The sequence below is a fragment of the Lactuca saligna genome, chromosome 5 (genome assembly GCF_052625555.1).
Source record: "Lactuca saligna cultivar CGN05327 chromosome 5, ASM5262555v1, whole genome shotgun sequence".
In the NCBI taxonomy this organism is placed as follows: domain Eukaryota; kingdom Viridiplantae; phylum Streptophyta; class Magnoliopsida; order Asterales; family Asteraceae; genus Lactuca; species Lactuca saligna.
In genome coordinates this window covers 73,958,016-74,030,104 of record NC_136421.1, presented here as the reverse complement: position 1 = coordinate 74,030,104, position 72,089 = coordinate 73,958,016, and the positions used below count along the sequence as shown (strand labels likewise).

The 72,089-nt window shown below is 36.6% G+C and overlaps 2 protein-coding genes across 2 annotated transcripts; both read left to right on the top strand.

Annotated features, from left to right (window-relative positions):
- The first annotated feature begins 30,477 nt into the window (after window positions 1-30,477).
- LOC145048838 (actin-7-like) lies at window positions 30,478-34,090 on the top strand. The gene is made up of 5 exons (XM_078997463.1): window positions 30,478-30,756; window positions 31,053-31,122; window positions 31,623-32,016; window positions 32,137-32,750; window positions 33,676-34,090. Exons 2-5 carry the CDS (start codon window positions 31,063-31,065, stop codon window positions 33,739-33,741), a joined length of 1,134 nt encoding a protein of 377 aa, XP_078853589.1. The 5' UTR covers window positions 30,478-30,756; window positions 31,053-31,062; the 3' UTR covers window positions 33,742-34,090.
- Window positions 34,091-54,882: 20,792 nt separating this feature from the next.
- Window positions 54,883-58,603, top strand: LOC145048840 (actin-7-like). Its single transcript, XM_078997464.1, has 5 exons — window positions 54,883-55,197; window positions 55,515-55,584; window positions 56,475-56,868; window positions 57,161-57,774; window positions 58,353-58,603. The coding sequence occupies exons 2-5, from the start codon at window positions 55,525-55,527 to the stop codon at window positions 58,416-58,418; spliced, it is 1,134 nt and encodes a 377-aa protein (XP_078853590.1). The 5' UTR covers window positions 54,883-55,197; window positions 55,515-55,524; the 3' UTR covers window positions 58,419-58,603.
- Window positions 58,604-72,089: the final 13,486 nt, after the last annotated feature.

Genomic DNA, 72,089 nt, shown 5'->3' with positions numbered 1-72,089 from the left:
ATAATTTTTGGTGGTCTCAACCCAGTGTGAAAATGTTCATCTTCACAACCTGGTCTGATTTTGTTGCTGCAGTGATAGAAAGTTTTGTAAAAATGACCATAAATTGTAGAAAAATCTTATGGAGATGTTCAAGTAGTAATTTTAAAGGTATAAACCTGAAATATTTTCATATTGAGTATTTTTTAGAAATATTAACTTTAAGTTGGGTAAAACAGTTCGTGAACAGGTCACAACTTTTCTATTGTAAGCTGTCAAGTTAAGTTTCAAGTAAGTTTTGGTGTTTTAACTTTTATTCCCCCCCCCCCCCACCCTGAAAACTAAGGAAAAATAGAAAATGTAGGGGTATGAACTCACCTTGAGTGATTCTTTGAAGAGTGGAAGGTCGAAGACAAGGAGTATCAAGTCAAGAACACGTGAAAATTTGGATAATCCTAAGAACGATTTTTGGTGTTAAAATGTGTGTAGATGATTCAAGGATGTTATGAAAACATAGAATAAAACTTAAGTTTAGATGAAATAATTACCAAAAAGTAAAGAATTAGCTCAAGAAGTGGCTGGAAGTAGAGAGAAAAAGAGGCTCTTTTGAAGGTTTGAGAAGTGTATAAGTGTTTGAGAGTGATCAAAGTGAACCAAGAAATCCTACAGGGATTTCTTTATATAGATGTTGCTGGAGCAACTTGCAAGGTTAAAGGGATGTTTGCCTTGGTTTGTGTGATGTGGATAGGGTTGGACCATTGAGAGGATGACACATGGAAGGCAAGTGGGCACACTTGACCTACTTGTGGGGTAAAATATCCACTTAATATAAAATAGTGATTTTTAATTAATAAATCCTTGAGAAATAAAAAAAATATGAGTTTTGGGGGTTTAAAATGGCAAAAATATGAATTTGGTGTAAAATCCTCATCAAAAACGGGCTTAGGAGGCGAAAGTAGTCGAAAATCGGACATTATGGACCGAACCTGTGAGGTTCGGCTCTTAGAAGTGCTGAGGAGCAAAAGTAGAATAGGAACTGAGCGAAGAGACTAAGGAACCAAAGGTGCAGAGAGGGAACTGAATGTGAGGCTCAGTCTCGGCTATGAAGCTCGGTTCGGATGTTCGCTTCTGACAGGCTCGCTTCTGACATGCGAAGTTCGGTCCTAAGAAGGTTCGGCTCCTAAGAGGGTTTTGGCTCTAAGAGGCTGATTTTTGTGATTTCTTCCCGTTTTGAGTATTTTTGGCCAAGTAAAGGGTCGGCATGATCCGGATGACTATAAAAAGTTGAGAGAGATTTGGGAGAGATTTGAGAGAGATTCATTTTTAGCCATTATCATCGAATAAACTTGCAATGCAAGGTTTGTGAACCCCGTTATACTTCATTATGATTATTTTAAGTCCTCAAAAGGGTCCATAGTCGTGTTTTGATGCGTTTAACTCCCTTCTTAGGGTTTCACATTGATAAACACATAGATTCACCGTTACACTCGAATTCTTGACATACAAATGTACGTCTTCATAGAATAACTTTTAATCAAACAAGTACTATATAAGATTGACCGGTTTGACTTGTTGACTTGAATTTGACTTGTTGACTTTGACTTTGACTTGAATTTGACGGTTGTCACACTATCCTCGTTAGAAGGAATTGTGTCCTGAAATTTGCATTTGGAGAGGGACGTCAAGGGTTGGGGAATAGATGTAGATACTTTTGCTTCATTTGATCCTCATGTTCCCATGTAAATTCATGTCCTCGCTTGGCGTTCCAGCGGACCTTTACGATGGGGATGCAACTTTGTTTCGTCAATTTGACCTCTCAATCCATGATTTCAACAGGTTCCTCAATGAAGTGGAGGTTCTCATTGATCTGAATTTCTTCCAAAGGAATGACAAGGGTCTCATCAGACAAACATTTCATTAAGTTCGACACATGAAAGGTAGGGTGAACGTTGTTGAGTTCCTGTGGTAATCGAAGCTTGTATGCCACCAGGCCAATCCTGGCGAGGATTTCGAATGGTCCGATATACCTTGGATTTAGCTTCCCACGTTTTCCCAAATGTATTAATCCCTTCCAAGATGATACTTTCAGTAGTACTCGATCCCCAACTTTGAAATCCAAAGGCTTTCGTATTTTATCTGCGTAGCTCTTTTGTCGGTCTTGCTATGCCTTCATCCATTCTCGAATTTGGACGATCTTTTCGGTTGTTTTCCTTATGGTCTCCGGGTCGGTGAGTGTGCTGTTAGGAACTTGCCCTTTTGCTAGTTGCGTATTGCCCACCTCAGCCCAGCACATGGGTGATCTGCACTTACAGCCATAGAAGGCTTCGAACGAAGCAACTTTGATGCTAGTGTGATAACTATTATTGTATGAGAATTCGATAAGGGGTAAGTGAGCATCCCACGCTTTAGCAAAATCCATCACACAAGCTCTTAGCATGTCCTATAACGTTTGAATGGTCCTTTCACTCTGCCCGTCGGTATGTGGGTGGTAGGCTGTACTCATGTCCAGCCTAGTTCTCATAGCTTTCTGTAGTGACTGCCAGAATCGTGACGTGAACCGACTATCTCTATCGGAGATAATGGATATTAGTACTCCGTGAAGTCGCACAACTTCTTGAATGTAGATCCTTGTCAGTTTCTCCATTTTGTCAGTTTCCTTTATTGGTAGGAAGTGAGCGGATTTGGTTAATCTGTCGACGACTACCCAAATGGTGTCAAGTCTACCCGCTGTCTTAGGTAACTTGGTAATGAAATCCATTGTAATCCGATCCCACTTCCATTCGGGTATCACTGGTTGTTAAAGTAGCCCCGAAGGCTTCTGATATACCACCTTAACCTTTGCGCAAGTCAGGAACTTGCCCACAAAGGTAGCTATTTCGTCTTTCATGTTCGGCCACCAATATAGCTTCTTGAGGTCTAAATACATCTTTTCTGAGCCGGGATGCACTGTGTAACAAGTTTTGTGAGCTTCGTTCATGACAATGTCCCTGAATCCACCAAATTTCGGTGTCCAGATCTGGTTCATGAGACAATGAACTCCGTCATCCCTAACTTCAAAATTTTTGTCCATTCCTCTCAACGCTTCACCTGCCACGTTCTCTAGTTTTGAGGCTTCTTCTTGTGCCTCCTCGATTTGTGTGGACAAGTGTGAATGGATGGTCATGGTTAATGCCTTTATTCGGCAGCCAGTATTGTTGGATAAGGTGTCTAAGTCCATAACTTATTTGGTACATACTTGACCCGACCCGGCATGGTCTATTTGGGTTGCATTTCATCCAAACGATTTATGGATAATTTTATGAGAATTGTATACTTACGATTTATTAATATATTATAAGTTATAATATATTAATATGAAGTCATGTTATTTAATTAGTTTTAGTCTTAAATTAATTATGAATTAATTTATAGATTAAAAAGAAGACTGATTAAATTATGGGCTATTATATTTTATATACTGTGGGCTAATACTCATTTGTTAATGGGCTAAGATGATATGGAAGTTCATGCATGATCCATGGAGCTTTTAACCCATGAATCGTTGTAAAGGAAAAGACATGGGTTATTAGGGTTTCACCCTAACCATGCACACTATATAAAGAAGCATATGATGCAAGAAATGACACTCTAGTTGTGTGAGACTTAGTGGTGGCCGATTTCATAAGAAAGTATACTACTCTCTCAAAGTTTTCCAAGTGTTTGTGGTGATTTGTGATTTCCATTTGAGGCATTCACACTATTGGTGCTTGGCTCTCAAACTCCATAGGAATCAAACTCATCATAAGGTATGTAATCTCATCTAATTCTTTTATGTTTAAAAGTACCCCATGCCATGTTAGATAGGTTATGAACCTTGGAAAATTATTATTTTGCATGTATTTAGACAAACATAGATCCAAGGTTTATTAGGGTTGCATGCACACTTAGGAAGTGTTAGATTGCTCAAAACCCAATAGTGGTATCAGAGCCTAGGCTTGTTTTCTTGAATACTTGATGCAAATTGCTAAAAATCGAAGTTTATGTGCTGTCTGCATAGCAGACTCGCCGAGTCCATGAAGGGACTCGACGAGTCCAAGACAAAATTCATCCAACTCGGCGAGTTGGTTCATGCACTCGACGAGTTGGACCCCCAGACAGCATATCTTCGAGTTTTGGTGCTGGAATTGATCTAGAATCATTACCTTAAACTGTTTTGGACTCATAAAACCTGTTTTTGATGTGGTAATGATGATAGTGGACCAATTTCAAAGTTATAATCAAAATTTCAAGTTTATATGTGTTCATATGATTCTTGAAATTGTTGATGTGGATGTTCATGTTCATATGAGTTTTGTTAGATCATAGGAATTATTTGCAAATTGTTTGTTAGTTAATTCTTGATCTTAATGTGTTTTAATGGAATTCATAATTTGTCCTCAAGTTATGGAATTCCAAAAGTTTTTTCTTTTAAATGTTTTTTTAAGAAGTCATAAGTTACACTTTAGAAGAGTTTTTCTAACAAATGCTTTTATGGACTTCATAACTTGTCCTCAAGTTATGGATTTCCAAGAGACTCTTCATTAAAAGTATTAAACACTTAATTAAAACTCATAAGTTATGAATATCCAAAAGTTTATGAATTTTTCAAAACTTGCCCTCAAGTTTCGGAATTTGTAAAGTCTCACACAAACTTTAATTCCATACCCTAGAAGTTTTAAAAGTTAAAATTCTACCCTTATATTATTATAAGATTAATGGTTAATTATTATATATAAGTATAAGAACAAGTCGTTTTACCATTAGTAGGCCTCATTCACGAAGCCGGTCTATAAGGTGGGTATAAGGTTGTTGCCTATAAAATGGCAACTTAATGGGTGTCCACTCTCACCCACCGCTTGCTTGACTGGTGGAGGATCGTTAGCCGAACGGGTAAGACAAGGACTTATAAATTATCATTAAGTATGATGAATATTATAAAGTAACTAAATGTTTTGTTTAATTCCCAATCTTAGTTACTTTAGGAAAAATGTGAATTTGGTGCTAGCCCATGGAATTCACACTTTGTACCTTACCAACTCGTTGGTGGAGCATGTGTGGTTAACCGGCACACTAACTTGGACTAGTAAGGATCATGAAGGGTGACTTAATGTTTGTCATAGATCAATGGAGCGTGTGTGGTTAACCGGCACATTGATTAGGTGATAATATTAAGGGTGCCAAGTGAATTGGTATGGTCATTCACACCTTGTTTTGTGATCCTCGGCATCCCAGTCACAAAATTTGAGAGGGCACACTCGAGATTGAAACATACCATTGAAAAGTTCAATGAATCTCAAAAGATCTAGGAATTTCAAATCCAATTAAAACCTAATAAATTATTTCGTTTTTCATGGTGGAAATTGGTGAATCGTCATTCGCCTACCTTCAAATATTTTATAGCTTGGATTACGGCATCCCTCTTCCAAATTATAAAATATTGTGTTGGGTCCTAGCCTTAATATTTCATATTGGGTGTTATATTAAGGATTTTGAATCAACTAACTTGATTTTCTTCCATTATAGATGTCTGGTTCAGACAACTATGATCTTCCCATATCTCTTGAAGATGGTGTCCCTCAACATCATGCTTCACTTCGTCCACCTCCTCCAATTATTCTACCTCACCCACAAGTTCTTGAAAATTTTAAGGTCACTCAATCCCTATTGGTAAGCATAGTCTATGTGTGCTCACATCTTGGAGATAAAGTGACATATTGACAAGCCGGGAGAGTTGGGTGTCAAAGTCTCGTGAAAGTTGGATGTTCAATCACTTTCTTAGTAACATAGCGAGTCTCTTTGGGACTACTATGAGACAGACTATGACATGACCCTTAATGATGTTATCTATTTGCTTGGTGTTGTGGAATTAGCAATGATTTGGAACACCAGTAAAGCAAATTTGATTAAAAGAACAACTTCCCAAGTCTTAAATAGACATTGACAATGGTAGCATTGGATATCTAGAAAAAGATTTCTCTTCCCAATGGAAAAGGATCGGCTATAGTCAACTCGGTTGACCAAATGGTAAAGAGAAAGGCTAAGTCTGAGATAGTCTCATGTGCCATTACCAAAGGGTCCATGTGTTTTGTTGCCAAAGGAAGGGGCATTGGTTGCGAAGATGCCCTATTCACCTGAAAGGTCATAAGGTTGATCAAGTCAAGAGGTTTGACTCTACTTCGGGTAAAGTCCACTGTCTAACTCTATTAAGTTCCTATTTGGAGATTCTTATTACATAATGTGAATGGGTCACATGCTGATGTTTTAAGAATCAAAGAAAAGATAGGAAGCTGAAAGTAAGTATATGTTGATTCTGATTGCGAAGGTGGGTTTCGATCGCATGGTTCGGTAATCAGAATTTTGAGCTGTTGCTTAAGAGTTATAATATATTGCTTATGAATAGATAACAACAAGGTTTTCATGTGGATTGTAAGGATAATTTTTTCCGCAAAGTTTTAAAATAAAAGAAAAAAAGGGTTTTAATTTTATTTATTTTAAAAATATCCTTACAATAGCATCTGTGGAAAATTGTTGCTTATATGTTTCCAGTAATAGCAATAATGGAAAGTGGATTTGATTCTTTCCTTTGTGGTAGTGTCTAAATTTACCAAATGAAGAAAGTTTTTTATCACCCAAGTTTCAATTGGATAGAAACTTGGAATCATACAAGTTGTATTGTATGATGAATGAGAATTTTCATCTTTGAAAATTAAGACTAATTCTTTGATCACATGTATATGTGAGTCAGTTGAAGGACTAAGGAATTAGGTACACTGGGTGTGCGCTGGTCAAGGTCCACCACAAAGATTGATTTGTCATGATTTACTAAAGATTAGTAAATATGATTATACTTATAAGGTTAAGTATAATTATGTAACATTGGAAAGGTTACAGTGTATGACAAAACAAATGAGAAGAATCAAATTAGGTAGAAAGATAAAAGTTTCTCAAATCTGAAAGGATGGGAGAGTACTTTAGTATCATATTTCATGATCATCTTAATGATTATGAAACCATATCACAAATTCATACTCTAAGGATGTCTTAGTGCATTGTTATGGCTAAGAAGAGAGGTCATGAATTGTTGGATTGGTTAAAATCAAGAAGATGAGTCATACTTCGTTCCAAAACAATTCTTAGATTCATACTCCAAGATTGTAACATTGAGTGACATAAAGTAAGGTTTAAAACACTTATCAAATGTAGTGTAAAATGTTTCTACCCTTGTATATTTGAGATTGGTAAGTTGTGATGTCTTGGATGAGACAACGACCAACTAAGACCAATTGTGTGAAGAGTTAGTCTTGATAAGAATCCGCACTATCCCTTGAATATGTGTTTTGTCAAGGAATGGTTCTTTATTGGGGAAACTTATATGTCAAGGGGACAGTGGGAGCCTTAAAGATCCTGAAAGAGTTTCAAGATTTAATCAAGAGTAAAACCTGTAATTTATCACTAGCACACGACTTAAGGTTTGCAACCTATCGTGTTGACATAATTCTTATTTCTTTACCTACTTCAGATAAGTTGAATTTGCATGTGAGTTATCAGAGTTCAACTTGGAAGCATTGGTGGGCCTTGTGCTACCAAGGTGACAAGAAACTAAGATTGAACAAGTTTAATCCATGTAAGGCTGAATTTGTCACTAACCTTATCTTGTGATTATGGTTTTGACAAATTCACATGGATAGGAACTCATACACTATAAAATCTAAGTGTCATAAGGTTTCTCTCCGATGCATGAAAATGATGGTGAGGAAACGCTTTCACTAAGTAGATTTTACGTAGATATCAATTGTGTTATTTGCATTTTCAAAAGTCGTTAGTGGAGCGTGTGTGGTTCACCGGCACACTAACATGGACTTGTGAGAAATGGCAACGTTCTAAACAATTAAGACTATGATTACGGTATCCCTTTTCATAGATTTGAAAATTGTTTAGACACACATGGGAGCTATCTAAGAAAGGGTGTATGAATCTAAATTTCAGAAGTCCAGCAGATTTCTGGAAATATGTCAGAGCTAGTGAGAGCATAAGTGTTATGCTGATAATCATCATGTTAGTGGGAGCATGATTATTACGTTTGGTGTTGCAAGTTAGCAATGTTAATTATAGAAAACAAAGTTTCAATTCGTGAAGTTGCAGGGGTTGAAAAATTGTTTTGCTATACTTAAGGGAGAGGAAATTATACTTCATTTCAATTGTAAAGCTTAGATTGAGATTTTAATCATCTTTTGTCAAGAATATATATATATATATATATATATATATATATATATATATATATATATATATATATATATATATATATATATGAATTTTATGTTGGAATGGTGCAACTTGAAGAAATTCTATATATATTGCGTTTTCAAAATTCGATTATGATTACGGCATCCCTCGTCATAGTTAAATTTTAAAAACATGGCAAATAAAAAAAATATTATAGCAAAAGACTGGTCTAGTATCATGTCTTTATGTCAAACATCATGAATCATATCCCATATGCTTCGGATATAGGATCGATTGCATGTGCTATAATATTCATCTTTTCTAAATTTTCCAAATGTTTAAGGCATTGAGAAGGGAAAAGTCTAGAACTGGATATGACTAAAGTGATTAAGCAATTGTCGAGGACAAATCTGAGGTTCACCAAAGATTGGTTGCTCAGGGAAAGTTGGAAGTATGATGTAAGTTGTCGGAAAGGACCGTATTGACATGTTCTGAAAAGAAGTAACTGTTGTTCGAAAGTGATAGTCAAAATGGGACTATGGAAATGTCTCCATAGGTGGAAGTTATTCAATCTATGTAAGATTAGAAAACCTTAATCCAAGAAGGATGTTCAAAGCAATGTACTTTGAATATTATACATCAGTTCCATAGAAGTTGACCTTCTTTGGAATACTCTGTAATGACTGGTGACAAGGTTTTGGTGACTTTGTGAATAATCATTACAAGAGGAACATTGCATAAAAGTTTAAAATCTAATAGATTTTTTGGTAAATGATAGGAATCGGGGATTCTCACATTTACAATAAGGATTTGGGATTGTGAAATGAGTATCATTGGAATCATGTTGAATTGATCTACATCACAAATGTAAGGATCATAGACAAACATAGTGTGCATACTTGGAGTATGGCATAACTATTGTTTAGAAAAACAAAGTGTACATGCCAGGAGCATGGGACGACTATTGTTTTTTATTCAAGTTTTAAGTTGATTGTTTGAAACATTATACAATGAATAATGTGTAATCAATATGGTGATAAATAAAAGGTGGTTCTATTTATATTCAAAAAGGTTCTGAGACCATATTGGATTCGATTATTATTGTGTTTCACTTTGCATGTTTTGACTTCCAAAATAGCTAGGTTATTCTTTCCGAATGACTAAGTTATTTAAACACTCCACAATCGTTCATATGTTGGAAGTAGGTATGAATCAAGACTGTCATGAATCGAGTTTGTAGATGGCTAAATGGGATTAGTCATAGCATTGGTTGCTACAACATTCATGAGTGCTTATAAGTTATGAGTATTGGAATAAACCCACGCTCACTTGTATCACTTCATGGAATTTATCGCGAGTGATCGTGAGACGGTAATATCATATAAATCTTCAAACCTAGAGATATGAGTTGTTACCTATGAGTTGGTTGTGCATTGATTGCATGTAAACGCATCAGTAACTTGATGTTATAAAACGTGCCTTTGTGTATAATTCAACAAGTAGTAGACAAGCATATGAGTCGAAGTTTATTATTTCCTTCTAGAAATAGAAGCGATATATGGGCCCCTCGATGATTTTGTTGTGACCTATGTACCGGACGGTTAGAACTAAATTGATGTGTTCGATTAAGTTCTTTGTCAAACAAATCGAAAATCGGGAAACAAACTGTTAGACAATAAGTAGGACGTTGTTCCATGTATTTGTCCGGCTGATATCATGAGAACAGATGATTATATGATCACTTATCTAAAATGGTGCTTCATAGTTCAACGGAGTTTTCGAGAGCTACGATTGCTGGTTGGTTCCTAAAGTAACATACGCAAATATAGTTATTAGACTTATCCAAGTGGGAGTTTGTTGGATAAGGTGTCTAAGTCCATAACTTATTTGGTACATACTTGACCTGACCCAACATGGTCCATTTGGGTTGCATTTCATCCAAACGATTTATGGATAATTTTATGAGAATTGTATACTTACGATTTATTAATATATTATAAGTTATAATATATTAATATGAAGTCATGTTCTTTAATTAGTTTTAGTCTTACATTAATTATGAATTAATTTAGAGATTAAAAAGAAGACTGATTAAATTATGGGCTATTATATTTTATATAGTGTGGGTTAATACTCATTTGTTAATGGGCTAAGCTGATATGGAAGTTCAGGGATGATCCATGGAGCTTTTAACCCATGGATCCTTGGAAAGGAAAAGACATGGGTTATTAGGGTTTCACCCTAACCATGCACACTATATAAAGAAGCATATGATGCAAGAAATGACACTCTAGTTATGTGAGACTTAGTGGTGGCCGATTTCATAAGAAAGTATACTACTCTCTCAAAGTTTTCCAAGTGTTTGTGGTGATTTGTGATTTCCATTTGAGGCATTCACACTATTGGTTCTTGGCTCTCAAACTCCATAGGAATCAAACTCATCATAAGGTATGTAATCTCATCTAATTCTTTTATGCTTAAAAGTACCCCATGCCATGTTAGATAGGTTATGAACCTTGGAAAATTATTATTTTGCATGTATTTAGACAAACATAGATCCAAGGTTTATTAGGGTTGCATGCACACTTAGGAAGTGTTAGATTGCTCAAAACCCAACAAGTATTCCTTTCTGCTTAAAGCATCTGCAACCACGTTGGCTTTTCCTAAGTGATAACAAATCTCGCATTCGTAATCGTTTAGCAATTCTACCCATCATCTTTGTCTCATGTTGAGTTCTATTTGGTTAAGGATATGCTGAAGGGTTTTGTGATCGGTGAAGATAGCGCACTTGGTGCCGTAGAGGTAATGCCTCCAGATTTTTAGGGCGAAAACTACCGCTCCTAGTTCGAGATCGTGCGTCATATATTTTACCTCGTCCATCTTCAACTAGCTTGAGGCGTAGGCAATGAAATTTCCTCGTTGCATTAACACACATCCCAGACCTTGGTTTGATGCATTGCAATAAACCACAAAGTCCTCTGTTCCATCTGGTAGAGACAAGATCATAGCACTGTACAGGGCTCATTTCAGCATTTGGAATGCAGCCTCTTGCTTATCCCCCCAGGTGAAGGTCACTCTTTTTGAGTCAAGGTGGTGAGGGGTTTTGCGATTTTGGAGAAGTTTTGGATGAATCTTCGATAGTAACCAGCGAGTCCTAAAAATTGACGGATTTTTGTGGGTGTTCTTTGTGCTACCCAAATTTCATTTGCCTTGATCTTTGAAGGGTCCACATGTATTCCTTCCTTGCTGACTACACATCTGAGTAAATCCACTTCTCGAATCCAAAATTCGCACTTTGAGAATTTTACGTACAAATTCTCCGCCCTCAGTATCTCCAGGACTTAACGTAAATGTTGGCTGCGTTCTTCCTCACTTCCGGAGTAGACTAGTATATCATCGATGAAAACAATCACGGACTTGTCTAAGTAAGGTCGACACACCCGGTTCATCAGGTCCATAAACACCGCGGGTCCATTTGTTAAGCCGAAAGGCATCACTACAAACTCGTAGTGACCATAGCATGTTCTGAAGGCTGTCTTGGGAATATCCTCCTCTTGAACTCATAGTTGATGGTACCCTGATCTAAGGTCAATATTTTAGAAGAAACTTGCTCCTTATAGCTGGTCGAAGAGGTCATCGATTCGAGGCAAAGGGTATCGGTTTTTAATGGTGAGTTTGTATAATTCACGATAGTCAATGTACATGCGGAACGTTCCATACTTCTTCTTGACGAACAAGACTGGTGCTCCCCAAGGCGAGAAGCTTGGCCTTATGAAGCCTTTTCTTAGTAGTTCATTCAATTGACTAGACAATTCCTGTATTTCGGCTGGGGCTAAACGGTATAGCAATTTGGCTACAGGAGTAGCTCAGGAATTAGGTCGATTCGGAATTCGACTTGTCTAGCAGGGGGCACTCCTAGAAGGTCTTTCGGGAATACATCAGGGAAGTTACAGACCTCCAGAATGTCCTTTATGTTTTTAGCTTCTTGTTTCTTGTCTACGCCGTTGGCTAGGAAGGCATGGTACTCCTTGCGGAGATACTTTTGGGCCTTGACACACGAAATGATCTAGATGTTTGAGCTAGGCTTGTCGCCATAGACGACGAGAGTTTCGCCACTTGGCAGATTAAGGCGAATGGTCTTTTCGTGACATAGGATTTCAGCATGGTGAGGGCACAACCAATCCATGCCAATGATGACCTCAAAACTTTTTATGGTGACCGACATAAGTTCAATTTGGAAAGAATGATTGTTTAAGGTGAGGGTACACCCAGTATAAATGTCGTTAGTGTTCTCTGTTTTTCCGTTAGCCATTTCTATGGTGAATGTGTCTTTTAGTGTTTGTGGTTTTTGTTTAAGCAAGCGTTTAAATTGATGGCTCACGAAGCTTTTCTTCGTGTGCCACTATCGAAAAGAATGCATGTGTATGTATTGTTGAGGAGAAACGTACTGGTGACCACAGTTGGGTCTGCAACTGCTTCCTCATGGCCTATCGCCAGAACTCTACCCACTTCACCCGGGTTAGGGTTTATTGCCTTCAGGCAGTTGCGCTTGAAGTGTCTTGCCTCTACACAACCATAGCAGGTTCGACTTGCTCCGACATTGGCAGCATGTGCGTTTTGTTGGACTGGAGCTTTATAAAAATCGAGCGGTGTGCCCCTTTTTGTTACAGTTGGTGCAATGCATTTCATAGCAAGCGTCATTATGGTGAAAGTTGCACTTGTTGCACTTTGGTAGGTTCCCGACATATTGCCTTATCGGAGTTGGGTTGGCAGTAGTTGTGGCGGCGTTTACAGCAACCACTTGTTGCTTTTTGGCAGGGTCCTGAGCAGATTGACCCTTCTTCTTGTTCCAGAACTTCCTTTTGTTGTTTCCCCCTTTAGCTTGTTCGGTGGTGGTTGTCACAGTGCTATGGCTGGCTTTATGGTCGATGAGTTGTTGTGCTAATTCTTTGGCATTGTCAAAGGTAGTTGGCTTTGAGGCCAATACGTTCCCTTGAAGTTGGGAAGATAGTCCCCATATGTATCTTTCCACCTTCTTGCTTTCTGATGGAACCATCCCTGGACACAGTATCGCTAGATCACTAAACCTTAAGGTATAAGACAGGATGTTAGAGCCTGTCATTTTGAGACCGCAAAGTTCCTCTTCAAACTTTTATATCTCGCCCCTTGGGCAATACTCCTTCATCAACATGGTTTTCAAGTCTTCATATGTTATCGAGTTAGCCACCATAAGTGTCAATGTCTTGACGTGGCCATTCCACTAAGTGAGTGCCCTTTCAGAGAAGGTGCATGCTGCAAACTTGACCTTGTTTGCTTCAGGGCATGCACACATTTCAAAGATGGATTTGGTTTTCTCAAACCATTGTAGCAATTCTATGACACCTCTGCTCCCATTCAACGTTTTGGGTTTGGCATTAGTAAAGTCTTTGTAGGTACACTCTCTCGAGCGTCCCTGACTGTCCCCGTTGTTAGAATTTATGGCACCATTACTCACACCACCCGCATTGTTGGTGCTTATTTGGCATATGATGGCTACTACTGCAGATGTTACGGCCGACAGGAACATTACCGGGTCGAACTAAGGGGGTGATGGAGGTGATGGTGATGCAGTTCATGTGGCACCGCCACGTATCGGATTTTTACGAGGTGGCATTTTCTGCCATATCAAGAATGAAAAGACAATAAGTCTTTGATAACACTCACAAGTCGAGAGTTAAAACTAAACATTATTAGTTATTTATATGCATCATGATTCAGACTTGAATTGTATGAATCCATTCACACTAGAGATCTATAGATAATTTCATAGACTTTATGAATTTTGATAGTTTTGATTCTCATGAAATGTCTGTGATAGAATCCATATTGGGCCCGTCCAACAATCATTTAGTGTATAATATTTACATATAATTAAGATTAAGTAAACTTTCAAATCCACTGGATCTGCCCTGGGCCCACAACCAAACAAGGAACAGGTGTGACAATAGTCAAATTCGGGTCAAGTCTAAGTCGAAAAAAGTCAACGAGTCAAACCGGTCAACTCAATTAAACCTTGTATATTAGGGTTTGTGTTATGTAATTACTGTATGACTCACTATTTTAATGAGAAAACATCAATTGGAAAAATTCGTGTGTTTAATTTTCCATAGCCTTAGTGCTAAACAATGAACAAAAACAATAAAACAATGTTGCATACTCATCGGGAGTGTGTAAGATCCTAAAACATGGCTTAACGGGGTTCACGGACCTTGCGTTGTGGAGCCAAACACTCACAATTGTCACACATGAAACCTCTCTCAATCGTTTTCACTCTATCTCTCTCTATTGTCAAATCTCTCCCAAATCTCTCTAAGTATGTGAAATCTCTCCCAAATATCTCTTTGTATGAGAAATCTCTCCAAGAATTTCAAATCTCTCCCAAATCTCTCTAAGTATGTGAAATCTCTCCCAAATATCTCTTGTATGAGAAATCTCTCCAAGAATGTCAAATCTCTCCCAAATCTCTCTAAGTATGTCAAATCTCTCCCAAATCTCTCTCAAAAGTTCCCGTAACTTTTTGAAGTCATTCGGGTCATTCCGACCCTTCACCGGGTCAAAAACAGCTTGAAACGGGGTAAAAACGAGTAAAATAGGCTTAAGGACCCGAAAGCCCTCTTAGGGCCGAAAGTCCTCTTAGAATCGAAGGGTCCTCTTGGGCCCGAACCTCGCACAACAACCGAACCCGAAGGGTCCTCTCAGGCCTGGACCTCGCACAAGACCCGAACCCGAAGGTACTGTTCACTTCGGTCCATTTCGGTTCTGATGCCTTTGGACCGAGCCTTCGCTTCCGACTCAGCATCAGAGGGGACCGAACCTCGGCCAAGACCGAGAGGTCTCGCTGGGAAGCTTCTTTTCTCCCGGTTTTCGTCTAGTTTTGTGTTTTAGGCTCGTTTTTAATTGTTTTAACACGGGATTTTCACCCAAAACTTTATTTTAACATATAAGACCCCTTAGTTAATGATTAATCACGTTTTTAAGGATAAAACCTTATCCAAGAAGAGTGGGTGAAGTACAAAGGTGGAGTGTTGACTTTCCTTTATTTTATGACACAAGCAAGCCCCATACCCACTCCATGTCTAACCCACACTCCTCCCCACCATACCTTGTCACTTCCTTGTACTTTTTACATCTCTCACAAGCCATCCCCACGTTTTTAGGGCTAGTCACTCAACCTCTCTCCTCATTTTCTTTTACTTGCCCTCATTTCACCAAAGATTCAACTCCACTTTTCTCTCAAACTTTTCTCTCTAATTCGAGATCCCAAGGCTGATCATCAAGTGTTCTCCCACTCTTGGTAAGTAAAATTCATCCTTCTTGTGATTATTGCACTTCATTCTACTCAAATCATTGATTGCTTACACAAACTTCATCACTATGATGTTAGATTCTCGAAAATCTTCAAAGCATCTTCAAGTGTTCTTGAGTTGATCACTTCCATTCTTCAACAATCATCTACTCAAATCACTCAAGGTGAGTTCATACCCCTACATTTTCATGTTTTATCAAGTTTTTAGAGGGGGAATACAAGTTAAAACACCAAGAACATAACTAAACTTTTCTAACAGCCTTTTTCAGAAAAGTTGGACTCCATTCACGGACTGTTTTGGGCAACTTAAACATTTTTGTTTTCAAAACTGTTTTAGGCGTAAGTAGTTCCAGTTCTTAGTTTTAAAATGACTACTTTCACATCTCCATACGATGTTTCTACAATTTATGGTGTTTTTTACAAAACTGTTTATCATTTCAAACATCAATCCGGACTAGTCTGTGATTATGGACTTGTTCACACAAGTTAGAGGCCACTAAAAATTATGGAAAAATTTATGAACCAACTAGACTCATTTCCCAAACTCTAAGAAGTTACAGAACTGGATTTGGACATTTTATGATTTTTCTACAAATTTTCCAATAACAGTTACAGAAAATTTTATTAACAGAAAAACACTATAAATTTCATTTCACCTTGTAACATGTTGAGCAAGGTATACATCATTATGTGATTATGTGTTGTTGCAATATATGACATTTTTGTATTCGTATCTAGATATACACCAGTTAACAAATGGATTTTTACTAGATAATGCATAGAAATAACAAAGTGTTATAATTAAAGTACACCCATTACATACAAATGTTTTATTAAACTATGTTAAGTATAGTTTATGTACTTTACTATTTCTACCCTTGTTTTGATAAACTATAATAGGTATAGTTTATGATACATTACAAAATACATATATTTCAGAAGGGTACATTTATACAAAAGGGAACTTTCATTACGTAAGTGTAAATTCGTTAATGACTTTGTGAGACATCCCCTTCACATTAATCATAAGTCTTGTATTGTAACCAGAGTCTCCTGGAGGGAGAGCATGATAGTTGAATATAGATCTATATTGGGCATGACAAACCCACACCTGAGCTGCATGCAACAGCTAGACCGGTAGGTCTGAGGTGACAAATGTCATAACAGTTCTAACGCCTGAAGAACGTCGTTTTCAGGTCATCTAGGTCATAGCATGGTTATAATAGCTCACAAAAAGTATTAACAAAGATAAGAATTTACGGGAATTTCACTGACATCATACGCGTTATGTTGAATTAAACTCATATTATTTTCTGTAAATAAGGAAGATTACTTATATGTTACGGTCTTTGTATATATATATATATATATATATATATATATATATATATATATATATATATATATATATATATATATATATATATATATATAAGACTACAGTACACATTTTTAAGGAAAATTATCAGAATTTTCTGGAGCAACCATACATTTACGAGACAAGGTTTTCATAAATTGCATACAAAAGCTTATGAACTCACCAACCATTGTGTTGACACCTTTTCAAACAACTTGTATTCTCAAGAAATCACTAAACAGGAAACCAAGTGCATTTTGACGATGGGACGTTAAGGCGTCAAACCTTTCATATTTTTGTCAACATATTGTAATTGATTTTGAAACATGTAATTCATACAATGATGTAACTTTTTCAATTATATATATATATATATATATATATATATATATATATATATATATGTTGGTTGTGTTTACTTAAATCACTATTGCATTTGTTGTTATGATACTATACATGAAGTCCTCCACCCCCGGATGTTTCCGCCATCCTTGGTTTGGGGGTGTGACAACAGGATCCAAGGCGGAACCAACATTTTCTAGGTCGACATGGTCTAAATTATATGTAACCTGGATTCATACATCAAACAATCATAAATCGGACACCAGTAAATTTTAATCTGAAAATATATAATTCTTGTTATGAACTTGATGTAATGTTCCCAATAAAACAAATAGCGTGTCAATTTCATTGATATAACTTGGTTTACAATAATTTGGGAAAATTTGACCCTATAAGGGTCTAGGCTACATCAATGTATGGAAAAAATTTGATCGCCTAACAGACCTCGGAAGTGTAAACACTTCAATCGCGGGCTCGGACATAGAATACTAGAAAATAATAGTAATATTTATCCGCAAAACTAGATTAAACTGGAGCGAGCAGTGCAAGTATGTCACACCCCAAAACCGAGAATGGTGGAATACGTTCTGGGGTGGAGGACATCATGTATAGTATCGTAACAATGCATAATAGTAAACACAAGTGACAACAACCATTTCATTAATATAGTAAATGTAAATACAAACGTGTTCTATACAATTGTTAGACACCAAAAGTATAAACAAAAATAAAGATGAGTCTTGTATATGCTCCATCTTCTCAAAAGGGTTGCACTAGTACCCGTCTATTTTTTACCTGAGAATACAAGTTAATTTGAAAACGAGTATCAACATAAAGCTAGTGAGTTCATAAGAATTTAGTGTCGTTGCTTGTATAAAAAGTGTTTACAAACATGTAAGAAAAGTTGTAATTAACGTTTTGAAAATAGTGAAATCCCCAGAAAATCCTGTAATTTCTAGCTTAGTGAATTTGTAAGTTTAATTCGTATAGTGTGTATATGTATTTTTACTCCGGGATATTAGTTTAGTCTTTAGTTCATAGTGTAGTAGTTTGGATATAGATGTGATTTCTCATGTAACCAATCTTAGTAATAATAGAGTGTCCAGTGACCTTCTCGGTCATTCGTAGAGTAGTAGTGTTCACCACCCCTGGGCCTGGCCGGCTCGGACTACAATTCGCAGTCGGGATATAATAGTGTCCGTTCTGTATAGATCTATACTGGTAGTGATTGCTTTCCTTCCAGGAAGCTCTGGTTACATAGTATTTGCTCAGTAGAGTGTCGTATAGAGTATTGTATTCTAGATTAGTGTATTCTATTATATTATAGTGTAGTGAACTTTATGTTATAAGGTATAAAGTATTCCTTTTTACATGTGTCATTCCATAGTATTAGTAACTATAGTGAACTTCGTAGTGATAGTGGTAATAATCGGTAGTTTTAACTATACCTATTATAGTTAATTAGGGTATAGAGTTACAGTCCTCTGATTTACTAAGGAATTTGGATTAAGTAAGACTTTCATATCTAACACAAGTATATATGATATATAACTAAGAATTCAATGACAGTCGGACAGACAACAGTATACCCTAAGACCCCAATCAAACAAGAACAGGTAGTAAGGCTAGTTATCATTCTTAAGTCTTTGAAGTCCCACTTATATAAATATAATTGCGTATATATAATTTTTATCAGAAAAGAGGGCTAAAAACAATTTGAAAGTAGTTTAATAATAACTAACATGAAAATGCATTTGAATATTTCTTAAAAACAGTGTTGTTACAAGACAGTTTAAAAACATAGAAATTCTTTTTAATGGCAAGTGATAAATCACATGTGATTGATACTACAAATTGTAATATTCAACTTGTATTCCCCCCCCCCCCCCATAAAACATTGTAAAAACATTTGAAAGGTTCATTAAGGCGGTATGAACTCACCTGTAGCGAGTGGATCGGATAGGAGTCTCGGTTGAGTGTTTGGTGTCAAGTGAGGACTTTAACACACTTTATGAACCTAGTGACACATGAAGACATATGTTTTCATATAATTAGTGGATGAAACACTAATTTAACACATATGGACATTCTAATGTGAAGGAAAATGCTTTGGTTAAGTGTTAGGAGGCTATTGGGTTGCAATGAAAGAGTATAAGACCTCACCATGGAGTTTACTCTTCTAAAACTCACCTTGAGTGAGTTTATGGTTGAGGGCCATTTCCTCCATGATTTTACGACCGTAAACACATGGGAGGAGTGGGTTTGAATGCTTAAAGGGTTCATACACTACTAGGGGTAGTTTTAGGGCTAAATCTGAGGCTTAAGGGGTGTTTAGGGTTAAAGGAGGGTACTCCCTTGGAGTTTACGGTCCTAGGACCACTCCTTGGGAGTTTACGGCCATAAACCCCATGGTTTACGGTAGTAAACTCTTGGACACACCCTTTTCTTCGTTTTTGAGGTCCTAAGCTCATGGTTACAAGTTTCTAAGTGAAGATATAAGGCCAAATTGAGGTTTAGGGCTTGATTTGCATATGTTGAGGGTGTTTACAGCCTAAGAATGTTCTTGGGCCGTAAACCCTCTTTCAAGCCCCTAAACTTGGTGTTTAATGTCTAAAGTTCCTCAAGGCTAAGTTCTAATCTAATTTCTAAGCCTAAGGAGGAGATATGGGGCATATTTGACATCTTTTTAGGGATTTACGACCTAAGAGTGTTCTTGGGCTGTAAACTCCTTATTCATGCCCTTTTTGGATGCTTTTGAAGCTATAACTACATGCAATGATCCTTAGAACAAGCTAGGATGAGTGAACTTACGATTTGGAAGCGGAAACTTACGGTTTTTGGAGAAAAATCGGCCTTGAGGAGAGAGAGTGTCTAGGGTGGTAAAAGGTCCAAAAGAATGTCCACTCACCCGTATATAGGGCTTGCGTGTTGTACCCGATATATATCTACCCGATACTTATGTTAAACGAGGTTTAAAGTTTTACCCGAATGAACGGTCGTAACCCGGCTTAAGTTGTAAACGAGATTTTTCCCAAACAAAATTAAAGATATTACTCGTGTTTTATTTATTTTAATAAATATGAATATAAAATAAAACATTATTTTATTTGTTCAACCCCAAAAATAAATTGGAATAACAATAATGAAAATTATTTTATTAGCGGAAAATAGGTTACAACGATGGAATAAATTTCGGGTAGTCACAAAGTACTACTTGCAGCGGTTGAAGCTCTAAGGATCATGAAGTGAAGACACGAAGTTCTTGGTTTCCCTCATTTTAGCTCTGGATTCTGCCACTTGGTGCTCTGCTTCTGTCAGGCATCCTTCTAAGGTGGCTCGGTGTTCCCAGAGCTCTTGTACTTAGGTTCGGGTCGTGGCCATTTCCCTTCGAAGAACTTCAGTGCGGTCTCGAGTTCGATCATGTTCATCATCAATCTGGCGAATGCGAACGGAGTTGACTTGGCTGGTTGCACCAATTTCCATGAGGTGGCGGATGGTTATCCTGGTTTGTTCTTCATGGCGTGCGACACAGTGAACCATGATAGGGAGGGCTTTGTCAGCTGATCATCCTCTGCTGAGGTCGTAGAAACCTCGTTGCATGCCCTAGGGAGGTCGTTGACCTTGCTCTCGACTCCATCTATGTATAGTCTCAGTCCATTGGGGCATCGGGCCTTGGAAGTATCGCGGAGGGATAGGAGCAAGGTGTGGATTGTAAACTTCGGGTTCGGAGTCGGTTCCATCTGAGTCTTCTTCCTATCCACCGTCTACTAACTCTTCCTATTCCATGGGCTCTTCATCCTCCATGGGTTCTTCATCCTCCATGAGTTCTTCATCCTCCATGGGTTCTTCTTCAGAATTTTCCTCTGGGTCTTCCACAATCCAACCGGTATTCCCTTGGTTAGGGAAATAGGGGTCACCCAGAAAGTGAAACCCTGCCATTGTGCCTGTACGAGAATAGGGATAAAAAGGATGTCGCGACGAATTTTGGTATAAGAAGTTAGTCATCGCAATTTATAATGTGCTTATCACGGTTTTTGTGTTAAAATACTCCTATAGTATTTTTATGTTTGATTCTCGAGGTTTTTGGTAAGTTGAAGACTTGTTGCTCATCATGATCCTTCTTCGGCATACGTTGGTCATATCTTCGCTAAATATAGTTGATCAGGCTATATTCATCCAATATCTGACTACATACCCCGAAGCTGGATCATGGTGTCCAATTTGTCTCATTACTTTTATGTTATTGTCATTGTGATACTGAACTAGTGAGTGCGATTGTACGAATACTTTTATAAAAATATGAATTATTATTCTTAAAAGTATTTTTGAAAAGCGACGTCAGAGAATTTTGTCCCATTGTATTTATAGTTTGTATATCTTACGTGGTTCGATATACTTAGTTCACTATAAATAAAGATCTGATACCAATCTGTCACACCCCCAAACCAGAACGGCGGAATCATTTGGGGGTGGAGGACGTCATGTTCAGTATCATAACCATAGTGAAGAAAGTAAACAACCATCATAAATATAATTTAAAAGGTTACATCGTTGCCAAAATACATGTTTCTAAATAAATTACATATGATGTCAAAATAGTTCAAAAGAAATATGCGGCTTAGCGTCTTGCCTTCAAAATCTTGTGGTTACCTGTATTACTGAATACCTAAGAATACATGTTGTTTTTGAAAGAGTATCAGCATTAAAGCTGGTGAGTTCATAAACAATTTATGAATGAAAAATGAATGTTGTTCCATAAAGTTTGTTACAAGTTGGTTTCTAGAAAATCCAATATTTTCTAAAAGGTTTATTGTAGTCTTAAATGAATCAAGACTTAGTATATGTAAGTAAATCATCATACTTATATGTGGTTTTATATCTAAATAAAACTTCTTTTTGTGAAATCATTAAATTCCTGTGAACTGTGTGTTTTGTTAATTCCCCATGTGAGTTGTTATAACCATGATATGACTCGAGAACCTCGAACTCAACGTTCTTCAAGCGTCGGAATGTTATGACACCTGTCACCCTAGACCTGCCAGTCTAGCTGTTGCAAGCAGCTTAGGTGCGGGTTGTCAAACCCAATATAGATCTATACACAACTATCACGCTCTCCCTACAAGAGATTCTGGCTATAACTACAAGACTTTACTGTTATACTAAAGAGTACTCCAAAGCTGAATGTCTCACAAATTTATTCATTAACATGTTCACGTAGTTTGTAATAAAATACCTGCTTTGTCAATCGATTGTATTACCATTTCTTTGTTAAATGAGGTGTCCAAACTATACCTATTATAGTTTATCAAAATGTTTTATGTTGTAAATGAAACCTTGTTATGCATGACTTATATTTCAATAAAATGACATTGAAAATGCTAAGTATAAAATCTTACACACCTTGCTCATCATGTTACAAGGTGTGAATAACTCTTAGACTCGTTTTAACAATTTAACTCTTAATTGTTACTGTTTTAGATTATATATAGAAAAATCATCATAATTCGAAAACTAAATCCATAAACTCGGAGAGTTTGGAAAAGAGTCTATTGTGTTCACAAATTTTCTTATAATTTTTGGTGGTCTCAACCCAGTGTGAAAATGTTCATCTTCACAACCTGGATCGATTTCGTTGCTGTAGTGATAGACAGTTTTGTAAAAATCACCATAAATTGTAGAAAAATCATATGGAGATGTGCAAGTAGTCATTTTAAAGGTATAAACTTGAAATATTTTCATATTTAATATTTTTAGAAATATTAACTTTAAGTTGGGTAAAACAGTTGGTGAACAGGTCACAACTTTTCTGTTGTAAGCTGTCAAGTTAAGTTTCAAGTAAGTTTTGGTGTTTTAACTTTTATTCCCCCCCTCCCCTGAAAACTAAGGAAAAATAGAAAATTTAGGGGTATGAACTCACCTTGAGTTATTCTTTGAAGAGTGTAAGGTCAAAGACGAGGAGTATCAAGTCAAGAACACTTGATGAACACGTGAAAATTTGGATGATCCTAAGAATGATTTTTGGTGTTAAAATGTGTGTAGATGATTCAAGGATGTTATGAAAACATGGAATAAAACTTGATTTTAGATGAAATACTTACCAAAAAGTGAGGAATTAGCTCAAGAACACTTCCAAAAAGTGGCTGGAAGTAGAGAGAAAAAGAGGCTCTTTTGAAGGTTTGAGAAGTGTATAAGTGTTTGAGAGTGATCAAAGTGAACCAAGAAATCCTCCAGGGATTTCTTTATACAGATGTTGCTGGAGCAACTTGCAAGGTTGAAGGGATGTTTGCCTTGGTTTGTGTGATGTGGATAGGGTTTGACCATTGAGAGGATGACACATGGAAGGCAAGTGGGCACACTTGATCCACTTGTGGGGTAAAATATCCACTTAATATAAAATAATGATTTTTAATTAATAAATCATTGAGAAATAAATAAAATATGATTTTTGCGGGTTAAAAAAGGTAAAAATATGAATTTGGTGAAAAATCCCCGAAAAAAACGGGCTTAGGAGGCGAAGTAGTCGAAAACCAGACATTATGGACTGAACCTGCGAGGTTCGGCTCTTAGAAGTGCTGAGGACCGAAGTAGAACAGGAACCAAGAGAAGAGACTAAGGAACCGAAGGTGAGGCTTGGTCTCGGCTGTGAAGCTTGGTTCAGATGTTCGCTTCTGACAGGCTCGCTTCTGACATGCGAAGTTTGGTCCTAAGAAGGTTCGGCTCATAAGAGGGTTTTGGCTCTAAGAGGCTGCTTTTCGTGATTTCTTCCCGTTTTGAGTGATTTTTGGCCAAGTAAAGGGTCGGGATGACCTAGATGACTATAAAAAGTTGAGAGAGATTTGGGAGAGATTTGAGAGAGATTCATTTTTAGCCATTATCATCGAATAAACTTGCAATGCAAGGTCCGTGAACCCCATTATACTTCGTTTATGATTATTTTAAGTCCCCAAAAGGGTCCATAGTCGTGTTTGGATGCGTTTAACTCCCTTCTTAAGGTTTCACATTGATAAACACATAGATTCATCGTGACACTCGAATTCTTGACATACAAATGTGCGTTTTCATAGAATAACTTTTAATCAAACAAGTACTATATAAGATTGACCGGTTTGACTTGTTGACTTGACTTTGACTTTAATTTGACGGTTGTCACAATAATAATCGTTGAAATCGGATTTATAATGAAGAAGTTATGGACTTCGGAGTATTTTAGGGCTTAAAGGGAACCCTAGTATGTGGGGCGTACAAAGGGAGTACGCAGGGCAGTATGTTGGGCGTACATTGGCGTACGCTTAGCGTACCCAGAGGGATTGATCGCGAAGCCTCGGCCTTGTACGTTGGGCGTACGAGGAGTACGTTAGGCGTACATGGGGTGTTTAAATCCTAATTTTTGAGTAAGTGTTCCCTATTTAAACACCTTAAGTCTTTAGGGATGGCCTCTTTACCAGCCTCCAAACCTCCTAAAATCCTAAATCAACCCTTTAGCCTCTTGGTGGTGTTATTGAGCTATTAAGAAGACTTTGGTGTTTATTTTGCCTTGGTGGAGGAAGTAGAGAAGCTTGAGGTTGCTTTTCTTGGTGAAAAGGCTTTGGATCCAAAATCATCATCTTGTGGGAAATCTTTCTGAGGTATCAAGTTTGTATCTTAGCTTTTGTATGTTTAGAACTCTTCATAGTTCGTTTGTTGTGATTTTGTCCTCTTTTTTGGTTTATGGATGAGTTAGGTCGTTTAAGGGCTTGTTCTTTTAGATCTGAGTTTGTTTTGGTATCCTTGAGCATAAAGGTGCAAGCTTTATGTGAATTTGGTGTCATGCATGCATTAAGTTAATTATTAAGTCCCTTTTAAGCTTAAGAGCTTCATTTATCCATGTATGAACGTAAAGTTTCCAACTTTACATGATAATCCAGCTCAAGGAAGTCAGATCTATGTTTTGGAGCTTTGTCTTAAAGGATGAAGTGATTTAATCAAGTTTGGGCTAAATAGGGTGAGTACACTAGGTGTACAACAGTACAAGCAGTTACACTTAGCATACAAGCCTCCAAGTGAGTACAATCCACGTATGTGCTGAGTACGCCCCAAGTACTTGGTGTGTTGGGCCTCACATGTTTGGGCTTTGGTTTGGGATATCTTTTGGGCTTGGTTGCTTGGGGATTTGTTGGGCCATCTGAGAATAAGTGTTTTGGATTAGGAATAAGTTAATGGGCTTTAAGGTAAGGCCCATGTAAGGGTTTGGGCCCAATGTGGAAAATTGGGCCATAAGTGGGCTTTGGATTGATTATTGGTTTATGGGCCTTTATGATTGGGAGTTTGGGCCTTATTCTTGGACCAAACTAGGTGAGGGGTAAAAAGGTCTTTTTACCCTATATATGGATTGTTAGTTTTGTATTGGAACCCAATAGTTAATTGGGTGTTATTTGTTTGATAACGCAAGGATTCTAGCGGTTCTATAGTCAGATATTTATTCGTGGGTTCAACTGTCGAGGTGAGTCTCCTCACTGTTCTATGGGTCAAAAGGCACCAATACCAGCCCATTTGGTTTATGTATTATAAGAAGACCAGGGGTTGGCCCTTGGCATTTGTATGAAAGGCCAGGAGGTGGCTCCTGGCAAATCTGTATTCAAGACCAGAGTTCAGACTCTGGCGGTTAAGTAGATAAGTAGTTGTAGATTATATGCTAATTGTCTCTCTGATGCTTGCATGGAAGACCGGGAGGTGTCTCCTGGAACTTGTCTATTAGACCCAGAGTTTTGGTCCCATCCTTGGTAAGGAAAGCCCACGATACGGCTCGTGGCATAATAGCAAGACTATGGTTGGCATATAGCACCTCCTATTGCATGCTTGATATGTATGACTCGTATGTTTTGTATGGTATGTGGTATTTTGGGGAACTCACTAAGTTTTATGCTTACAGTTTGTGGTTTATGGTCGTACTTCCGGTTCGAAAGGGAAGAGCCCGACTTAATCACAATGCATACACCTATATTTTCGCAACTTTAAGATGTTGGGATTGTACTCTGATAATTGTTTTATTTTGAAATACTTCTAAATTTTTGAATAAAGGATAAATGAGTGTTTTGATTATATTAAAAATGAAATTTTTACCTTGTGATTTTCAGGACGTTACAAATACTCAAGCTAAGACCTTTTTCTCACTAACATCAAAAGTTAATGACCATGAGAGAACCATATCAACTTCTGGATTTCCTTATACTCCAAGAGCATCCAAGAATGGGACCAAAACATCCAAAAAATGGGCTCAAACATCAAGCAAGAAACACAAAGGTCAAGATATGAACTTTATACCTCTGATAACTCAGAAATGTGGAGAAGATGTTGGATCCAAGCTTCTTCCTTGCTTCCTTACACCAAGATGAACTTCTTTCTTCTTCAAGTTTCACCAAAAGAGGACATTAACCTCAAGATCAAGCCACCAAGCTCCTTTCCATGGAAGAGACGCTAGGGTTTCGAAATGAAGGGATGGGGGACGAAAAAGATGGCCTAGAATGGGGTTTAAGATGCTTAAATATTGGAACAACCCTAGAAATACATGGGCTTGGGCATGAACAACTGCCACGCCGTGGTGGTCCAAAACATTATGTGGCCAATTATCCATTACCACATCGTGGCACAGAGTTTCCTTCAAAACTCCATCATAAGTCCTTGCTACAATTAAGTTTAACCAATCTGGACATGGATGTTACACCTTCTTTTCTAAAAATATTTTTAAGATTGCTTAAGCCTTAGTTTGAGTTTGGACACATGCTCGTATTCATCCAAATCCCTCAAAACAAGGTTTTTATACTAACTTGTAACGTCCCAAATTTTCGACCAACATTTTTTTTGAAATATAATTTAAACAACTAAAAGCCATCTTTTAGAAAGAACATAAAGATCAATTAGGTTTCGACATCATACAAACATACCATGGAGTCGAGCGAAAAGTCTCAAAAATATAATCAAACTAAAGATGCAAGTACAATCATGTTGCACCTTTTCCCTTCTCATTGGAACAACCTAAAAAAACATTTTATAAATAACAAGTAAGTACAAAGCTTAGTAAGGTCCCTAATACACCACATATTCCATCACAGATACTTCGCTAACAAATTGTAGGCTTTTGATCTCATTGTAATGCCTCCATCGCATGCTTCATGGCCCAATACATTTCAACCATCATCCATCATACTTGTATGCTCTAGTCGTCATCATATCGGAGTTGTAGGCTTATAACCCAATATATAGCGCTCCGCCATAATGGGTCTCATTCTTCTAGCCATTACCTAAGTTGATAACTAGACATTGTCATTACTTTCACACCAAAGAATAGTTCAAAGCAATGCTTTATTTATGTCATAATTGATCCTTATTCGATATTAATTAGAAGTATAATGATTTTCCTCAATAACTAAATACTTTTGTCTGTAAATACTACATACATGATTCCATCTGTAAATGGATTTGATTAAATATGAGTTATAGTATCAATAACACTACTAATTCTTACTATATAATATGATATAAATATACCACATCGCTTCATTATGTTTGGATTATAAGATTTCATTGATACAAAACTAATTTCAATAGATTTATTGGACGGTTACACTGACATGAGAATTAAACCTATGAAATAAATTCTATCCATTGCAAATAAATAATAGTACATAATTTGGTAGCCACTTGAAAAGGTGTTAAGAAAGAACAATCCATAACTTTTTATGGTCGGAATTAACTACAAAAAATAGATGACACATAAAGAAAAGAATGAAAAATAACTTACCAGAGTAATTATCTTTGTCGTTTTGTTCACATTTAAGCATTTTTTTTTATACATTTGACCATTTAACTTGCTAAATTTGCTCACTTATTATCATTATCACCGACTATCGTAAGTAACAATAGTAACATATAAACACATTTGGAAAATATTTAATGAATGTATTTTAAAATGTTATAAAGAGTATTAAATAGTCATACAAATCTATGAAACGCTTTAAAAATATTGTAAAAGAAAGTTTAGAAATAACTGTATGAAAGTTATAAAAAATTATATGAAAATGTAAAAAAAAAATTAAAACCTTGTAAGAAAATTTTAAAAAGAATTTTTTTTAGATTAAAAGCACTTGTATAAAAATTATACTATAGTATAAAAAATTATAAACAAAATTTAAAACATTATATTAGAAAAACCTATGGAAAAAATATCATAAAAATATTGTAAGAAATTATAAAAACGTCTTAACAAATTTATAAAAAATTGTTGACATTTAACAAGTTAAATGGTCAATCGTGTAAAAAGAAAGTTGCCTAAACATGAACAAGACGAAATAAAGAATTACCTTTACAAGCCATTTTCCTGAAAAAAAAAATTGTTAAACAGGCTCCATTGCAATTTTTTAGTATTATATTATAACTTCAAATTTTGTTTTATATTCTTAAATATTTATGCCCTTGCAAGTTCTACTTGTTAATCAATCAGTTATTTGTAATATAATTTACATTAAAAGAAATATAAACCAACATAAAAACAATTCAACAATTCTAATTCTATGTATTAAAATAAAAAAAATTAATTTAAACAGTGATATACTTAATTATACATATTGTTTATTAAAAAACCATTTCAACATGTAATGGTTCAAAAAATAATAATAATCGGCTCCAAACTTTAATATCGATTTTAGTTATGAAATTGATACCCGTCCCAAAGTTCATCCCTAAACGACATAGATACGAGGATAATAAAGTCAAAATAACAATTTAAAAAATCTAAAAAATAAACTAGTTTATCAATTACTTGTAGTTTTTTAGATTTACCCTTAAATAAGATTAACATAATCTTCTCTTTCGAAAAAAAAATTAACATAATCTTCTTTAATTGCCTTTTAATGTAATTTTATACATTAGATTATTTATATTTTCAAATACTAATATAACAAACAAAAAGCTACAGTTATTATCAACAAACTTCTATCTTCTTGCGCTATAGGCTCCTAGTTTCCGTTTCACAAGAGTCGTTTGGATTGTAATAACTAAAAGCTTTTCAATATATTTTAATTTAAAATCCTAAAAAAGTATATTATTTGGATCAAAATTAAGATAGAATTAAAGAATACGTTAGTAATCAATTATTATAGGGGTTGGTTAAAAACACACCCTATTTTACCATTTAGACAACCCTAATTAATGTTTGAAATATTTTAAAACCTCCCAAATATAACTTTAATTAATTATAAAAAAACATATTCATTTAAATGTTTTTTATATCATTTTATATCTTTCAACTACTTTATAAACTAGTTTTTTTTCTAGTTAATTTATAAGTTAGCATCTACCTTTTTAGCCATCAATTAATTTTTCAGCTAGTTTGCTAATCATAGCTTAAAAATGCTCAATAACCTTTTCTTAAACGCTACATGAATTGCTTTACATTTGAATATTTTTGTTTAAATTTGGTATCCCAAACAAAACTTTTCATTTAAATAGAGTTTTTTGTTTAATAAAATTACAACAAAATCGAAAGAAAAAAGACAAGCCATGCTGTTATTATTTTCTGGATTGTAAAATTAACATTTTAAAAACTACGTCTATGGATCTTGAGTTCATAACATTATAACGCATGATTTGTTGCACTCGTTTGACGACCTCCACCGCTTCTAGTGCTAGGAAACCAGATGTATCAAAAACAATTGGTATAAACATATGTTGATTATCAATAGAAACTTTTTCCGTGTTTAACCATTTTACTTGAGACCGCTATTAAAGCAGTTTGTCTTGCAATGAAACCCTTATTCCTCAAATCCACTATAAGGAAATCTTATTAGATCCACAGAAACATATTTCATTCTTATCTATCCAAAAATCAAAATTCTATAAATCTAGAAACTAAAAGTTTTCATAACATTATATTTGATGACCTTCACCGCTTCTAGTGCTAGGAAACCAAATGTATTCAAAACAATTGATATAAACACGTGTTGAGTATCAATACAAACTTTTTCGTGTTTGACCATTTTACTTGAAACCGCTGTTAAAACAGTTTGTCTTAAGGAGATCAATTGAAATACACTCGAGATTTACGACTTAAATTTAACCTACTTGATTAGATGTATTGAAAATTTAACCCCGGCCGTTTATTTCGAGTTAAATTTGATTGGATAACTTTTCTTTGCATATATTTAAATATACATTTGGTCAGTCTCCTCTAACTCTAACAACTAATCTTCTATTCTTTAGCTTAAGGTGTCACTTCGTCGGGAAAGATACCGAAAAATGTAACTGTAAAATGATACAATTTTATAATCGATTTCGATTTCTTTATTATAAGAATGACTCTTGAATTATTAATTGTTCTTCTACCTACTACTTAGTAATTCCTGTAAGTCAACCTTTCGTCCTACGATGAACTTCTCAACCACACTGGAGCCTACGATTTGAGATTCCGGCAAGTGGAGGTTTCCTTATGCTGCTTCATCTTCCTTCTGAAAAACTACAGGTTTGCTTCGATTATGTTGTAATTTTAATGGTTTTATCGTTTTTAATTTCCGATCTAAGTCTCTTACCACTCATTACATAGAATCTTCTCCGTAAGTGCAATTGAAATCGTTGTATTTTGATCTGCGATCTGTTTGACTTGCATTCTTGATTTATCTGTATTTGTAAAATACTTTATATTGTTTGCTGGGTATTACTTTGAAGCTTAGGAAAATATATTGCCATTTCTTTGTAAAATAATGGATGCCAAAGATTGTGTTGTGTAAACTTAATGTGTTTTTGATGTTTGTGTTGAAGATTTGTAGAAATGGCCGATTCTGATGATATTCAACCCATTGTTTGCGACACTGGAACTGGAATGGTGAAGGTTAGCATAAGAATTCTTCTGTTGCTATTTCTAGTTATTGATTTTAATTGTATTATTGATTCTGAATTCAAATCAGGGAGAAATACTTGTTTAATGCAAAGAAACGATTTTTTTCTCAACAAATTATTGTTTTGGACCACAAATGCAAATTGTTTCATTCTATTACCAACATTATACAATATCTACAGTTAAGGGTAAAAAACATTTTTTTTCATATGAGGGCAAATTCTTTGCTTAACATACAACTTTATAGGAATTATATAGATGCCATGTCATCATTCCACTCCCTTTCAATTTCTCCAATACAAATATACAATCAACCTTACGAACCTCATAAAACTCCACCTCATATCCCCTCCATTGCATATATTATACACGAATGGGCCCCACTTTTCTTCCATACAACCATTGTATACAATCTACAATGCTCTAGGGTCTTTATGTCTTTTCCTTTTGTTACTCAAACTCGAATTCCTTTTGTTCTTTGACTAAATTTATAGGCGGGATTTGCGGGTGACGATGCTCCTAGGGTGGTGTTCCCCAATATTGTCGGTAGGCCACGTCACACTAGTGTTATGGCGGGCATGGGCCTGAAGGATGCTTATGTAGGAGATGAAGGCATGTCAGAAAGATGTATGCTGACATTGAAATACCCAATCGAGCATGGTATTGTCAGCAACTGGGACGATATGGAAAAGATTTGGCATCACACTTTCTATAATGAGCTTCGTGTTGCTCCTGAAGAGCACCCTGTGCTTCTTACTGAAGCACCATTAAATCCCAAGGAAAACAGAGAAAAGATGACACAAATTATGTTCGAGACCTTCAATGTTCCAGCCATGTACATTTCAATTGGCGCCGTGCTTTCTTTGTACACAAGTGGTCGTACAACTGGTTTGTTCCGCATTACTCTTTTGGGTTTCAACTATAATTTACATTGTTCGTAATTGCACAATTTTGTTTAGAAAAAAAAAACAATTTTTTAATAAAGTTACAATTTTACTTTTTTTACAGGTGTCATGTTGGATTCAGGAGAGGGAGTTACGCACACTGTCCCAATTTACGAAGGTCACGTACTTCCTCATGGCATCCTCCGTCTTAATCTCGGTGGCAGTGATCTCACGGATTGCCTAATGAGAATCCTGACCGAAAGAGGCTACATGTTCACCACAACAGCCGAATGGGAAATTATTCGTGACATTAAAGAAAAGATTGCGTACGTGGCTCTTGACTACAAGCAAGAACTCAAAACCTCAAAAACTAAATCCTCTGTTGAAAAGCTCTATGAGCTGCCCGACGGGCAGACTATTAAGATTGGGGCAGAGAGATTCCGCTGCGCGGAGGTTCTCTTCCAGCCACATCTGATTGGAATGGAAGCTGCTGGTGTTCATGAGATGACCTACAACTCGATCATGATGTGTGATGTTGATATGAGGAAGCGTCTTTATGAAAATATTCTGCTCGGTGGTGGGTCAACCATGTTACCGGGCATTGTTGACCGGTATATTAAAGAAATCACTGCCATTGCTCCTAGCAGCATGAAAATAAAAGTGATTGCGAAGCCCGAGAGGAAATACAGTGTGTGGATCGGAGGATCAATCCTTGCATCTCTCAGCACGTTTCAACAGGTAAATTGAAGCCCTCGTATAGAAAATGACTAATGAGGACAAATTTGTAAAATGTTGACTTATCGGGAAAGTCTTTGTTCCTAACTTTCTTTGTTAAGTCTCTTTCTACATTTAGTAAAAAAGAAGCATCTATATGTAGCTTACCGGATTAAGTTCTGATTAAATGTTGTCTGGATAAATGATTTTTAAAAAATAGGATAGATTGCTGGGAATAGCAACGTATTTTAATTTCATTACCAATATAGGGAGTTTACTTTAGTTGTTGCTCATAATAGCAAAATACTTATATTATTTTTACCCATGTAGTAGTGTGTTTACATCTTTTTACCAATAATAGCAATGCTGCTTAAGTTTTTACCGTTAATAGCAGCATCCTTGTTACACGTATTGTCAGTTGTATCGGTATTGAAATGTAGCTATGTTGCTATTATGGGTAAGGAATTGTAATTACATGGAAATTTGTGTAAAAAAATGTAAGTGTGTTGCTATTATGGTTACATATTGCTATTATCGATAATGAATCCAAGTACAATGCTATTCTTAAGTACATAGTACGGAATTAGTGAAATACTTTACTTTCGTTACTAATATCGGCAACATACTTTATCTTTTACCCATGGTCACAAATTACTTGTATTCTTTTACCCATAATAGCATTGAACTTATATTTTTTATACACATAATAGCATCCACAACTTAATTACCGATAATAGCAACATACTTAGATCTCACTTCAAATATCAATAATGTACTCTACTTGTTACATATTGTTACCATTGGTAAAGAAATGAAACTGTGTCGCTATTGTGGAGAAGAAATTTAAGGACATTGTCTGTATTGTTATAAAAATGTAAAGTATGATGCCGTTTTCCATAATTTTCCCTAAGACATTCGACTAACCAACTTTTTGTTTTCTTCAAATTAGATGTGGATCACGAAGGCCGAGTATGATGAATCTGGTGCATCTGTCATCCACAGAAAGTGCTTCTAAATACGTATTTTGTTCTGGTTTTATATATTTTCCGTGTTATGTGTCATGTGGAGTAAGAAAAGCCCACATGGACATATGTGGAGTTGTTGGTTGTTAACAAACAAGAGGATAAACGCCATTTCATTCGTTAGTCACAATTCTTTTAAAAATTGGGGGAAATGACTAATGGCTTCATGATATTAACTGTACAAGCCAAGTTGTATATTAGATTTTTTGTTTCAAGATAACATCTCCGATGGTGCAGTTTCTGTATGTTTGTTTTAGTAATCAGGTGGGAATCTATTAGTGGAGGTATTCTTCGGAATTTATAAATATTTAAAAGTAAATTTTAGACGACTTTTAACTTGTTTCACTTCGTTTTTAGCTGAAATTTGTCATTTCTCTTGTTGAGCACTTAAAGATAAAATGTAACAATATTTGACTTCATATGACTTTTCACATTTAATAAGACTATGTTTGTGGGTGGTATTGTTGTAGTAATCTGACACATTTTTATGCATATATTTTTGGTAATATATCCTCGTTTCATGAGTAAAAAGTGCAATGATGGGATGTTTGTTTTGGTCATTGCATGAACTAAATAAAAAATGGAAGCCAAAACATGGAATTTGAACAAAATGTGGGCCGTTGTGGACGAGCACTATGATGAGGTCCAATATGCTATAATGAATAAGCCTAAGTCTACACTATAGATGGTAAGGTCCAGAGAAACGTGGTTATAACCGTAGAAATCATGATTATAAAATTAATCAAATTTTTTATACTAAAAATTTAAAATTATTAATAAGTTATTTTAAATAAATTATTAATTAAGAGATTTTTTAGTTATATAAATTTTAATCATTGATTTAAATAAATATGTGAAATTATATCACTTTATAATTTGTATTAATTTTAATTTTATTTTTATTCTAACGTTATTAATTTAATCTAATTAAAGTGAGAAATTTAAAATTTGAAATGGATAATTATTAGTTTGACAAGTGATATGCATTAATTAATAGACATAATAGGGTGAGACATGGTAAAATGAAATAATATATTCATTAATTAGGAGTCATAATAGGGTGACACATGTCAAAATGAGAGTAAAACTATTCTTTTATTAGAATAAGAATGTGTAGTGATGTGTATACAATTAGAGTTTGTTAAGATATGTTAGTGATTAATCAGATTTTAGGGTAAATTACACCAATTGTTCCTCGTGCACATGCCAAAAAGCGTGTTTAGTCTCTATTTTCAAAAATTAACTCGGACTGTCCCTTGTTTGTTTTTTTCTTGCATGCTTAGTCCCTATTGACATGAAATGACCATTTTACCCTTAATAATGTCTTTTTTTTCCATTTCTTTTATTTATTTATCAGTTTTAAATTAAAAATAACAAAATAATCTCTCAAGAAATCAAATCCATTACTCCACGACTCCAAATCCTCTTCAAGACCTTAAACCAAGAAATTGATACATCCACAACCAAAATAATCTCTCAAAAAACTGATACATCATCGACGATCATTCGTATCTCAAACCAACAAAACATTTCCACCGGTGAATTGCAGGAGCCCGTTTCTACCCCTGCAATATGTGATTTTATAAATGTCACATAAATCGCTCGATCTAGACTCTCTAGTCGCCATCCATGGTCTGAACTCGTCGATTGCTCAAGAACGATGACGACCACCAATGTATGACTTAGATTTCGACTTCAATTTCTGGAACCATCCCACCCGTTTCCTCCACACAGATCTGCGAGACCCCAAACCTACAAATCGGAAAAATCAAACCTCAAAGATCAAACCCTAAACCTGCAAATCAACCCTAACTAAACCCTAAACCTGCAAAATAGAACTAACGACTTGCACGAGAAGAAAGAGGATTTCGATTGACGGAATCAGATCGAGGAATGTGATGTCCACCGTCACTAGATCAAGGAGGATTCCGTCCACCACCACTTCATCTTCCTCATAGATGGTGTAAGTCGGCGGGGGCTAATTTACCTTGTGATGTAGGTTATAGCTTCATTGAGGATTCAATTTGTTGTCTGATGGCTTCTTTAAGTCAACGTGAAGGTGAATCGAGGTTCTTCAAGCCAATGTGATGGCTTCTTGTGTGTGTGTTTTGTATTGAAGAAGAATGGAGAGAGAGAGAGATAGAGAGAGACTACATCGAAGGTGGTGGTGGTATTTTTATGCGTATGAGAGAGATAAATATTAGAGTGTTGTTTTTTAATTAATAATAATAAATAATATTAAAATTAACTAAAAATAAATATCCAAGGGCATAATGGTCATTTCAAATGTGGAATGGACTAAATTCGCAACAAAAACACATATAAGGGACGAAGTTAGCAAGTTTTAAGCAAACGAGGGACGGTCAGAGTTAATTTTTGAAAATAGGGACTAAACACGCCTTCTGGCATGTGCAAGAGCTGCTGGACAAGGGATTTATCAGGCTGAGCAGTTTACCCTGGGGTGCACCGATTTTATTCGTGAAGAAAAAGGACAGGTCGCACCGTATGTGTATAGATTACCGGGAGCTGAATAAGGTAACGGTGAAGAACCGTTACCCACTTCCAAGGATATATGATTTGTTTGATCAGCTTCAGGGAGCGTCTTGGTTCTCCAAGATTGATTTACGCTTTAGATATCACCAGATGCGGGTCAGAGACGAGGATGTGCAGAAGACCGCCTTTAGGACCAGGTATGGTCATTATGAGTTTGTGGTGATGCCATTTGGGCTCACCAACGCTCCGTCCGCGTTCATGGACCTCATGAACCGCATGTGTAGGCCGATGCTGGATCGGTCTGTGATAGTATTCATAGACGATATCCTGGTGTATTCCAAGACTCAGGAGCAACATGAGGAACACTTGAGAGAGGTGTTAGAGGTTTTGAGGAGGGAGAGACTTTTCGCGAAGTTCTCTAAGTGTGAGTTTTGGTTGCACGAGGTGCAGTTCCTTGGTCACCTCGTCAACCAGAAGGGTATTTTGGTAGATCCGACCAAGATTGAGGCCGTGATGTAGTGGGAGGTTCCAAGGTCTCCATCTGAGATTCGGAGTTTCCTAGGATTGGCAGGGTATTACAAGAGATTCATCCAGGATTTCTCCAAGATAGCAGTACCGCTCACCCGGCTGACCAAGAAGTCGGTAGCGTTTTGTTGGGGGCCTGAGCAGCAGGTAGCGTTTGAGACCCTCAGGCAGAGATTGTGCGAGGCACTGATTCTTACCCTGCGAGAGGGAGTGGAGGATTTTGTAGTCTACTGTGATGCCTCGATCACAGGTATGGGAGCAGTGTTGATGCAGCGAGGCCGTGTGATAGCTTATGCCTCGAGACAGTTGAAGCCTCACGAGGCTAATTATCCTACGCATGATTTAGAGCTAGGACAATGGTGTTTTCCCTCAAGATTTGGAGACATTACCTTTATGGGGTCCGTTGTACCATTTACATGGGTCACAAGAGCTTGAGGTACCTCATGGATCAGCCGAATCTGAACATGAGGCAGAGGCGATGGTTGGATGTGTTGAAGGATTACGACTGTGAGATCCTGTATCACCCAGGGAAAGCCAACGTAGTAGCCGACACCTTGAACCGCAAGGCAGTAGTGGCCCCGATCAGAGACATTTGTTTGAGGATGACGGTGATTACTCCATTATTGGAGCAAATTAAGGAGGCACAGGTAGAGGGCCTCAAGGAGGAGAGACAGAAGTGTGAGAGGATCGTGGGCCGAGTGGCTTCTTTTGACTAAGATAGTTGAGGATTGTTGACCCTTCACGGGAGAGTTTGGGTGCCGTACTGGGGCGGAGTACGACAAGTGTTGATGGATGAGGCCCATAAGTCTCGATTTTCCATTCATCCAAGGGCTACGAAGATGTATAGAGATCTTCGACCCTATTATTGGTGGCCCTGCATGAAGCAGTATGTCACCTGGTATGTGGAGAGGTGCCTGACCTGCAGGAAGGTTAAGGCAAAACACCAGAGACCTCACGACAAGATGCAACCATTAGACATTCCGGTGTGGAAATGGGAAGACATTACCATGGATTTCATCATGAAGCTTCCCAGGACTGCGTGTGGAGTGGATTCTATATAGGTTATTATGGATCGGTTGACGAAGAGTGCTCATTTAATACCGATCTAGGAGAGCATATCAACAGAAAAGTTAGCTGATATTTATGTGAGGGAGGTGGTGGCACGTCATGGAGTGCCTGTTTCAATGGTGTTAGACTGAGATGTCCGTTTTACTTCCAGATTCTGGAAGTGGTTTCACGACGAGAAGGGTACTCATCTCCATTTTATCACCGCTTTCCATCCTCAGACGGACGGACAGAGCGAGAGAACGATTCAGACCCTCGAGGACATGCTGCGGGCATGTGTTCTAGACATCGGTGGTAGTTGGGATACGTACCTTCCGTTAGCGGAATTTTCGTATAACAACAGTTACCACGCGAGTATCGATCGACCTCCTTTCGAAATGCTTTATGGGAGGAAGTGCAGGACCCCAATTTGTTGGGGCGAGTGTAACAACCCGAAGTTGTTCGTCGCCAAAACCCGTTCTACCCGAAAAAGTCGCCATTATCAAATTCGTTCCGTTTTCATTTTTGGGTTAATTATTTAAACTTATATCTTTATTTTTTTTATGAGTGTCTAAACCACTCAGGAACTCATGTAATTAGCCCAAAATAATTATTGTCATAAGTTTTAGAAATGTCCTCACCGGGTGACGGTAACTTAATCGAGTGCGACCAAAAGTCGCGTTTAACGTCGGTATCGGGTAGAATTCCACCGTGTCCAAGTTTTAGGACCTATATAAACGTATTTAATCACTCATTTGAAGCTTTTTCTTCCTCTCTCTACTCTCTCTCTAACCTCTCTCCTAAATCCAAGTTTAAGGGTCCAAAACTCAACTTTAAGGCCTCAAATCTCTAAGGTACTTTCCCTAGCTTGTATTGTAACCTTCTTAGCCTTCAAATTCGAGTTCAAAACATGGATTAAGACCACATTCATGAGTTTATGGCCATGGAGCATTCATGGGCCGTAAACTCATATAACATGGGTTTTTAAGCCCTAAAACCCCTCCTAAGCAATTTTGGACTTTAGATATGGCTTAATGGCTTCATGAAATGGACATATAACATTTAAAACATAGATTTTGAGTTATTTGAAGGAGTTTACGGCCAAGGCATAAGCTTGGGCCGTAAACTTATGTAAATGAGGTTTTCATGCCCTTAAACCCTTCCAAATCACAAACAAGGGGATATGACTTGTAGAATAATGGTTTTAACATTTGGACACTTTAAACATCATTTTTGGGGGACAAACAAGAGTTTACGGCCAAGGCATGTGCTTGGGCCGTAAACTCCTCTAAATGGGGGATTTAGTGCCTTAAAACATGTCCAAATGCCTTGAAACTCAACCAATGACCTTATGGTAAACCCTAGAATCATCTAAAAATGGTTTGGAGACCTTAAACACATCAAACACATTACATATAGGAGTTTACGGCCTAAACACATAGCCTTTGGCCATAAACTCATAAAGACATGCCAAAATGTCCTTAAATCAACCCTAAAGCCTTGGAATGAATTTTAGAAATCCTTACAAACAAGTTTTTGACATTAAAACATATGGATTTACTCTCTAAGAGAGTTTACGGCCATGAGAGGGGTCTCATTGGCCGTAAACTCCAAAAACCTCTTCAAAACTTCAACCAAATGCATGTAAGGCCTTGAAACAATTTTAGCAATCACATGTGATTAGTTTGGAATCCAAAAACACAACTTTTCATGGGTTTATAGGATTTTACGGCCATGAGACCATGCTAGGCCGTAAACTCCATAAAATGTGTCATTTTGGTGATTAAAACTTATTCCAAACCCTTAAATCAAATCTAGAAATCGTCCCCTAAGTGTTTGAAGTCCAAATTGCACCATAAACCACCCATCATGAGTTTACGGCCGTAAACTCACGGGGAATGGGTGTTTAGGCCGTAAACACCATTTAGAAGTGTACTCTTGGGGAGTAAACTCATTTCCTAAGTCCCTCGCATCATTACATGTCCTTAAACGCCACCCGGGTCCCTCCAAACACTTATATCGGAGTGTTTTCGCGACTAGAAGCAATTGTCCCTATCAAATAATCAATCTAGGTCCTAATTAGATACAAATGTGTATCTTTACATTATACTTAGGAACCTCGTGTGTTTACAAGCCCCGGACCAACTCTTAGCATCCAAATCATCACGTTTCTCGTTCGGTGAGTTCATACCCCTACGCCCTTTTCCGTGTTTTTCAATGTTTTCAGGGGGGAATACAAGCAAACTATAACTGTTTTTAAACCACAATATTGATATGTTTCAAATATATCTGACAAACTTATAAACTCTTTTACTCCTTATGTATTATGCTGAGCATAAGGAAAGATTCCATTGTATGTATCTATATTCGCTGTATTATGTTTCATAATCTTCTGTATGTTGATATCGAATGAGAACCCTGTGAATAGTTTAGTACTAGTTTGTGAGATAGTCACTACCCTTTATGGATGATCAGTAAATCCTCCCCGGAAGTGTAACCAGAGTCTCCTGGAGGGAGAGCGCGGAATTTGTGAATAGATCTATTCGGGACTGACAATCCCACACCTTAACTGCTAGCTACAGTTAGGTGGGCACGCCTGGGGTGACAAATTTCTGGATATCGTTTCGACATCTGACGAACATCCAGGAGGTCTCGTTGTCGTATTAGCATGGTTACCCGACTCACAACATGTATTAATATAAATTTATTCACAGCTTGAGTTTTATAATCTTATATCTGGTTCGGGATAGTGATCCCATGGTTTTGTCAAACTATTTTGTATCTAGTCCGAGATCGTAGTCCCATGGTTTTTCAGTCTATTGAACTTATATCTAGTACGGGATGTTATTCCCATGATTTTTCAGTATGTATATATCTTATATCTTATACGGGATAGTGATCCCATGGTTATGTATCTATAACTTGTACGGGATGTTTGCCCCATGATTTTTAACTATATCTTATACGGGATAGTAATCTCATGGTTTACACTTATATCTTGTTCGGGATAGTGATCCCATGGTTTTCAATCTACATCCATTTTGGGATAGTAATCCCATGATTTCAAACTATATTAAGTACGGGATGATAATCCCATGGTTTAAATCTATATCTTGTCCGGGATAGTAATCTTATGGTTCCTAATCTATATTTTCATATATATCAAATTATCTTATGTCTAGTCCGGGATGGTAGTCCCATGGTCTTAAATCTGTATCTCCATATGTATCGAACTATCTTATATCTTGTTCGGGACAGTGATCCCATGATTTCTAATATATAGTTTTGTGTATTAAACTATGCTCTGTATTAATCAATCTTACATTTAGGAAATTTTGGGATTTTCCTGGGGTAAAATACATCACATAATCGAATTGGTAACAATGATAACGAAACTAACTTTACATAAGAAAATATGGGATTTTCATGGAAACCAAACCTTTTCGGAAAACTAAAGGAAATCGATACATTTTCATAAAACAAAAACCGCTTATGAACTCACCAGCTTTATGCTGATTTTCAAACCGCTTGTATTCTCAGGTCCAAGTTAGACAGGTACCCGGTGATCTCTTTTGGTGAAGACGGAATGCTCAGAAGACTCGTCTCAACTTTTGTTAATATGATGCATATGTATATCTTGTATAACTTTACTTTTGAAACAAATGTAAACTTTCATATATATGTAATGTAATGGTTGTTTACTGTGATTACTATGTACATTGGATTTGATACACAACGTGGTAGTCCACCCCGGAAATGTTTCCGCCTTTGATTTTCGGGGTGTGACAGTGAGGTCGGTCAGTGAGTCATTGGAAGCACCGAGGTGGTGCTCAAGACGACATAATTGATCTAGCAGGTTCATGGCAGACTGTAGACTACTTAGAGTCGGCAGAAGAGTTACGCCGATAGGAGGCATTCAGATTTGGAGTTTCAGGTGGGCGATATGGTCCTCCTGAAGGTATCGCCCTGGAAGGGTGTTATCAAGTTTCGGAAGAGGGGCAAGCTGGGCCCTAGGTTTATTGGTCCTTTTAGGGTTTTGGCTCAGGTGGGTCGGGTTGTTTATCGGCTGGATCTTCCGTTAGAGCTTAGCCAGATCCATAACACTTTCCATGTTTCTCAGCTGAGGAAGTGTTTGGTGGACGAGTCGGCAATAGTGCCCATTAAGGATATTCAGGTTGATAGTGTTGGATTAATGTCTAAGTCCATAACTATAATTGGTAAGACTTGACCCGACCCGGCATGGTCCATTTGGGTTGCATACCATCATGCACTTGGATAGACTATAATGAGAGAAATAAGACACTTATGGTTATTAATATATTATAAGTTCTAGTATATTAATAATAAGAATAATGAGATTATTTAATTAGTATTGATCAAGAATTAATCTAGGATTAATTAAGTGATCAAAAGAAGACTAATTAAATATATGGGTTGTTTGTGTAAATCATCCATACTTGTATAGTGGGCTAGTACTCCATGGATTATCTAAATCATCCATACTTGTATAGTGGGCTAATGCTCCATGGATTATCTAGTTGGGCCAAAACCCATATGATGCTCCATGGATGCTCCATGGTATATTTGAACCCATGGATCCAAGGAAATGGAAAGTCATGACAATTAGAGTTTACCCTAATTGTATAACTATATAAGCATCTTATTCTTGAGGAAAAGCGGCCACTAGTGAGAGTAAGAAAGGGCTAGCCGATTTTCATGAAGTGTAGAACTCTCTCAAGTTATTCTAAGTGTTTTTGATGATTGTGAACCATTTGAGGTGTCACACTTGGGGCACTAGGCACTCAAGCTTCATGAAGACATTCTACATCAAAGATGTATATATTCTATCTTGTTATATTGATAGTTTTGTATGCTAGATTAGGATAATATCTTGGATGTTCATATTTGCATGTATAATAGAGAAAACATAGATCCAAGGTATTTAGGGTTGCATGTACACTTAGGAGTGTTAGAATGCTCATAACCCAACAGTGGTATCAGAGCCTAGGCTTGTTTTCTTGTTATACCTACAATAGAAGCTGAAAAATCGAAATTGGTGCTGTCAGCCCAGCAGACTCGCCGAGTCCATGAAGGGACTCGACGAGTCCAAGGCAAAATGCATCCAACTCGTCGAGTTGGACCCTAGACAACATATTTTCGAGTTTTTTTGGCTAGAAATGGACTAGGAACATTACCCTAAGTTGTTTTTGAACTTATAAACTTGTTTTTGTTGTGGTAATGTTCATGCTAATCCAATTTCAAAGATACTTGTCAATAGATTCATGTTTTGTATTAGTTTAAAGGTTAGACTAATTACATGAAAAGGTTTGATTTGAATTATCTTGTTCTTATGAGTTTCTTAGATTAATAGAAAAGTTGAATGAAATAGTTGTTTTCAATCCATTTTAATCTAAGAGTTGAGTATAAAATGTGTTTGTGTAACTTGTCCTCAAGTTACATGAAGAGTCACATTAAAGACTCATAAAACTCATAAAATTGGCAAAGGTTACAAAAAAAATGAAGAGTCTAGTTCTAATTAATTCGAGTTATGACTCCATAATTTGTCTTCAAGTTATGGAGGACCAAGAGTCTCTTCATTAAATAAATAAATAAATAAAAAAAAATGTAACCTTAATTAATTCCATAAGTTATAAAAATAAAGAAAAGTTAATTCTTTTATTAGTTTAAAGTCTTCCATAAGTTATGGAACTTGAAGAGTTTTTGGATTAAAACTACTTTAAACACATAAGTTATGGAATTAATTAGTTTTGAATAGTTTAAAAACTTGCCCTCAAGTTTTGGAATTTGTAAAGTTTTCTCTTATGAATACTTTAATTCCAAGTTAGCCCTTAGAATTTTAAAAGTTAAAATTCAACCCTTATACTTTATAATATTATAAGTTAATAATATATATATATATATATATATATATATATATATATATATATATATATATATATATATATATATATATAAGAGTAAAGTCGGTCTTACCGCTAGTACGCCTCATTCACGAAGCCGGTCTATAAGGTGGGTATAAGGTTGTTGCCTATAAAATGGCAACTTAATGGGTGTCCACTCTCACCCACCGCTTGCTTGACTGGTGGAGGGTCGTTAGCCGAACGGGTTTGACAGGACTATATTTCTCCCTTCATTAAAAGTATTAATGATAAATACTAAGTAACTAAACTCTTAATAATACCCAATCTTAGTTACTTAGGAAAATGTGAATAAGGTGCTAATCCATGAAATTACACTTTGCACTTTGTTTAAGTCGGTTAGTGGAGCGTGTGTGGTTAACCGGCACACTAACTTGGACTTAACAAGGTAGGTAAAGGGTGACTTAATATTTATCATAGTATCGATGGAGCGTGTGTGGTTAACCGGCACATCGATTGAGGGGTAATTAATTAAGGGTACCAAGTAATTTGCATGGTTACTTCACACCTTGTTTTGTGATCCTCGGCATCCCAGTCACAAAACCTGAAGGGCACACTCGAGATTGAAACATGCCATTGAACAGTTCAATGAATCTCAAAGATCTAGGAGTTTCAAAAACCAATTAAAACCTAATAATACATTTCGTTATCTTGGTGGAAATTGGTGAATCGTCATTCACCTACCTTCAAATTGTTTTATAGCTTGGATTACGGCATACCTCTTCTAAGTTGTAAAATAGTTTGTTGGGTCCTAGCCTTAATATTTCATATTGGGTGTCATATTAAGGACTTTAAAATCAACTATCTTGAATATCTCCCAAAAAGATGTCTGGTTTAGACATTTATGATCTTCCCAAATCTCTTGAAACAAGCTTTCCTAAATGAAGATGATGTCCCTTGGAAATCATACTTTTTTCTCCTCCTCCAATTATTCTCCCTAACCCACAAGTTCTTGAAAAGTTTAAGATCACTCAAGCCCTAATGGCAAGGCAAGGTCTAGGTGTGATCACATCTTGGAGATGTAGTCACATATTAACAAGCCGGGAGAGTTGGGTGTCAAAGTCTTGAGAAAGTTAGTGACTCAACTACTTTCTAAGTCACATAGTGAGTTCCTTTAGGACATCTATAAAACAGACTATGACAAGACCCTTAATGATCTTATCTATTTGCTAAGATCAACTTCCTAAAACTTTATGGACATTGACAATAGTGACACAGGAAATCCAGAAAAGTGTTCTCTTCCCAGTGGAAAGGGATCAGCCATAGTCAACTCGGTTGAACAAATGGTAAAGAGAAAAGCTAAGTCTGTGATAGTCCCGTGTACCATTATCAAAGGGTCCATATGTTTATATTGCCAAAGTAAGGGTCATTAGTTGCGAAGCTGCCAAATTTACCTAAGGATGTTAAGGTCAATAAGATTGACTCTACTTCAGGTAAAGTCCACTAATCTAACTCTGTTAAGTTTCTATTCTGAGATTCCTAATACATGATGTGACTGGGTCACATGGTAATGTTTTAAGAATCAAAGAAAAGTAAAGGAACTTAAAGAAAGAATATGTTGAATCTGATCGCATAGATGGATTTCTATCGCGTAGTTTGAAAATCGGATTCTTGAGCTACTTCTTAGGAGTTATGAGATATTGCTAAGGAATAGATAACAACAAGTTTTCATATGGATTGTAAGGATAAGTTTTTCCGCATAGTTTTAAAATAAAAGAAAATTTTGATTTTATTTATTTTAAAAATATCCTTACAATGGCATTTGAGAAAAAAATTGTTGCTTATATGATTCCATTAATAGCAAGAGTGGAAATATGAAATTGATTCCTTCATTTGTGCTAATTTCTAAATTTACCAAATAAGGAAAGATTCTCATCATCCAAAGTCTCAATTGGACCGGGACTTGGAATCATGCAAGTTGTATAGCATGATGAATGAAAACTTTCAAGTATTGGAAAAATTAAGACTAATTACTTGTTCACATGGATGTGTGAGTCAAGTAGTGGACTAAGGGATCGAGTACATAGTCATGTGCACTGATTAAGTCCACCACAAAAGATGTAAGGCTATTCGTCATAGTTTACTAAAGCTCAGTAAATATGATTATACTTACAAGCTTAAGTGTAACTCTGAGACATTGGAAAAGGTTTCAATGCATAGCAGAGCGGATAAGAAGAATCAAATTAGGCAGAAGGATAAAAGTTTCTCAAATCTGAAAAGATGGGAGAGTACTTTAGTATCAGTTTTGTGATCATCTTAATGATTAAGAAACCATATCAAAATTAGTTCTCTAAGGAAGTCTTAGTGCATTCTTATGACTAAGAAGAAGGGATCTTGAATTGTTGAAATGGTTAAATCAAGAAGATGAGTCATACTTCGTTCCAATACAAGTCTTAGAGTCATACTCCAAGATTGTAATTTGAGTGACATGTCTTTAAGAAAGTTTAAAAACACTTATCAAATGTAAGAGTAAAAGTTTTCTACTCTTGTACATTTGAAATTGGTAAGTTGTGATGTTTTGGATAAAACAAAGACCAACTAAGGCCAATTGTGTGAAGTGTTTGTCTTGATTAGAATCCACACTATCTCTTGGATGTTTGACAAGGGAGTCTTATAGGTCAAGAGGACAGTGGGAGTCTTAAAGGTCTTGAAAGTCTCAAGAACAAATCAAGAATGAAACCTGAAGTTCCTCACTAGCACACAACTTGAGGTTTATAACCTATCGTGTTGACATATTCTGTGCCCATTCCAGTTAAAGTTGGCTTTGCATATGAGTTCTTAGAGTTCTCAATGTGTTGCACAACAACTTGGAAGCAATGGTGGGCCCTTGAGCTGCCAGGTGGCAAGAAGTTAAGATTGAGTTCAGTCCATATGAGTTCGGATTTGTCATTATCCTTGTCTTGTGACTATGGTTTTGACAATTTACATGGATAAGAACACATACACCATTAAATCTAATGGTCATAAGGTTTCTCTCCGATTCATGAAAATGATGGTGAGGAAACACTTTCACTAAGTAGGTTTTAGTTAGATAGCAATTGTGATATTTGCATTCTCAAAGTCGTTACCGGCACACTAACCTGGACTTGTGAGAAGTGGCAAAAAGGTCTAACCATTATGATTACGACATCCCTCTTCATAATTGTTTAGACACACATGTGAGCTATCTAAGAGAGGTGTATGATATTGATAAAGTCTTATCAAGGAAATCTAGTATCAGAAATTTGAACTTTGGTAAGAAAGTCAATAAAGTATTGATTTCTAGAAGTCCAGCTGATTTCTGAGTACATGTCAAAGCTAGTGGGAGCATAAGTGTTACGCTAATAATCATCATGTTAGTGGGAGCATGATAATTATGATAAAGATTGCAAGTTAGCAATGTTAATTATAGAAAACAAAAGGTTTCAATTGGGAAAAAGTTGTTTTGCTATAATTAAGGGAGAGGAAATTATACTTCATCTCAAATCTATAAGCTTAGATCGTGAGTTTTTAATCATTTAGTCAAGAATATATATGAATTTCATGTTGGAATGGCTCAACATAAGGAAATTATGTATATGGGTCCATTATTTGCATTCTAAAATTCGATTATGATTACGGCATCCCTTTTCATAATCTGAATTATGAGAACTTGGCAAATAGAAATGGAAATGTTATAGCAAAAGACTGGTTTAGTCTTTATGTGAGACATCATGAATTGTGTCCCATATGCTTCGGATATAGGATCGATTACATGTGCTATATTTATCCTTTCTAAAAGTTTCCAAATGCCTGGGGCATTAAGAAGGGAAAAGGTTTAGAACTGGATATGACTAAAAGGATTAAACAATTGTCGAGGACAATCTAAGGTTTACCAAAGATTGGTTGCTCAAGGACAGTTGGAAGTATAGTGATAATTCTGGAAGGACCATATTGACATAATCTGTAAGGAGGCAACTCTTGTTCAGAAGTGATAGTCGAAATGGAATCTGGAAATGTTTCAAAGTTAGAATTTTCAATCTGTGTAAGATTAAGGAAACTTAATGCAAGAAGGATGGTTCCAAGGAGTTGATCTCCTTTGGAATGCTCTGTAATGATTGTTGCCAAGTCTTTGTGAATTTGTGCATAATCGTTACAAGAGGATCAATGCATATAAGTTTAGAATCTAACAGATTTCAGTAAATGGCATGAATTTGGAATTCTTGCATTTGCAGTAAGGATTTGGGAGTGTGAAAAGAGAATCATTGAAGATTATGTTCAATTGATCTAGTTCACAAAGTAAAGATCATAGACAAACATAGTATGCATACTTGGTGTATGGCATGACTAGTGTTTAGAAAAACATAGTGTACATGCTTGGAGCATGGGACAACTATTGTTTTAAATTCAAGAATAATGTTGATAGCTGAAACAGTATACAATGAATAATGTGTAATCATATGGTGATAAATAAAAGGTGTTTTATTTATATTCATAAGTTTTGAGACCATATTGGATTCAATTATTATTGTGTTGCACTTTGCATGTTTTGACTTCCCGAATAGACTAGGTTATTCTTCCGGAATGACTAAGTTATTCAAACCATCCACAGTCGGTCATATGTTGGAAGTAGATATGAATTAAGACTATCATGGGTTGGCTTGTAGAGGTCTAAGGTGTTGGACAAATGGCTACAACACTCATGAGTGCTCATAAGTTCTGAGTATTGGATTCAACCCGCGCTCATTGGAATCACTTCATGGATTTTATCATGAGTGATCATGAGACGATAATATCTTATATTCTTCAAAACTAGAGATATGAGTTGTTACTATGAGTTGGTTGTACATTGATTGCACGAAACTGCATTTGGTAACTCGGTGCTATAAAAACGTGCCTTTGTGTATGATTCAACAAGTAGTAGAACAAGCCATATGAGTCGAAGTTTATCCATTCCTTTTACCTTCGGGATAAAAGCGATATCTGTGGGCCCCTCGATGATTTGATGATGACAAATGGAAGTGCTCGGCCGGGCCAGGACTGATTTGATTTGTTCAATTAGTCGGTCGTCATAAATCGGAAATCGGGAAACAACAAATGGACAGAGAGAATGATTATAATCCATGTCTCAGTCCATATGATATCTAGAATGGAGGAATATATGATCCCTTATCTAATGGACAAGTCATTGACAAGATCAGAGTTCATCTACAAGGTTAGAGTTCGACAGAAGCTTTTGAGAGCTACGATTGCCAGTTGGTTCCTGAAGTCATACGCAATAATAGTTTTAGACTTATCCAAGTGGGAGACTGTTGGATTAATGTCTAAGTCCATAACTATAATTGGTAAGACTTGACCCGACCCGGCATGGTCCATTTGGGTTGCATACCATCATGCACTTGGATAGACTATAATGAGAGAAATAAGACACTTATGGTTATTAATATATTATAAGTTCTAGTATATTAATAATAAGAATAATGAGATTATTTAATTAGTATTGATCAAGAATTAATCTAGGATTAATTAAGTGATCAAAAGAAGACTAATTAAATATATGGGTTGTTTGTGTAAATCATCCATACTTGTATAGTGGGCTAATGCTCCATGGATTATCTAGTTGGGCCAAAACCCATATGATGCTCCATGGATGCTCCATGGTATATTTGAACCCATGGATCCAAGGAAATGGAAAGTCATGACAATTAGAGTTTACCCTAATTGTATAACTATATAAGCATCTTATTCTTGAGGAAAAGCGGCCACTAGTGAGAGTAAGAAAGGGCTAGCCGATTTTCATGAAGTGTAGAACTCTCTCAAGTTATTCTAAGTGTTTTTGATGATTGTGAACCATTTGAGGTGTCACACTTGGGGCACTAGGCAATCAAGCTTCATGAAGACATTCTACATCAAAGAGGTATGTATTCTATCTTGTTATATTGATATTTTTGTATGCTAGATTAGGATAATACCTTGGATGTTCATATTTGCATGTATAATAGAGAAAACATAGATCCAAGGTATTTAGGGTTGCATGTACACTTAGGAGTGTTAGAATGCTCATAACCCAACAGATAGCAGCTTAAATTATGTCGAGAAGCCAGTTGCGATCTTGGATCGTAAGGTAAAGACCTTGAGGAACAAGGTGATTCGGTTGGTAAAGGTGCAGTGGCAGCACCGGAAGGGTTCTGAGTAGACGTGGGAGTCCGAGGAGGAGATGCGGGGGCATTACCTCGAGTTGTTCTTAGATTCAGCAACGACAGACTTTGAGGATGAAGTCTGAGACAAGTGGGGGAGGGTTGTAACACCCCAATTCTGGTATGATATTTATATTGTTATTTATTGTTATATTTCTTCAAGTTTTAAGGGGAACTTGACGAGTCAGTAGCTGGACTCGTTGAGTAGGGTCGCGATTTCGAGCACGTTTAAGTTGGCGACTCGGCGAGTCCGCCAGTCTGGATGAAACCCTAATTTCAAGGGTTTGCACCCTATTTAAACAACTTTTAGGGCCTCTAGTCAGCCCCCATCACCCCTCAGAGCATCATTCTCGAAACCCTAGAGTCCTTTTTGCATTTTGTGTGATTTTGGTGTGTTCTTTGAAGATTTTGAGAGATAAAGGAAGGTAGATCAAGAGGAGAAGAAGGAGATCCTAGATCCTTGAGGAATTTCAGAAGAAAGTAAGGTATATCTTGGCCCTTTTCTATTTCTATGCTTAAATCTCCTTTGTGAAGCCATTAAAGCCATTCTTGAACCATTTCTTAGCTTAGTAGTAGCATAGAGGACTCATGGAATTGATTAACCTTCAGATCTAGCTAGATTTGATTTCCAGGAGCTTAGATCTAGCACCTTTATGGATCCATTTTGCATGAAATCTCTAGATCTACTATTATAGTGTGCTTTTAACCTTAAAACCTTCATTTGATGTTATTTACACGTAAAGTTGGAAACTTTACGTGTAAATCAAGTCCCAGGAACCCAGATCTATTAATTGCATGGACTAGTTTCAAGCAGAATCGAGTGTATAGTATTTGCATGCATACGACTCGACGAGTCGTTCTTCTTACTCGGCGAGTCGAGTCGCGAGTCCCCTGTGTTTCATTTTTTGAGTTATGCTTAGTGGAACCAGTGAGTGAGAGGTGGACTCGGTGAGCTAAAGGGTTAGACTCATTCGTGGAAGAACTCGGCGAGTCAATGCCCAGACTCGACGAGTCGAAGGCCATCTTCATACTTCAAGAATAGACTCAACGAGTTGTTCATACAACTCGGTGAGTCACAACTAGAATGATCATCTGATGAAGGAGAACTCGGCGAGTTGTTCATACAACTCGGCGAGTCGGATGCAGATTGTCGGAGTGTTAGTAGCAAAGAGGAACTCACCGAGTTTGCGCCAAACTCGACGAGTAGTAGCGAGTGGAATCAAGGAAGTAAGAGCAAGGACTCGACGAGTTGGCTGCCCAACTCGACGAGTCAGGTCAACTGAATGTTGACTTTATAGTTAGGTTGACTTGGACCAGGGGTAGGAGAGTCAATTTTCCCTCAGTATTATTATTATCAGTATTTGATTGATGGTGCTCATGGATGTTGTAGCCGGGGTGAAACCGGAGATGCATCAGATAGATTCCGGAGCAGTCCTTTCAACAGCTAGGCTACGAGGTGAGTTTCCTTCCAGTAGGAATGGGTCTAAGGCCACAATACCGGCCCATTTAGTTAGTAGTAGTTTCCGGACTTCAGTCCGATGCAGTTGTTAGTGTGTTTGATGCCTTTGTGGCTCAGACAGGATTTATGTGTTATGTGTTCTGGGCTACAGCCTGACGTAGTATGCAGTATATGGGTTTATGATGATGTGTGTTATGCTAGTTGATATGTGTTTATGCTATGCTATGATTAGTTAGTTCCGGACTTTGGTCCGATGCAGTAAGTTCCGGACTTCGGTCCGATGCAATTAGTTCCAGACATCGGTCCGATGCAGGGAACAAGGTCCCAGTTAGTTCCGGACTACGGTCCGATGCAGTTTCCGGGCTTCGGTCCGATGCATTGGGCAAGGCCCAGTACGTGTTTATATGATATTGTATGGTATGTGGTAGTTTGGGGGAGCTCACTAAGCTTCGTGCTTACAATTTCAGTTTTGGTTTCAGGTACTTCCGCAAGTAAGGGGAAGAGCTCGGGATGATGGCATCGCACACACCACAGCTTCAGTCTTTATCCTGGGAGTTTGTTTTGATTCGTAGTTTGATTTGATACAGTTGTTTCACGACATTTTATTATGAGTTGAGATATTTGACGTATGGTTTTTATGATATGACAATCAGTATATGGTTTTTATTACTATTTAAACGAAAAATTTTGGGTTGTATTTTGGGATGTTACATGCTACTCGGTTGTAGCGTCTTGAACCATGTGTTGGCGTTGCCGTCAAGTGTAGTTGGGAAATACGTGCACCAAAACCTCTCATTAAGCTTTAATGACGTCATGGTCCATTCATATGTGTCGATGTGGCTATCCGGGTCAGTGGTTCCGTTATATGTCTTGAGCGTCGGTAGTTTGGCTGTGTTTGGTATTTCGTAGTCCAACAATTCTTTGACAAACGGAGACGTCACACTACGGGAAAGGCATTCGTGGCCTGGGGTGGTGGAGGCTCCTAACTGATGGTATTGTGTGTTTAAGCCATATGGTGGCGGTGTGTGATAGCCAGGGCTTGGTTCGTAAAAGGGGTACATCTGGAATGGTAGTTGGAGGGTGTAACTAGAGGGAAAAGGGTGTATAGGGGTGATAGGGCTAACCGTTGTTGTCTGCTATAAGTTATTGTTGGTGGTGATGGTTGGTCCGGTCCATGTGTTAGCCAGTGAATAGACAACTGGCGTATGAGCTATCATGGTTTGCGCCAACGGTGGCACTAAAAGCATTGAACTCTGTCCGCTCGTCACCTGGTACAACGGTGTCACTGTAAACGACGGTGGGATGTTGAAAACGTGTCCTGGTGGAAGCATCGCTGAGTGAACCGGTTATGTTTGTTGCAATGACGGCATGAAGAATGGTGGCATCTAAAAGGATGTTGTTGGAAATGGCCCCACCGGAGTTGTCATCATTTAATTTCTCCACTTGTAAAACAACAATAAACATAAAATTCGAGGTTTTAATCTTTTAGTTGTTTTAAAGAAACTAAGTTATCATAAAACTTGAAATTTTAATTAAAAAATAAAATAGTTTGGTTCAAATCAATGAGAGAGAGAGAGAGAAAGAGAAAGTTGACATTGGCCTTCACCAGATGGATATCTAGTTAACTTATCATTATATATTTAATTTCTCTTACGAGTGTTTTTACAATGAGATTTTATAGTCACAAATTGAACCAATCTACATGGATTCTATCACCTTGTCATTATACACTTTCTAGTGTGCAACTTTTAGGGTTATTTATTTGTTGGCCTCGACAACCACCACTACAGACTCACGATATTACAAAAAAAAAGTCTCTAATATTCGAATGTTGGCATGAGTCTGCAAGAACCTTTTGCAGACTCGTTGATATTTTTGAAAAATATTATTTTTGTTACTTTTTGGCACTTGTACGTGTCATTTAGGACGTGTTCATTATGCAGTTTTTTAGAGCTTCTAAATTCTAAGTTTTAAAAAAAAGTTTGAAAAAAAAGTTTTGTTCAACAGTAGGAGCTTTTAGCTTTTGGATTAAACAAAAAACTTCAAATCCAAAAACTATTTCAACTAGTGTTTAACAAAAACGATCTTTTAGATTTTAGCAAATTGACTGAAGTACCATTTAAAATAAATAAATTATATCCATACTTTTGGTAATTATGTTATATGACAAAATATAAATATATTTAAACAATTACTATATATTTATTTGAACCTAGCTCTCTCTTTATCTCTCTCTCTTATATATATATATATATATATATATATATATATATATATATATATATATATATATATATATATACTTTAACAATTATTTGAAACAAAATAAGATTATGTTTGACATACTAAATACTAGCTGAAAACACAACTGTTAACTGATAAGTAGTATTTTAAAAAACTAGTTTATCCGTTACTTTTTGACTAGTCAAAACATTACCATTTAAATAAGTTCAAAAAAATTTGTGGCACGTCAAATCCACATTTATGTCATTTTATATTTTTGGTTAGTTTATTAATTAGTTTTTTACCGACATCAAAAAACCTTATTTACTTTATTTGTAAAAGAACCATCACTATTAATATGCATAAAAAGGTTTTTACCAATTGAAAAACTTAATCACAACACTATGTATTCAAATTTGAATGATTTTTAATTTTCGAGATATTTATAGTTTAGAAAAATTAATTTAGTATCATTATATTTAATTTTACTTTATATTCATAATTTCATATATGTTTTATGTGATTTTATATATTCAAAAGTTTTTAACGTTTTCGGTTATTACGAATCACTTTGGTACTAACTACCTATTATCAGTTACAACTTTAGAATATCTCCAATGGTAAACATACCTTATCACTTAAAAAATTTGTCATCTCATTATTCTAATACTTTTGACCTCTAATTAAATAAACCCTCTAATGGTTAAACTTTTTTAATAGTTTTTTATGAATTTTACTTATTGATCACCATCTATCTAAATTGTTCATAAAAACTTTCTTACTTAATTAGTTATTTTTAAACATATTATACTTTAATATGAAATATTTTAAATTAAGGTTACCTAGAGATGCACAAAACCCGAATGCGATCCGGTCAAAATCCGAATCTGATTCTAATCCGGTTTAAACCAATTTTAATGGGTTTTAAGCGGATTTTGGGACGGATTTGGATCCGGTTTTTAGCAAATCCGAATTGAAATATAGGATTAGGATCCGATTGAAAATCCGGTTTTGAATCCGATCCGATCCGGTTTGGTTAAAACCGGTTTTGAGCCAATCCGGTTTCGGATTGTAAAACAAGCTCTGAAAAGGGTTTTGAATGGTCAATACTCAATATAATACCTTGCAAACAACTTTTATCTAACGCCTCCTTATTTTTTTGATAAAAATCTCTTGAAAATTTAACCAACCCCGTTAATTTCGAGTTAAATTCGGTTAATTGGATAACTTTTTATGCGTCTTTAATATACATTTGGTCAGTTCTCCTCTAACCACTAAAAGTTCTACTTCTATCCTTAGCTTGGGGAAGATACCGACACCTCTTAAAACCAATTTTCAAATTTGAAAGTTAGGATTCAAATTAGAATATGTTACAAAAATGAAACTGTAAATGTTACAATTTTATACTAATCGATTTCTCAAATATAAGAATGGCTCTTGAATTATTAATTGTTCTTCTACCTACTACTTAGTAATTCCTGTAAGTCAACGTTTCGTCCTACGATGAACTTCTCAACCGAACACACTAAACCACACTGGAGCCTACGATTTGAGTTTCGGGCAACTGGAGGTTTCCTTATGCTGCTTCATCTTCCTTCTGAATAACCAAAGGTTTGCTTCGATTATCTTGTAATTTTAATGATTTTATCGTTTTTAATTTCCAATCTAAGTCTCTTACACTAATTACGGATCCGTATAGAATCTTCTCTATAAGTGCAATTGATGTCATTGTATATTAATCAATGATCTGGTTGACTTGCATACTTTTGATTGTTTGCTGGGTATTACTTTGAAGTTGTTGGCAATGATAGGAAAATGTCTAACCATTTCTGTGCGTATATTAAACAAGTTCAAAACTATTGGAAAATAACAGCGATGTCAAAGATTATGTTGTTAAAACTTATTGTATTTTGATGTTTGTGTTGCAGGTTTGTAGAAATGGCAGACTCTGATGATATTCAGCCCATTGTATGTGACTTTGGAACTGGAATGGTGAAGGTTAGCTTAATAATTATTTTGTTCCTATTTCATATTTACATGAAACCTTCTTGAGTTAGTTGTATTCTTATACTTTGAATTCGAATGTGGGATAAATGCTTGTTTTCGCAAAGACAATATTTTTTTTTTCAGTTATGCAACAAATTATTGTTTTGGACTACAAATGCAAATTCTTTCATTCTATTACCAACATTATCCAATATTTACAGTGTGGAGCAAGAAAATTTTCCATATGGGGGTCAATTTCTTTGGTTAACATATCTTATATCATTAAGGGCCTTTAGGACTTTTCACTTCTGGTTTAGGTGAGAGGGAAAAAAGTTAGTTAGCATCTTGGATCTATTTCTGTTAGAGTGAAAGCTAAGAGTTCCATTTTTAATCATTTCAAGTTTAATCATTTGATTTCTTGTACATCCGTAACAGTTCCAACTTACTAGAAAAACACCCAAGTTCTGATACAAATATGAAATCAAAACAACATAAGGAATTGCAATAACATGTATCTGGCACTCTAGCAGTGAGTATTAGTTTTTGTACTCTTAGAAATCCTACAACTGTACATTTTTCTTTCTTTTTCTATGAATTCAAGGAAGATAATTGTATTTTTAACCCTACAACAATTTAGCTTCGCTTAGTACCCCCATGCTGATCAGCCACTGGTGGGTCCATGATTCGTGTTAGTTGCATAAATTCATAAAAAGTCAAATATTATTGCATTAATTGGTAAGAAACTGAAACATTTTTAAATAAAGAAGCATTTAACAGGGGCCAAGTCATGAGGTATGCAGTTATCATGTTGCATATATTGTCAAAAAGGCAATTTTAATCCGTAAAATGGGTATAAGGTTACTCAAACTAGAGTTCATTTTGTACTTTAACTAAATTTATAGGCGGGTTTTGCTGGTGATGAAGCTCCTAAGGTGGTGTTCCCCAATATTGTGGGTAGGCCTCGTCACACTGGTATTATGGTGGGCATGGACCAGAAGGATGCTTATTTAGGAGATGAAGCCATGTTAGAAAGAGGTATGCTGACTTTGAAATACCCAATTGAGTATGGTATTGTCAGCAATTGGGACGATATGGAAAAGATTTTGCATCACACTTTCTTTAATGAGCTCCGTATTGCTCCCGAAGAGCATCCTATGCTTTTGACTGAGGCACCATTAAATCCCAAAGCAAACAGAGAGAAGATGACTCAAATTATGTTTGAGACCTTCAATGTTCCGGCCATGTACATTGAAATTGGCTCCGTGCTTTCTTTGTACGCAAGTGATCGTACAACTGGTTAGTTTCACATTGCTCTTTTGGTATATTTTGCATTTTGATATCGGGAAAATGGTCTTAACAATGGACCTAATTATTTGAGAAATTTTTGCAATCACATTGACTAATCTCCAAAGCCACCGTCAATTATACCCACGCTCTCCATAAAGTTTAATTCACACCTTTCTACAATCAATTATAGTGTTTGGTATGATGGATTGGGCTCATGCTCATTCCATTTGAATAAGAGAACTCAATGGAATAGAGTAGGCCATTTCTTTTTTCCTTTAGTTTAAACTCATCTTTTTTACAGGTGTCATGTTGGATTCCGGAGACGGTGTTACGTACACGATCCCAATTTACAATGGTTATCTACTTCGCCGTGGCATCCTCCGTCTTGATCTCGCTGGTCGTGACCTCACAGATAACCTAATGAGAATCCTGACCGGAAGAGGCTACATGTTCACCACAACAGCCGAATGGGAAATTGTCCGTGACATTAAAGAAAAGCTCGCATACGTGGCTCTTGACTACGAGCAAGAACTCGAAACCGCAAAAACTAGCTCCTCTGTTGAAAAGAACTATGAGCTGCCCGACGGGCAGGTTATCGAGATTGGGGACGAGAGATTCCGCTGCGCAGAGGCTCTCTTCCAGCCACATATGATTGGATATGAAGCTGCTGGTATTCATGAGCTGACCTACAACTCGATCATGATGTGTGATGTTGATATGAGGAAGCATCTTTATGAAAATATTCTGCTCAGTGGTGGGTCAACCATGTTACCGGGCATTACTGACCGGGTTATCAAGGAAATCACAGCCCTTGCTCCTAGCAGCATGAAGATCAAGGTGGTTGCGCGTCCCGAGAGGAAATATAGTGTGTGGATCGGCGGATCAATCCTTGCATCTCTCAGCACCTTTGAACAGGTAAATGGAAACCCTGATAAAGTGTTGACTGGATGAATGATGTTTAACTAGTGTTTGACAAAATGACTAACGAGGGAAAATTTGTAAAATGTTGACTTAATCGGGAAAGTATTTGGTCCTTACTTTCTTTGTTAAGTCTCTTTCGGCAATAAGTCAAAAAGAAGCATCTATATATAGCTTACCGTCCTGATTAAGTCTATCTGGATAAATGATTTAAAAAAATTACGGCAAATTGCTCAGAATAGCAACATATTTTAATTTCAATACCAATATGGGCAGTTTACTTTAGTTTTTACTCATAATAGCAACGTACTTATATTCTTTTTAACCATACAGCAGTGTATGTACATCTTTTTACCAATAATCATGTTGCTTTTCTTATACTATTAATAGTATCGTACTTTTATGTATTGTTAGGTAACGATATTGAAATGTAAATACATTGTTTTTATGGGTAAGGAGTTGTAATTACATGGCACTTTGTGTGGTCCATTAATAGTATCGTACTTTTGTGTAATTACATGACTAACGAGGTAATAACGTATTCGACTAACTAACTTTTCTTTTGTTCAAATCAGATGTCGATAACAAAGGCCGAGTATGATGAGTGTGGTCCATCTATAGTCCACAGGAAATGCTTCTAATTACCTATTTTGTTTTTGTTTTATATATTTTTAGCTATTTTCCATGTTATGTTTCATGTGATGTAAGAAAGGCACACATGGACATATGTGGAGTTGTTGGTTGTTAACAAACAAGACGATATACACTATTTTCATTCATTATTAATTAGTTTAAAATTTTGGGGAAATGGAATGACTTCATGATATTAACTGTACAAGTCAAGTAAAGTTGTATAATAGATTCATTATTGCAAGATAACATCTCCGTTGGTCTGAGTTTATGTATGTTTTAGTGTGCATGTGGGAATGTATATGTGGAGGTAGAGTTTATAAATATTTAAAATATATTAAACTTCATAACTGGTACTTTTGGTTTCGCATATTCTAGGTTTTATTTTTCTATCTTTTTTCGTCTTCATAAAATGTCCATTTAGTTTCAAATTGCAATGTGGTTAGCTATGTCCCATACGAAATGACTTATTTAGCTTTTTTAATTTCTTTTATATCTTTCTTTTTGATTAGTTAGTATTTATATTAATTATTATATAATTATTAAAATAAAAAATATTTATCACCATTACCACCATCATTCACAACCACCGTCTAGCACCATCAATACTGTCCCCACTACTAAAAACTCTATAAAAAGATGGAGGGAAGAATTTGATCACTTTAACAAAAAAAAAAAAAAAACCTACATTTAATTTCCAAAAATAAAATGAAGTCTAATTTAATTTTGATTTCAGCAACAAATTCAAAAGCCCAAATTTCAAGAAACCTTAATATGTTTGCTTGCCTTTTGTAGATAATATATATATATATATATATATATATATATATATATATATATATATATATATATATATATATATATATATATATATATATATATATATATATATATATAGAGGTTCAGGTTCATTTGAGACCATTCTAATTTTGTGAGACCGTGAGACCAAATCTAAAAATAATTTTAAAGTGCAAAATAAATGGAAAAATCCAAAAATTCTTTTTTTAAATATTATTTTCGGAACTTGAATTAACTAAAAAAAATAAAATAAAATAAAATAAAAAATAAAAAAAATAAAAAAAATTCCGGTTTTTTTTTTTTTTTTTGAAAAATACGTGAAATATTTTAAATAGAATATTACACTGATATATTCTAAAAAATGATTTTAAAATGCAAAATAAATGGAAAAATCTAAAAATTCTTTTTTTTAAATATTATTTTCGGAACTTAAATTAACTAAAAAAATAAAAAAAAAATAAAAAAAATTCTATTTTTTTTTTTAAAATACGTGAAATATTCTAAATAGAATATTGCACTGTACATATTCTATAAATAATTTTAAAATGCAAAATAAATAGAAAAATCAAAAAATTCTTTTTTTAAATATTATTTTCGGAACATGAATTAACTAAAAAAAATTAAAAAAAAAATAAAATAAAATACAAAAAATAAAAAAATGCGTCTCACGGTCTCACAAAATATAAGTGGTCTCAAATGAACCTAACCCTATATATATATATATATATATATATATATATATATATATATATATATATATATATATATATATATATATATATATATATACGCCAATGATTATTCTCTTCCTCAATGAGGAAGGTTTGTTATAGAAACTAGATTATACACCTTTATTGTTGATACAAATCCCCTAAATAGAGATAGTTTGTATATATGGATATCAATTGTATCATTGTGAAGGGGACAGAAAATACAACGTGTTTTATGGTATCAGAGCAAGAATACCAAAAACCCTAAAAAGTCCATCTTCTCCATTCTGCTGCCCCTATTCATCTTCTCCATTCTTCGCAATTCTTCTAACAACCATCTATTCTTCAATGGATCCTAATAATCACCCAGCCATCACAGTAACCAACACTCAGAACTTCATTCCTTTTACCCTTGAGATGGAAAATAGACAGTACACCTCTTGCGCAGAATTATTTCATATCCACTATCGGGCCTTTCAAGTTGGTAATCACATCGACTCTGACTTCAAGCTACCTTCCTCATCTCCATCTTTTGCTACAGCTACTGAGGCTCAGAAAACCAAAGTTGCTGCTGAATATGAAACATGGTAACGCCTTGACTCCATCATCCTCCAATGGATATATGGGACCATTTCAAATGATCTTCTACACACCAATCTGAAACCTAACACCTCTGCATCGCAAGCTTGGACTGCCCTTGAAAACATTTTTCAAGACAACCAAAGCACCCGAGTTGTCTACCTTGATAGTAAATTCGTCTCCATGAGACTTGCTCACCATCCCAACAGCTCTTCTTACTGTCAAGATATGAAGATGTTAGCTGACCAACTAGCAAATGTTGACAATCCAGTCTCTAATCAACGACTTGTTCTACAGGTCATTGTCGGCCTTAAGGAAAGCTACGAAGGGTTGGCCATGCTCATCCAACAAACTGATGGATTTTGAGCATTCTAACACTTCCTAAGTGTACATGCAACCCTAATAACCTTGGATCTATGTTTGTCTAATTGTCATGCAAAGTTGAATTCCAAGGTTATATTCCTATCTAGCATACATGGGGAACAATTTTAACATTAAGTATAGATAGAATAACTTACCTTGTTGTTGCTTGTGTTCCTTGAAACCTTGTGAGCCTAGCACCCCAAGTGTGATGCCTCAAATGCTTCACACAACACCAAATGCTCTTGGAAGAACTTATGAGAGAATACTCACTTCTTCAAAATCGGCCAAGCCCTCTTGATTCTTAGTGTAGCCGATTTTGGGTGGAGGATATGTTACTTATATAGTGTTGACACATCTAGGGTTAAACCCTAATGTGTCATGACTCTTCATTTCCATGATCCATGGGTTTGTAACTCCCATGGAGCATCCATGGAGCATCCTATGGGTGAAACCCAACTTGATAGTCCATGGAGCCTTTTAGCCCACTATACAAGATATGGATGATTTACATAATCAACCCATATATTTAATTAGTTATCTTTTGATCACTTAATTAATTCTAAATTAATTCTTGATCAAACTAATCAAATAATATTATTAATATATTAGAACTTATAATATATTAATAATCTCCAAGTGTTATTTCTCTCATTTAGTCTATCCAATTGCATGGTGCCATGCAACCCAAATGGACCATGCCGGGTCGGGTCAAGTACATACCAGAAATAGTTATGGACTTAGACACCTTATCCAACAGTCTCCCACTTGGATAAGTCTAATAACTATTACTGCAAGTATGACTTCAGGAACCGATCGGCAATCGTAGCTCTTTTCAAGGTTTCTCGAAACTGAGAAGATGATGGTACGCCATTTAAGATAAGTGATCATATAATCCTCTGTTCTAGATATCAGTCGGACAAATACATGGAACAATGTCTTACATATTGTCCAACAATTTGTTTCCCGATTTCCGATTTGTTTGACAAAGAACTTAATTGAACACATCAACTTAGTTCTGACCGGGCCCGGTACATAGGTCAAAACAAAATCACCGAGGGGCCCAGATATCAGCTTCTAATCCAAGAAGGAACAGATAAACTTCGACTCATATGTTTGTTCTACTACTCATTGAATTACACATAAGAGCACGATTTTATAACATTGAGTTACCAATGCGTTTTTCGTACAATCAATGCATAACCAACTTGTAAGTAACAAATCATATCTCTAGGTTTAAAGATTTATATGATATTACCGTCTCACGATCACTCGAGATATAATTCCATGAAGTGATTCCAGTGAGCGTGGGTTGAGTCCAATGCTCAGAACTTATGAGCACTCATGATTGTTATAGCCTTGTCCCAGACCTCTACAACCAATCATGACAGTCTTGATTCATACCTACTTCCGACATATGACCGACTGTGGAGGTTTGAGTAATATGTTATACCAAACAAAATTATTCTGGAAGTCAAAACATGCAAAAGAAATATAGTAAAAGATCGACAAGAGATAGCAACACTTTACTCATAAATAAAACACTTTTATTCATCATCAAATGTCAATTACACTTTACAAATTTCGAGATTATCTAACTGCTAAATCTAATATCATCCTTCAGCCCTATGCTCCGAGCATGCTGGAGATGCTTAATCCGAGTCAGTCCCTTCGTGAGGGGATCTGCTGGATTCTCATCTGATGATACCCTCTTTGCCACGAGGAGTCCTTCTTCGATTCGATGTCTGATGAAATGGTATTTTCTGTCGATGTGTCTGGATCCCCGTGATCCCTTGGTTCCTTGGCTAAGGCAACAACACTTTCACTATCACAGAAAATTTCCATTGGCTCTTTAATAGCTGGTACAACTCCAAGGTCTCCAATGAAGTTCCTCAGCCATAACGCCTCCTTTGCCGCTTCGCTAGCTGCAATATACTCTGATTCACAAGTAGAATCTGCCACTGTCTCTTGCTTGGAACTCTTCCAAGAAATTGCTCCTCCATTTAGGGTAAAGACCCAGCCCGATTGAGAGTGGAAGTTATCCCTATCAGTCTGGAAGCTAGCATCACTATACCCTACAACTCTCAAGTCATCACTCCCACCGAGGGTAAGGACCCAGTCCTTAGTCCTTCGTAGGTACTTGAGAATATTCTTTACCGCAGTCCAGTGTGCCTTGCCAGGGTTCCCCTGAAACCTGCTAACCATGCTCAAAGCAAAGGCTACATCAGGTCGAGTACACGTCATAGCATACATGATCGATCCTACAGCCGAAGCATAAGGTACTTGACTCATTTCTGCTATCTCAGCCTCAGTGCTAGGGCTTTGTGTCTTACTCAACTTGGCGCTACTCTGGATGGGCAACTCTCCTTTCTTGGAGTCTTGCATTCTGAATCTCTTCAGAACCTTCTCCAAGTAGGTACTTTGACTAAGTCCAATTAGTCTTTTACTCCGATCTCTCAAGATCCTTATCCCCAAAATATAGGTAGCTTCACCAAGGTCCTTCATAGCGAAACACTTTCCAAGCCAGGACTTTACTTCCTGCAGGGTTGGAATGTCGTTTCCTATGAGTAGTATGTCATCCACATACAATACCAAAAAGCTAACTATACTCCCACTAGCCTTGACATATACACAAGATTCATCTTCACTCCTAGAAAAGCCAAATTCCTTGACCTTTTCATCAAAGCAAAGATTCCATCTGCGAGGTGCTTGCTTTAATCCATAAATGGATTTCTCAAGCTTACACACTCTATTAGGGTACTTGTTGCTGACAAAACCCTCTGGCTGACTCATGTAAACATCTTCAGCCAACTTCCCATTAAGGAAAGCGGTTTTGACATCCATTTGCCAAATTTCATAGTCATGAAATGCGGCTATGGCTAACAGAACCCGAATAGACTTAATCTTGGCTACCGGAGAAAAGGTCTCATCATAGTCCACTCCAGGAATTTGAGAGAAGCCCTTTGCAACCAGTCTAGCCTTATAAGTGTGTACTTTACCATCCATGTCGGTCTTCTTTTTGAAGACCCATTTGCACCCTACAGTCTTTCGACCTGGTACATTCTCAACCAAGTTCCAAACTTGATTGTCATACATGGATTGTATCTCGCTATCCATAGCCTCTTTCCATTTGGCAGACTCGGGGCCCGCCATGGCTTCCTCGTAGCTGTTAGGGTCATCTTGACTTACTAGTGTCTCATCACTAATAAGTGTCTCACCTTCTGCAGTAATATGGAATCCATAGTAATGCTCAGGTGCACTCCTAACTCTCGTGGAAACGCCTCAGAGGTACAGATTCGTCAATTGGCTTAACAGGAGTTTCCTCCTCAAGTTGAGGGCTAGAGTTTGAAGTTCCTTCACCACTTGACTCTTGAATTTCTTCAAGATCAACTTGCCTCCCACTGTCTCCTTGGCTTATAAACTCTCTTTCTCGAAAGACTCCTCTTCTTGGTACAAAGACCACATTGTCACTAGGTCTGTAGAAGAGGTAACCAAAGGATTGCTGTGGGTAGCCGATGAAAATACACCTCTCGCTTCGGGGTTCGAGCTTATCATGAGTCTCGCGTCTCACGAAAGCCTCGCAACCCCAAATCTTGATGTGGTCTAGTTTAGGTACTTTACCAGTCCACATCTCGTAAGGAGTTTTGGCAACTTTCTTTGTAGGGACTAGATTAAGGATATGGGCGGCAGTCTCTAAGGCATACCCCCAGAATGAGATTGGTAGCAAAGCTCGACTCATCATGGAACGAACCATGTCCAACAAGGTTCGATTACGCCTCTCAGCCACACCATTCAACTGCGGTGTCCTGGGAGGTGTCAATTGTGAGACAATCCCACATTCCTTTAGATAGTCGAGGAACTCTGAACTAAGATACTCACCACCTCGATCGGATCGAAGCATCTTAATGTTCCTGCCCAATTGATTCTCGACTTCCTGTTTAAATTCCTTAAACTTCTCGAAAGTCTCTGACTTATGCTTGATTAAGTAGACATATCCATATCTACTGTAATCATCAGTAAAAGTCAAATAATAACGATTAGCATCCCTTGTGGCATGTTTGAATGGTCCACACACATCCGTGTGTATAAGGTCCAACAAACCTTCACCCCTTTCACACGAGCCTGTGAAGGGTGACTTTGTCATTTTTCCAAGTAAGCATGATTCGCAACTATCATTTGACTTTAGGTCAAACGACTCCAAGACTCCATCTTTTTGGAGTTGGCCTATGCGTTTCTTGCTTATATGTCCAAGACGACAATGCCATAATGATGCTTTATCCAAGTTATTATTTTTAGTAGAATCAATACACAAAACATTATTTCCTAAGTTATCTACAATAGATACAGCTTCATACACACCATCACAAGGTAATGCTTTAAAATAAAGTACATTATTAAAGAAAGCATTAATCGAACCAACTTCATTATCAAACGAAAAGGTGAAACCTTGTTTGTACAATGCATGAAAGGAAATAATATTTCTTGCCATTTCTGGCGAATAACAACATTTATTCAAATCTAAATTTAACCCACTACTTAGCGATAAAGTATAAACTCCAATCTTGGTGACAGGTGTAACTTTCCTATTCCCATGATTAAGTTTATTCTTCCTTGCTCCACATTCTCACTTCTTCCTAGTCCCTGCAAGTCACAAAAATATGAATACCGCAACCGGTATCAAGGACCCAAGATTTCGAATGGGGTGAGTTATTAGAAATGATAGTGTAAATACCTGCATGGTTGGGTTTGACTTTCCCATCCTTCACATCTTGCTGGTACTTTGGGCAGTTTCGCTTCCAATGAGCTTTTTCATGGCAATAGAAGCATTCAGCCTCTTTTGGGTCAGAAGAAGGAGTAATGAAACCTTTCTTGGTTCCACTTGAAGAAGAGCCATCAAGGGTCCGAGCCTTGGTACCCTTCGATGATCTCTTTCTCTTCCTCCCTCGACTTTGCCCGATTGCCAAGACCGGAGTTGAGTCTGGAGTAGGAGTGATAGCAACCGACTTCCCCTTAAGACCTGTTTCTGCGGTCTTGAGAAGTCCCTGAAGTTTGCTGAGGGTGACCTCTTCCTTGTTCATGTGATATGTCATGCGGAATTGATCATAGCACGATGGTAAGGAGTGCAAAATGATATCTATTGCAAGCTCCTTAGGGAAGTTTACATTGAGCTTCAGCAAACGATCCACATACCTTTGCATTTTCTGCATGTGGCTCGTGACAGACTCTCCGTCCTTCATCATGGTTGTTATCATGGAGCAGATGATTTCGTACCTCTCTTGTCGTGCACTTTGATGGTATCTTTCCATCAAATCTTGGTGCATTTCATAAGGGTAGAAATCTTCATAAGACTTTTGGAGTTCAGCTGTCATGGTGGCCAACATGATGCAAGCCACCTTGGTTGCATCTCTTTCATGAGTATGAAAGTCAGCGATCTCCTGGGGAGTTGCAGTGGACTCGTCAATTTCCTTAAGCTCCTTGTCAAGGACATATTCTTTGTCCTCGTAGCGGGTAATCATCCTGATGTTTCTGATCCACTTATTGAAGTTGGATCCATCAAAGGTGACTTTCCCACACAGACTCATAAGAGTAAAGGAGCCATTAGGATTCGAGCCAGAAGCATTATTTGAAGACATCTGAAAAAGAAGAACAAGTTTAGTTTAGATTTAAGAGAGTCCTTAATAAAACACCCAAATGTAATATTAAGGCTAGGACGCAATCACAATATAATATAACTTAGAAGAGGTATGCCGTAATCTAAGCTATACCATATTTGAAAGGTAGGTGAATGACGATTCACCAATTTCCACCACGAAAACCGAAATATTAGATATTTAGTTTTTATTGGTTTTAGAAATTCCTAGATTCTTTGAGATCCAATGAACTTTTCAAAGGCATGTTTCAATCTCGGGAGTGCCCTCCAGGTTTTGTGACTGGGATGCCGAGGATCACAAAACGAGGTGTGAAGTAACCATGCAAATCACTTGGTACCCTTAAAGTTTTATCACTCAATCGATGTGCCGGTAAACCACACACGCTCCACCGATACTATAATAAACCTTAAGTCACCCTTTACCTACCTTGTTAAGTCCAAGATAGTGTGCCGGTTAACCACACACGCTCCACCAACGACTTAGACAAAGTGTAAAGTGTAATTTCATGGATTAGCACCTTATTCACATTTTTCCTAAAGTAACTAAGATTGGGAATTTAATAAACATTTAGTTACTTTATTATATTCATCATACTTTGAATGAGAATTTATAAGTCCTTGTCTTACCCGTTCGGCTAACGATCCTCCACCAGTCAAGCAAGCGGTGGGTGAGAATATACACCCATTAAGTAACCATTTTATAGGCAACAACCTTATACCCACCTTATAGACCGGCTTCGTGAATGAGGCGTACTAGTGGTAAGACGACTTTATTCTTATACATATATATAATTATTAAATTATCATAATATAAGTATAAGGGTTGAATTTTAACTTTTAAAATTCTAGGGTTTGGAACTTAAAGTTTTAACTTAACTTTACTTGTTCCAAAACTTGAGGGCAAGTTTTGTAACTTTCAAAACTTTTCATTTCTTGTAACTTATGAGTTTAATAGAGTAATAAAATGAAGACTCTTCATTTTTCTAACTCTTGTGTTTTCTTAATGGTTTTAACTCAAGTGTGACTCTTAGTTTTCCATAACTTAAGGATAAGTTATCGACTCCATTAAAACACATTATGATCAAGAATTAAACTACCAAATAGGTTACAAATAATTCCTATGATCATCTAAAACATCATAAGAACAAGAACATGAATATGAACACAATAAAAAATTACATAAAACTTTGTAATTTTGATAACTAGTTGTTGTAAATGAATTAGCAAAGACATTACACCACCAAAAACAAGTTTTCAATTACCAAAACAGTTTAGGGTAATGTTTCTAATTCATTTTCCAGCAACTGAATCGAAATTCTGCACTTATTCGACCCTACTCGCCGAGTGCATAAACTGACTCGCCGAGTTGGTTGAAGATACTCATGGACTCGACGAGTCCCCCCTATAGACTCGACGAGTCCATTCGCAGACAGCAAAATTTCCGATTCTGTTTTCAACTTTTAAGCACAAATAAGAGCAAACAAGCCTAGGCTCTGATACCACTAATGGATTTTGAGCATTCTAACACTTCCTAAGTGTACATGCAACCCTAATAACCTTGGATCTATGTTTGTCTAATTGTCATGCAAAGTTGAATTCCAAGGTTATATTCCTATCTAGCATACATGGGGAATAATTTTAACATTAAGTATAGATAGAATAACTTACCTTGTTGTTGCTTGTGTTCCTTGAAACCTTGTGAGCCTAGCACCCCAAGTGTGATGCCTCAAATGCTTCACACAACACCAAATGCTCTTGGAAGAACTTATGAGAGAATACTCACTTCTTCAAAATCGGCCAAGCCCTCTTGATTCTTAGTGTAGCCGATTTTGGGTGGAGGATATGTTACTTATATAGTGTTGACACATCTAGGGTTAAACCCTAATGTGTCATGACTCTTCATTTCCATGATCCATGGGTTTGTAACTCCCATGAAGCATCCATGGAGCATCCTATGGGTGAAACCCAACTTGATAGTCCATGGAGCCTTTTAGCCCACTATACAAGATATGGATGATTTACATAATCAACCTATATATTTAATTAGTTATCTTTTGATCACTTAATTAATTCTAAATTAATTCTTGATCAAACTAATCAAATAATATTATTAATATATTAGAACTTATAATATATTAATAATCTCCAAGTGTTATTTCTCTCATTTAGTCTATCCAATTGCATGGTGCCATGCAACCCAAATGGACCATGCCGGGTCGGGTCAAGTACATACCAGAAATAGTTATGGACTTAGACACCTTATCCAACACAAACAACCCCATTGCTTGATTTTTATGAAGTTTGGTCCAAACTTGTCATTTAGGAATCCCAAAAAGCTTATCAAGATGTTGTCTCTGCTATCACAAACGACACTTCTGCCACAACCCTAGCTATTTCAACAATAGTCGTTGGCTCTTATTCAAACTCAGAAAATCACAACTGACTCCATCAATCAAACAACCTCCAGCAACATTAGTTAACAGACTACAGTCGTGGGCGTGGACAAGGATGAAATGGACGAGGTTGTGGACGATTTTCGAGTAGAAGAGGACACAATACCAACAACGACACTCCATTATAAACATATAACCGGGGGTCCCGTACGTCTCAACCATGGATTGCTCCACCATCATGGGCGTATCCCAACTACACACCATGGGCTTACCCTCCCTGTTCATACCCAACTCAACAATTCAGACCACCTTCACTTGGCCCTGGTATTCTGGGAAACCGTCCTCAACAAGCTTATGCTGCCTCAAAAGCCAACTACACACCAACAGATATCGAGCAAGCATTTCACACCATGACAATGCACCCATCGGAGCAACATCTCACATGACTAACCACTCATGTAACTTCACGTCTTATGTCAATAATGGTATTTTTCAGAACGTAATCATTGGTAATGTCTCTACTATCCCAATCTATGGTACAGGTCATCAAACTCTCACATATCCTCTTCCTCCTTTACATCTCAAAAATGTTCTTCACACTCCTAATGTTATCAAAAACCTTTTATCTATTCATCGTTTTACAACTAACAATAATGTTTCTGTTGAATTTGACCCATTCGGTTTTGATGTGAAGGACTTCCTGACGTGGACTCCATTCCTTTGATGCAACAGCAATGATGATCTTTACCCGTTCACTCTCCATTTTGCCTCCCAAGTCATACAACCATCTGTTTTTGCTGCAATAACCAAAGATCTATGGCATCATCGCCTTGGACACCCGGGCGTGGATGTTTTATCTTCTTTGCGTTCTATTTTACATTTTCCTAGTTCTAAACATTTATCTTCTGTTTTTCAATCTTGTGTGTTGGGTAAAAAAATAAAACTTCCATTTTCTAGTTCTACATCTATCACTCATTTACCTTTTGATATTATTCACACAGATTTATGGACATCACCCATACCAAGTTCAAGTGGTCATAGATATTATATTTTCTATTTCTAGATGACACAACAAACTTCCTGTGGACATATCCTCTTGCCAAAAAGTACTAAGTCTTTTCTATTTTTCTTCAATTCTTTTCCATGATCAAAACTCAATTTCACCGCACCATTATAACCATACAATGTGACAATGGCTAAGAATTTGAAAATCAAAACTTTCATAATTTTTGTTCACAAAATGGCATCCAATGTAGATTTTCTTGCCCATATACATCACCTCAAAATGGCATAGCAGAACACAAAATACGATCCATAAAGAACATCCTTCGAACCCTTCTCACTCACTCCAATGTGCCATCCATTTTTTGGCATAATGCCATCCAACATACAACATATCTCCTAAACATCCTTCCTAGAAAACTTCTTGCAAACCTCACCCTTACACATCTTCTTTATAATCTCGAACCCACATACTCCCATCTCTGCACATTTGGATGCTTATGTTATCCACTCACCCCATCTGTCACAATCCACAAACTACAACAACGCTCCCAACCGTGTGTTTTCTTGGGTCGTCCAACTAATCACTGAGGTTATAAATGCTTTGACATCAAAACCCAAACCATTATCCTCTCCCGGCATGTTATATTTAATGAGACAAATTTTCCTTATTCAAACCTATATTCTCTGAAACCTTCCTCTCACACCCTCTCATCATCGGACGCCCACCCACTCATATGGTCCACTCAAAATCCACAAGGGAACAACGAACCTTCCCCTACCCAACCAACTGAGATCCCCTCTCAAACGCACCCTCTCCCACCTCTTATCATTAGCTACTCTCATCGTCCCCGGTCTACCTCTAACTCACAAACACAGCCACAAATTTCCCAACCTCCTCCTGTTTCATCTTCACAAATCGCTCCTGCCACTACTCGCACCATTCATACTCGAAGTATTTCGGGTATTTCAAAACCGAAACAACATTACAGTCTCCACACTACCATCTCTATTTCTCCTTTACCTCGAAACCCTTTTGATGCTCTCAAAAACCCGGACTGGAAACGTGCCATGACCGACGAATTCCTTGCCCTTATTGATAATAACACGTGGAAGTTAGTCCCAAGAACTCATCATATGAACATAGTGCACAGTATGTGGATATTTCTTCATAAAACTAAATCTGATGGTTCTTTAGAGCGATACAAAGCTTGTTTGGTGTGTGATGGCAGGTCTTAAAACGAAGGCATCGATTGTGGAGAAACCTTTAGCCCCGTGGTCAAATCGGCAACAATCCATACGGTCCATGAAATTAGGTTGTCTCCTAGATAGAAAATTCATATCTAATTAGTCTCTTTTGACCACAAAATTAATTCCAAATTAAATTGTGGACAATACTAATCAAATAACCATATTAATTGTCACACCCCGAAAACCGAAGACGGAAACATTTCCGGGGTTGAGTCCACGTTGAGTATCAAATCCAATGCACATAGTAAGTAAAGTAAAACAACCAATACATTACATAAGAAAAGTTTTACAGTTGTTTCAAAAGTAAAGTTTGTACAGTTGTGATACATAATATATATATATATATATATATATATATATATATATATATATATATATATATATATATATATGAACAAAATGAAACGGGTCTTCTGAGTACTCCGTCTTCAAGCAAAAAGGATCTTTGGGTACTTGCTCAAACGCTGACCTGAGAACACAAGCGGTTTGAAAATCAACATAATGCTGGTGAGTTCATAAGCGGTTTTTTTTTTTTTTTTTGTGAAAATGTTCAAGTTTGCTTTCTGTTTCTGAAGTGTTATGCATACCAAGAAAATCCCATATTTTCTTAAGAAGGTTGGTTATCGTTTGTCAACATGTAAAGTAAAGTGGTACACTGAAAAACATGTTTTCTCTTACAAAGATGTATAGTTAGGTTATCTGGATTGATATACTGTTTTGGTTATGTACCAATGTATTCCCAGGAAAGTCCCATACTTTCATGATTGTTTTACCAATTGTGAAAGATGTAAAGTTATCCGGTTTGTTATCCTTTCTGGTTATGTAAATGTTTTCCCCAGGAAAGTCCCATACCTTCCTGAATGTTTGTTACCATATGTAAAAGATGTATTCCTGTTAAACCTGATTATGTACAAGGTTTCCCAGGAAAGTCCCATACTT

Coding starts and splice junctions, on each gene's coding strand:
- LOC145048838 (XM_078997463.1), top strand. CDS start 31,063: ATGGCCGATTCTGATGATATTCAACCCATTGTTTGCGACACTGGAACT. Junction 31,123..31,622: donor CTGGAACTGGAATGGTGAAG/GTTAGCATAAGA, acceptor CTAAATTTATAG/GCGGGATTTGCGGGTGACGA. Junction 32,751..33,675: donor CTCTCAGCACGTTTCAACAG/GTAAATTGAAGC, acceptor TCTTCAAATTAG/ATGTGGATCACGAAGGCCGA.
- LOC145048840 (XM_078997464.1), top strand. CDS start 55,525: ATGGCAGACTCTGATGATATTCAGCCCATTGTATGTGACTTTGGAACT. Junction 55,585..56,474: donor TTGGAACTGGAATGGTGAAG/GTTAGCTTAATA, acceptor CTAAATTTATAG/GCGGGTTTTGCTGGTGATGA. Junction 56,869..57,160: donor CGCAAGTGATCGTACAACTG/GTTAGTTTCACA, acceptor TCTTTTTTACAG/GTGTCATGTTGGATTCCGGA.